The sequence below is a fragment of the Miniopterus natalensis genome, chromosome 2 (assembly GCF_054644295.1).
Source record: "Miniopterus natalensis isolate mMinNat1 chromosome 2, mMinNat1.hap1, whole genome shotgun sequence".
In the NCBI taxonomy this organism is placed as follows: Eukaryota; Metazoa; Chordata; class Mammalia; order Chiroptera; family Miniopteridae; genus Miniopterus; species Miniopterus natalensis.
This window is the reverse complement of record NC_142082.1, coordinates 90682525-90753752: the sequence shown is the minus strand read 5'-3', so window position 1 is coordinate 90753752 and position 71228 is coordinate 90682525.

Genomic DNA, 71228 nt, shown 5'->3' with positions numbered 1-71228 from the left:
CTTCTTTCTTTGAAATGACAAGCCTTCATTCACCAGGCTACACACACCTTGTAGCACTTTCAGTTTTAAGCATGTTGGTGCTCTCAGAAGGATGTGTAACCGGTGTAGAGTGTGTCACTCTCCAGCACTGAATACACAGGTTGTTACAATGCATCCCAAAACCTACTCCACCAGTGAAAACACACATTTCTACAAAGACCTTGAAGGAGCAAGCAAAAGACTAGTGGCTGTTCTTTCAGGGAGAAACACATGTATTTCATCCTTCTGGAGTGAGTTATCAGCCTGTAATTCATATGCATTTTGTACTGTGCAGAATGTAGCTACCTACTCGGGGGTTGTGTCATAGAGGCCCCTTCCTGCAAGAGCTTATTGCAACATTCATTGTTTGGCTAAGTTCTTTAGGGTTGGTTTTGGAAGGTCTTTCAACTTTGGCCAAATCCTGCTTCGTACGAAATTTCTACCCAGCGCCGTTTTCAAGTGTCCACAAAGAGCTCTTGCTTGAAACTCTACACATGCACATCTCCCATACTGGTGTCCTCGTTTCACTACCGGGATTTGGGTTTCCTCTTCTTTCTTTCAAATGACAAGCCTTCATTCAGCATGCTAGACACACCTTGTAGCAGTTTCAGTTTTAAGCATGTTGGTGTTCTCAAAACTCTGTGTAACCTCTGTAGAGTGTGTCAAACTCCAGCACTGAATACACAACTTGAGCTCCTTTCGCCACAGGCACGCAAACACATCTTTTTGAGAAAGTCCTAATTCAGGTCAGTTGGAAATGTAAGAGGTCATCGAGAACATGAATATATCATGCCTTTGCACTCTGCAACCGATAGAAATGACTTTTTGTACGTGGCCGTCTGAATTTCATTGCAAAATGCCCTTCCTTTCTGCTTTCTTGAATGTTCTCAGCGCAGTAGGTGAAAGAGTGTGTTTGAGCAAGAGTGATGCACTGAGCGTTTTCCTGGATTTCAAGAGCTTTGGGAAACATAATCCGCGTTTTTCCACATTGTCTAAGAAACAACATGAGGCTTGCAAACGATTGAAACAATGCGTCCCAACACCTATTCCACCAGTGAAAACAGACGTTTCTGCAAAGACATTCATGGAGGAAGCAAAAGAATAGTGGCTGAGCATTCCTTCAGGGAGAAACACATGCATTTCTTTTTTCTGGAGTGAGGTTTCAGCCTGGAATGCATATGCATTTTATACCGTGCAGAATGTAGCTACCTGCTCGGGGGTTGTGTCATAGAGGCACCTTTCCTGCGGGAGCTTATTGCAACATTCATTGTTTTATCTAAGTTCTTTGGGGCTGGTTGTGTAAGGTCTTTCAACTTTGGCCAAATCCCGCTTCGTACGAAAGTTTTTCACAGCGTCGTTTCCAAGTGTCCACAAAGAGCTCTTGCTTGAAACTGTACACATGCACATCTCTCATACTGGTGTCCTCGTTTCACTACCGGGATTTTGGTTTCCTCTTCTTTCTTTGAAATGACAAGCCCTCATTCAGCATGCTACACACACTTTGTAGCAGTTTCAGTTTTAAGCATGGTGGTGTTCTCAAAACTCTGTGTAACCTGAGTAGAGTGTGTCACTCTCCAACACTGAATACACAACTTAGAGCTCCTTTCGCCACAGACACGCAAACACATCTTTTTGGGAAAGACCTAATACAGGTCAATTGGTATGTACGGGTTTCATTGACAACCTGAAGTCAAGGATGCTTTACAATCTGCAACACATAGAAATGACTTTTTCTACATGCCCGTCTGAAATTCACTGCAAAATGCCCTTCTTTTCTGCTTTCTTCTATGTTCTCAACGCATTAGGTGAAAGAGCATGTTCGAGCAAGAGTGATACAGTGTGCTTTTTCCTGGATTTCAAGTGATTTGGGAAACATAATCCACGTTTTTCCACTTTGTCTAAGATACAACATGAGGCTTGCAAGAAATTGAAACAATGCATCCCAAAACGTATTCCACCAGTGAAAACACACGTTTGTACAAAGACCTTGAAGGAGCAAGCAAAAGCATAGTGGCTGGTTTTTCTTTCAGAGAGAAACACATGCATTTCATCCTCCTTGAGTAAGTTTTCAGCTTGGAATTCATATGCATTTTGTACTGTGCAGAATGTAGATACCTGCTCGGTGGTTGTGTCATATCAGCACCTTTCCTGCAGGAGCTTATTGCAACATTCATTGTTTGGCTAAGTTCTGGAGGGTTGGTTTTGGAAGGTCTTTCAACTTGGGCCAAATCCCGCTTCGTACGAAATTTTTTCACAGCGCTTTTTCCAAGTATTCACAAAGAGGTGCTGCTTGAAACTGTACACATGCACATGTCCCATACTGGTGTGCTCGTTTCACTACCTGGGTTTTGGTTTCCTATTCCTTCTTTGAAATGACAAGGCTTCATTGAGCATGCTACACACATCTTGTAGCAGTTTCAGTTCTAAGCATGTTGGTGCTCTCAAAACACTGTGTAACCTGTGTAGAGTGTGTAACTCTCCAGCACTGAATACACAACTTAGAGCTCCTTCGTCACAGACAAGCAAACAAATCTTTTTGGGAAAGTCCTAATTCAGGTCACTTGGAAATGTAAGAGGTCATTGAGAACATGAATAAATCATGCCTTTGCACTCTGCAACCGATAGAAATGACTTTTTGTGCTTACCCGTGTGAATGTCACTGCAAAATGACCGTCCTTTCTGCTTTCTTGAATGTTCTCAGCGCAGTAGGTGAAAGAGTGTGTTTGAGCAAGAGTGATTCAGTGAGCGTTTTCCTGGATTTCAAGAGCTTTGGGAAACATAATCCGCGTTTTTCCACATTGTCTAAGAAACAACATGGCGCTTGCAAGCGATTGAAACAATGCTTCCCAACACCTATTCCACCAGTGACAACAGACGTTTCTGCAAAGACATTCATGGAGCAAGCAAAAGAATAGTGGCTGAGTCTTCCTTCAGGGAGAAACACATACATTTCTTCCTTCTGGAGTGAGGTTTCAGCCTGGAATTCATATGCATTTTGTACTGTGCAGAATGTAGCTACCTGCTCGGGGGTTGTGTCATAGAAGCACCTTTCCTGCGGGAGCTTATTGCAACCTTCATTGTTTGTCTAAGTTCTTTGGGGCTGGTTTTGGAAGGTCTTTCAACTTTGGCCAAATCCCGCTTCGTACGAAAGTTTTTCACAGCGCTGTTTCCAAATGTCCACAAAGAGCAATTGCTTGAAACTGTACACATGCACATGTCCCATACTGGTGTGCTCGTTTCACTTCCTGGATTTTGGTTTCCTCTTCTTTCTTTGAAATGACAAGCCTTCATTCACCACGCTACACACACCTTGTAGCACTTTCAGTTTTAAGCATGTTGGTGCTCTCAGAAGGATGTGTAACCGGTGTAGAGTGTGTCACTCTCCAGCACTGAATACACAGGTTGTTACAATGCATCCCAAAACCTACTCCACCAGTGAAAACACACATTTCTACAAAGACCTTGAAGGAGCAAGCAAAAGACTAGTGGCTGTTCTTTCAGGGAGAAACACATGTATTTCATCCTTCTGGAGTGAGTTATCAGCCTGTAATTCATATGCATTTTGTACTGTGCAGAATGTAGCTACCTACTCGGGGGTTGTGTCATAGAGGCCCCTTCCTGCAAGAGCTTATTGCAACATTCATTGTTTGGCTAAGTTCTTTAGGGTTGGTTTTCGAAGGTCTTTCAACTTTGGCCAAATCCTGCTTCGTACGAAATTTCTACACAGCGCCGTTTTCAAGTGTCCACAAAGAGCTCTTGCTTGAAACTCTACACATGCACATCTCCCATACTGGTGTCCTCGTTTCACTACCGGGATTTGGGTTTCCTCTTCTTTCTTTCAAATGACAAGCCTTCATTCAGCATGCTAGACACACCTTGTAGCAGTTTCAGTTTTAAGCATGTTGGTGTTCTCAAAACTCTGTGTAACCTCTGTAGAGTGTGTCAAACTTCAGCACTGAATACACAACTTGAGCTCCTTTCGCCACAGGCACGCAAACACATCTTTTTGAGAAAGTCCTAATTCAGGTCAGTTGGAAATGTAAGAGGTCATCGAGAACATGAATATATCATGCCTTTGCACTCTGCAACCGATAGAAATGACTTTTTGTACGTGGCCGTCTGAATTTCATTGCAAAATGCCCTTCCTTTCTGCTTTCTTGAATGTTCTCAGCGCAGTAGGTGAAAGAGTGTGTTTGAGCAAGAGTGATGCACTGAGCGTTTTCCTGGATTTCAAGAGCTTTGGGAAACATAATCCGCGTTTTTCCACATTGTCTAAGAAACAACATGAGGCTTGCAAACGATTGAAACAATGCGTCCCAACACCTATTCCACCAGTGAAAACAGACGTTTCTGCAAAGACATTCATGGAGGAAGCAAAAGAATAGTGGCTGAGCATTCCTTCAGGGAGAAACACATGCATTTCTTTTTTCTGGAGTGAGGTTTCAGCCTGGAATGCATATGCATTTTATACCGTGCAGAATGTAGCTACCTGCTCGGGGGTTGTGTCATAGAGGCACCTTTCCTGCGGGAGCTTATTGCAACATTCATTGTTTTATCTAAGTTCTTTGGGGCTGGTTGTGTAAGGTCTTTCAACTTTGGCCAAATCCCGCTTCGTACGAAAGTTTTTCACAGCGTCGTTTCCAAGTGTCCACAAAGAGCTCTTGCTTGAAACTGTACACATGCACATCTCTCATACTGGTGTCCTCGTTTCACTACCGGGATTTTGGTTTCCTCTTCTTTCTTTGAAATGACAAGCCCTCATTCAGCATGCTACACACACTTTGTAGCAGTTTCAGTTTTAAGCATGGTGGTGTTCTCAAAACTCTGTGTAACCTGAGTAGAGTGTGTCACTCTCCAACACTGAATACACAACTTAGAGCTCCTTTCGCCACAGACACGCAAACACATCTTTTTGGGAAAGACCTAATACAGGTCAATTGGTATGTACGGGTTTCATTGACAACCTGAAGTCAAGGATGCTTTACAATCTGCAACACATAGAAATGACTTTTTCTACATGCCCGTCTGAAATTCACTGCAAAATGCCCTTCTTTTCTGCTTTCTTCTATGTTCTCAACGCATTAGGTGAAAGAGCATGTTCGAGCAAGAGTGATACAGTGTGCTTTTTCCTGGATTTCAAGTGATTTGGGAAACATAATCCACGTTTTTCCACTTTGTCTAAGATACAACATGAGGCTTGCAAGAAATTGAAACAATGCATCCCAAAACGTATTCCACCAGTGAAAACACACGTTTGTACAAAGACCTTGAAGGAGCAAGCAAAAGCATAGTGGCTGGTTTTTCTTTCAGAGAGAAACACATGCATTTCATCCTCCTTGAGTAAGTTTTCAGCTTGGAATTCATATGCATTTTGTACTGTGCAGAATGTAGATACCTGCTCGGTGGTTGTGTCATATCAGCACCTTTCCTGCAGGAGCTTATTGCAACATTCATTGTTTGGCTAAGTTCTGGAGGGTTGGTTTTGGAAGGTCTTTCAACTTGGGCCAAATCCCGCTTCGTACGAAATTTTTTCACAGCGCTTTTTCCAAGTATTCACAAAGAGGTGCTGCTTGAAACTGTACACATGCACATGTCCCATACTGGTGTGCTCGTTTCACTACCTGGGTTTTGGTTTCCTATTCCTTCTTTGAAATGACAAGGCTTCATTGAGCATGCTACACACATCTTGTAGCAGTTTCAGTTCTAAGCATGTTGGTGCTCTCAAAACACTGTGTAACCTGTGTAGAGTGTGTAACTCTCCAGCACTGAATACACAACTTAGAGCTCCTTCGTCACAGACAAGCAAACAAATCTTTTTGGGAAAGTCCTAATTCAGGTCACTTGGAAATGTAAGAGGTCATTGAGAACATGAATAAATCATGCCTTTGCACTCTGCAACCGATAGAAATGACTTTTTGTGCTTACCCGTGTGAATGTCACTGCAAAATGACCGTCCTTTCTGCTTTCTTGAATGTTCTCAGCGCAGTAGGTGAAAGAGTGTGTTTGAGCAAGAGTGATTCAGTGAGCGTTTTCCTGGATTTCAAGAGCTTTGGGAAACATAATCCGCGTTTTTCCACATTGTCTAAGAAACAACATGGCGCTTGCAAGCGATTGAAACAATGCTTCCCAACACCTATTCCACCAGTGACAACAGACGTTTCTGCAAAGACATTCATGGAGCAAGCAAAAGAATAGTGGCTGAGTCTTCCTTCAGGGAGAAACACATACATTTCTTCCTTCTGGAGTGAGGTTTCAGCCTGGAATTCATATGCATTTTGTACTGTGCAGAATGTAGCTACCTGCTCGGGGGTTGTGTCATAGAAGCACCTTTCCTGCGGGAGCTTATTGCAACCTTCATTGTTTGTCTAAGTTCTTTGGGGCTGGTTTTGGAAGGTCTTTCAACTTTGGCCAAATCCCGCTTCGTACGAAAGTTTTTCACAGCGCTGTTTCCAAATGTCCACAAAGAGCAATTGCTTGAAACTGTACACATGCACATGTCCCATACTGGTGTGCTCGTTTCACTTCCTGGATATTGGTTTCCTCTTCTTTCTTTGAAATGAAAAGCCTTCATTCAGCATGCTACACACACCTTGTAAGAGTTTCAGTTTTAAGCATGTTGGGACTCTCAAAGCGCTGTGTAAACTGTAGAGTGTGTCACTCTCCAGCACTGAATACACAACTTAGAGCTCCTGTTGCCCCAGACACGCAAACACAGGTCTTTGTGAAAGTAATAATTCAGGAAACTTGGAAATGTAAGGGTTTCATCGAGAACATGAATTCAATCATGCTTTTGCACTCTGCAACCGATAGAAATGACTTTTTTACATGCCCGTCTGAATTTCACTGCAAAATTCCCTTCTTATCTGCTTCCTCGAATGTTCTCAAAGCATTAGGTGAAAGAGCGTGTTGAGCAAGAGTTATGCAGTGTGCGTTTTCCTGGATTCCAAGTGATTTCGGAAACATAATCCGCGTTTTTCCATATTGTCTAAGAAACAACATGAGGCTTTCAAGAGATTAAAACAATGCATCCCATAACCTATTCCACCAGTGAAAACACGTTTCCACAGAGACCTTGAAGGAGCAAGCAAAAGCATAGTGGCTGACTGTTTTTTCAGAGAGAAACACATGAATTTCGTCCTTCTGGAGTGAGTGATGAGCCTGGAATTCATATGCATTTTCTACTGTGCAGAATGTAGCTACCTGCTCGGGGTTTGTGTCATAGAAGCGCCTTTCCTGCAGGAGCTTATTGCAACATTCATTGTTTGGCTAAGTTCTGGAGGGTTGGTTTTGGAAGGTCTTTCAACTTGGCCATATCCCGCTTCGTACGAAATTTTTTCACAGCGCTGTTTCCAAGTGTCCACAAAGAGCTGCTGCTTGAAATTACACATGCACATCTCCCATACTGGTGTGCTCGTTTCACTACTTGGATTTTGGTTTCCTATTCCTTCCTTGAAATGACAAGGCTTCATTGAGCATGCTACACACATCTTGTAGCAGTTTCAGTTTTAAGCACGTTGGTGCTCTCAAAACACTGTGTAACCTGTGTAGAGTGTGTCACATTCCAGCACTGACTACACAACTTAGAGCTCCTTTCTCACAGACACGCAAAGACATCTTTTTGGGAAAGTCCTAATTCAGGTCACTTGGAAATGTAACGGTTTCATCAAGAAAGTGAAGTTAAGGATGCTTTGCAATCTGCAACAGATAGAAATGACTTTTTGTACCTATCCGCTTGAAATTCACAGCAAAATGCCCTTCTTTTCTGCTTTCTTGAATGTTCTCAACGCATTAGGTGAAAGAGCGTGTTTGAGCAAGAGTGATGCAGTGTGCGTTTTCCTGGATTCCAAGTGATTTGGGAAACATAATCCGCGTTTTTACACAATGCCTAAGAAACAACATGAGGCTTACAAGAGACTGAAACAATGCATCCCAAAACGTATTCCACCAGTGAAAACACGTTTCTACAAAGACCTTGAAGAAGCAAGCAAAAGCATAGTGGCTGAGTATTCTTTCAGAGAAAAACCCATGCTTTTCATCCTTCTGGAGTGAGTTTTTAGCCTGGAATTCATATGCGTTTTGTACTGTGCAGAATGTAGATACCTGCTCGGCGGTTGTGTCATAGAAGCAACTTTCTTGCAGGAGCTTATTGCAACATTCATTGTTTGGCTAATTTGTTTAGGGTTGGTTTTGGAAGGTCTTTCAACATTGGCCAAATCCCGCTTCGTACGAACGTTTTTCACAGCACTGTTTCCAAATGTCCACAAAGAGCAATTGCTTGAAACTGTACACATGCACATGTCCCATACTGGTGTGCTCGTTTCACTTCCTGGATTTTGGTTTCCTCTTCTTTCTTTGAAATGACAAGCCTTCATTCACCACGCTACACACACCTTGTAGCACTTTCAGTTTTAAGCATGTTGGTGCTCTCAGAAGGATGTGTAACCGGTGTAGAGTGTGTCACTCTCCAGCACTGAATACACAGGTTGTTACAATGCATCCCAAAACCTACTCCACCAGTGAAAACACACATTTCTACAAAGACCTTGAAGGAGCAAGCAAAAGACTAGTGGCTGTTCTTTCAGGGAGAAACACATGTATTTCATCCTTCTGGAGTGAGTTATCAGCCTGTAATTCATATGCATTTTGTACTGTGCAGAATGTAGCTACCTACTCGGGGGTTGTGTCATAGAGGCCCCTTCCTGCAAGAGCTTATTGCAACATTCATTGTTTGGCTAAGTTCTTTAGGGTTGGTTTTGGAAGGTCTTTCAACTTTGGCCAAATCCTGCTTCGTACGAAATTTCTACACAGCGCCGTTTTCAAGTGTCCACAAAGAGCTCTTGCTTGAAACTCTACACATGCACATCTCCCATACTGGTGTCCTCGTTTCACTACCGGGATTTGGGTTTCCTCTTCTTTCTTTCAAATGACAAGCCTTCATTCAGCATGCTAGACACACCTTGTAGCAGTTTCAGTTTTAAGCATGTTGGTGTTCTCAAAACACTGTGTAACCTGCGTAGAGTGTGTCACATTCCAGCACTGAATACACAACTTAGAGCTCCTTTCTCACAGACACGCAAAGACATCTTTTTGGGAAAGTCCTAATTCAGGTCACTTTGAAATGTAGGGGTTTCATCGAGAACGTGCGGTTAAGGATGCATTGCACTCTGGAACCGATAGAAATGACTCTTTGTACAAGCCCGTCTGAAATTCACTGCAAAATTCCCTTCTTTTCTGCTTTCTTGAATGTTCTCAACGCATTAGGTGAAAGAGCGTGTTTGAGCAAGAGTGATGCAGTGTGCGTTTTCCTGGATTTCAAGTGATTTGGGAAACATAATCCGCGTTTTTACACAATGCCTAAGAAACAACATGAGGCTTGCAAGAGACTGAAACAATGCATCCCAAAACGTATTCCACCAGTGAAAACACGTTTCTACAAAGACCTTGAAGAAGCAAGCAAAAGCATAGTGGCTGAGTATTCTTTCAGAGAAAAACCCATGCTTTTCATCCTTCTGGAGTGAGTTTTTAGCCTGGAATTCATATGCGTTTTGTACTGTGCAGAATGTAGATACCTGCTCGGCGGTTGTGTCATAGAAGCAACTTTCTTGCAAGAGCTCATTGCAACATTCATTGTTTGGCTAAGAAACAACATGAGGCTTGCAAGAGATTGAAACAATGCATCTCAAAACCTATTCCACCAGTGTAAACACCCTTTTCTACAAAGACTTTGACGCTGCAAGCAAAAGAATAGTGGCTGAACCTTCCTTAACAGGGAAACACATGCATTTCATCCTGCTGGAATGAGTTTTCAGCCTGGAATTCATACGCATTTTGTACTGTGCAGAATGTAGCTACCTTCTCGGGGGTTGTGTCATAGAGGCAGCTTTCCTGCAAGAGCTCATTGCAACATTCATTGTTTGGCTAAGTTCTTTAGGGTTGGTTTTGGAAGGTCTTTCAACTTTGGCCAAATCCAGCTTCGTACAAAATTTTTTCACAAAGCCTTTTTCACGTATTCTCAAAGAGCTGCTGCTTGAAACTGTACACATGCACATCTCCCATACTGGTGTGCTCGTTTCACTAACTGGATTTTGGTTTACTATTCCTTCCTTGAAATGACAAGGCTTCGTTGAGCATGCTACACACATCTTGTAGCAGTTTCAGTTTTAAGCACGTTGGTGCTCTCAAAACACTGTGTAACCTGTGTAGTGTGTCACATTCCAGCACTGAATACACAACTTAGAGCTCCTTTCTCACAGACACGCAAAGACATCTTTTGGGGAAAGTCCTAATTCACGTCACTTGGAAATGTAACGGTTTCATCAAGATAGTGAAGTTAAGGATGCTTTGCAATCTGCAACAGAAAGAAATGACTTTTTGTACCTACCCGCTTGAAATTCACAGCAAAATGCACTTCTTTTCTGCTTACTTGAATGTTCTCAACGCATTAGGTGAAAGAGCGTGTTTGTGCAAGAGTGATGCAGTGTGCGTTTTCCTGGATTCCAAGAGATTTGGGAAACAATGCCTAAGAAACAACATGAGGCTTGCAAGAGACTGAAACAATGCATCCCAAAACGTATTCCACCAGTGAAAACACACGTTTCTACAAACACCTTGAAGAAGCAAGCAAAAGCATAGTGGCTGAGTGTTCTTTCAAAGAAAAACCCATGCTTTTCATCCTTCTGGAGTGAGTTTTTAGCCTGGAATTCATATGCGTTTTGTACTGTGCAGAATGTAGATACCTGCTCGGCGGTTGTGTCATAGAAGCAACTTTCTTGCAGGAGCTTATTGCAACATTCATTGTTTGGCTAATTTCTTTAGGGTTGGTTTTGGAAGGTCTTTCAACTTGGCCATATCCCGCTTCATACGAAACTTTTTCACAGCACTGTTTCCAAGTGTCCACAAAGAGCTGCTGCTTGAAACTACACATGCACATCTCCCATACTGGTGTGCTCATTTCACTACCTGGATTTTGGTTTCCTTTTCCTTCCTTGAAATGACAAGGCTTCATTCAGCATGCTACACACACCTTGTAGCACTTTCAGTTTTAAGCATGTTGGTGCTCTCAGAAGGATGTGTAACCGGTGTAGAGAGTGTCACTCTACAGCACTGAATACACAGATTGAAATAATGCATCCCAAAACCTATTCCACCAGTGAAAACACACATTTCTACAAAGACCTTGAAGGAGCAAGCAAAAGCATAGTGGCTGAGTGTTCTTTCAGGGAGAAACACATGCATTTCACCCTTCTGGAGTGAGTTTTCATCCTGGAATTCATAAGCATTTTGTACTGTGCAGAATGTAGCAACCTTCTCGGGGGTTGTGTCGTAGAGACAGCTTTCCTGCAAGAGGTTATTGCAACATTCATTGTTTGGCTAAGTTCTTTATGGTTGGTTTTGGAAGGTCTTTCAACTTTGGCCAAATCCCTCTTCGTACAAAATTTTTTCACAGCGCTGTTACCAAGTGTCCACAAAGAGCTGCTGGTTGAAACTGTACACATCACATCTCCCATACTGGTGTGCTCGTTTCACTACCTGGATTTTGATTTCCACTTCTTTCTTTGAAATGGCAAGCCTTCGTTCAGCATGATACACACAGCTTGTAGCAGTCTCAGTGTAAAGCATGTTGGTGTTCTCAAAACTCTGTGTAACTTGTGTAGAGTGTGTCACTCTCCAGGACTGAATACACAACTTAGATCTCCTTTCGCCACAGGCACGCAAACACTTGTTTTTGGGAAAGTCCTAATTCAGGTCACTTGGAAATGTAAGAGGTCATCGAGAACATGAATAAATCATGCCTTTGCACTCTACAACCGATAAAAATTACTTTTTGTACAAGTCCGTCTGAAATTCACTGGAAAATGCCCTTCTTTTCTGCTTTCTTGAATGTTCTCAGCGCAGTAAGTGAAAGAGTGTGTTTGAGCAAGAGTGATGCAGTGAGCGTTTTCCTGGATTTCAAGAGAATTGGGAAACATAATCCGCGTTTTTCCACATTGTCTAAGAAACAACATGGGGCTTGCAAGAGATTGAAATAATGCACCCCAAAACCTATTCCACTAGTTAAAAAGGACGTTTTTAAAAAGACATTGAAGGAGCAAGCAAAAGTATAGTGGCTGAGTCTTCCTTCAGAGAGAAACATGCATTTCATCCTTCTGGAGTGAGGTTTCAGCCTGGAATCCATATGCATTTTGTATTGTGCAGAATGTAGCTACCTGCTCTGGGCTTGTGTCATTGAAGCACCATTTCTGCAGGAGCTTATTGCAACATTCATTGTTTGGCTAAGTTCTTTAGGGCTGGTTTTGGAAGGTCTTTCAACTTTGGCCTAATCCCGCTTCGTACAAAATTTTTTCATAGAGTTTTTTCCAAGTATTCTCAAAGAGCTGCTCCTTGAAACAGTACACATACACATCTCCCATACTAGTGTGCTCGTTTCACTACCTGGATTTTGGTTTCCTATTCCTTCTTTGAAATGACAAGGCTTCATTCAGCATGCTACATACATCTATTAGCAGTTTCAGTTTTAAGCATGTTGGTGTTCTCAAAACACTGTGTAACCTGTGTAGAGTGTGTCACTTTCCAGCACTGAAAACACAACTTAGAGCTCCTTTCGAACAGACACGCAAACACATCTTTTTGGGAAAGTCCTAATTGAGGTCACTTGGCAATGTAAGGGTTTCATCGAGAATGTGAAGTTAAGGATGGTTTGCAATCTGCAACAGATAGAAATGACTTTTTTTACATGCCCGTCTGAAATTCACAACAAAATGCCCTTCTTTTCTGGATACTTCAATGTTCTCAACACATTACGTGAAAGAGCATGTTTGAGCAAGAGTGGTGTACGGAACGATTCCCTGGATTTCAAGTTATTTGGGAAACATAATCCTCGTTTTTCCACAATGCCTAAAAACAACACGGGGCTTGGAAGACACTGAAACAATGCATCCCAAAACGTATTCCACCAGTGAAAACACATGTTTCTACAAAGACCTTGAAGAAACAAGGAAAAGCATAGTGGCTGAGGATAGGGTTTCGATTGGACCCAGGGTTAGGGTTATGGTGAAGGCTAGGGTTAGATATCCGGTTAGGGTTATGATTGGATTTAGGGTTAGGGTTATGTTGAGGGCTAGGGTTAGAGATCCGGTTAGGGTTATGATTGGACCTAGGGTTAGGGTTATGTTGAGGGCCAGGGTTAGACATCCTGTTAGGGTTACGATTGGACATAGGGTTAGGGTTTTGTTGAGAGCCAGGATTAGAGAGACGGTTGAGGTTACTATTGGACCTAGGGTTAGAGTTATGTTGAGGGCCAGGGTTAGAGATCCGGTTAGGGTAACGATTGGACCTAGGGTTAGGGTTATGTTGAGGGCTAGGGTTAGAGAAACGGTTAGGGTTAAAATTGCACCTAGGGTTAGGGTTATGTTGTCGGTTAGGGTTCGAGAGATGGTTAGGGTTACGATTGGACCTAGGGTTAGGGTTATGTTGAGGGCTAGGGTTAGAGATCCTGTTAAGGTTACTATTGGACCTAGGGTAGGGTTATGTTGAGGGCTAGGGTTAGAGATCCGTTTAGGATTACGATTGACCTAGGGTTAGAGTTATGTTGAGGGCTAGGGTTAAAGATTAGGTTAGGATAACGATTGGACCTAGGCTTAGCGTTATGTTGAGGGCTAGGGTTAGAGATCCGGTTAGGGTTACGATTGGACCTAGCGTTAGGGTTATGTTGAGGGCTAGGGTTAGAGACACGGTTAGGGTTATGATTTGACCTAGGGTTAGGGTTTGTTGTGAGCTAAAGTTAGAGATCCGGTTAGGGTTACGATTGGACCTAGGGTTAGGGTTATGTTGAGGGCTACGGTTAGAGATCCGGTTAGGGTTACAATTGGACCTACAGTTAGGGATATATTGAAGGCTAGGGTTAGAGATATGGTTAGGGTTACGATTTGACTTAGGGTTAGGGTTATGTTGAGGGCTAGGTTTCGAGATCCATTTAAGGTTACGATTGGACCTAGGTTTAGGGTTTTGTTGAGGGCTAGGGTTAGAGATCTGGTTAGGGTTAAAATTAGACATAGGGTTAGGGTTATGTTGAGGGCTAGGGTTAGAGATCCGGTTAGGGTTAAAATTCGATCTAGGGTAAGGAGTATGTTGAGGGCTAGGGTTAGAGATATGGTTAGGGTTACGATTGGACGTAGGGTTAGGGTTATGTTGAGGGCCAGGTTTAGAGAGATGGTTAGGGTTACGATTGGACCTAGGCTTAGGTTTATCTTGGGGGCGAGCGTTAGAGAGACGGTTAGGGTTATGAGTGGACCTAGGGGAAGGGTTATGTTGAGGGCTAGGGTTAGAGATACGGTTAGGGTTACAATTGGACCTAGGGTTAGTGTCATGTTGAGGACTAGGGTTAGAGAGAGGGTTAGGGTTACGAGTGAACCTAGTGTTAGTGTTATGTTGAGGGTTAGGGTTAGAGAGACTGTTAGGGTTACAATTGGACCTAGGGTTAGTGTTATGTTGAGGGCCAGGGTTAGAGAGACGGTTACAGTTACGAATGGACCTAGGGTTAGGGTTATTCTGAGGGTTAGGGTTAGAGATCTGGTTTGGGTTACAATTGGACCTAGGGTTAGGGTTATGTTGAGGGCTAGGCTTAGAGATCCGGTTAGGGTTACGATTGGACCTAGGGTTAGGGTTATGTTGAGGGTTAGGGTTAGAGAGACTGTTAGGGTTTCGTTTGGACCTAGGGTTAGGGTTATGTTGAGGGTTAGGGTTAGAGAGACGATTAGAGTTACGATTGGGCCTAGGGTTAGCGTTATGTTGAGGGCTACGGTTAGAGACCCGGTTAGGGTCACAATTGAACATAGGGTTAGTGTTATGTTGAGGGCTAGGCTTAGAGATCCGGTTAGGGTTACGATTCGATCTAGGGTTAGGGTTATGTTGAGGGCTAGCATTAGAGAGACGGTTAGGGTTAAGATTGGACCTAGGGTTAGGTTCATGTTGAGGGCTAGGGTTAGAGAGATGGATAGGGTCACGTGTACCTAGGGTTAGGGTTATGTTGAGGGCTATGGTGACAGATCCCTGTAGGGTAACAATTGGACCTAGGCTTATGGTTATGTTGAGGATAGGGTTAGAGAGATGGTTAGGGTTATGATTGGACCTAGGGTTAGAGGTATGTTGAGGGCAAGTGTTAGAGATCCTGTTAGGGTTACGATTGGACATAGGGTTAGGGTTATGTTGATTGCTTGGGTTAGAGATCCGGTTAGGGTTACGATTGGACCTACTGTTAGGGTTATATTGAAGGCTAGGGTTAGAGATATGGTTAGAGTTACGATTTGACCTAGGGTTTGGGTTATGTTGAGGGCCAGGGTTAGAGATCTGGTTAGGGTTACAATTGGACCTAGGGTTAGGGTTACGTTGAGGTCCAGGGTTAGAGATCCTGTTACGGTTACGATTGGACCTAGGGTTAGGGTTATGTAGAGGGCTAGGGTTAGAGATCCGGTTAGGGTTAAGATTGGACCTAGGCTTAGGTTTATGTTGGGGGCGAGCGTTAGAGAGACGGTTAGGGTTATGAGTGGACCTAGGGGAAGGGTTATGTTTAGGGCTAGGGTTAGAGATACGGTTAGGGTTACGATTTGACCTAGGGTTAGGGTTATGTTGAGGGCTAGGTTTAGAGACACGGTTAGGGTTACGATTGGACCTAGGTTTAGGTTTTTGTTGAGGGTTAGGGTTAGAGATCTGGTTCGGGTTACGATTAGACATAGGGTTAGGGTTATGTTGAGGGCTAGGGATAGAGTTCCGGTTAGGGTTACGATTGGACCTAGGGTTAGGGCTATGTTGAGGGCAAGGATTAGAGAGACGGTTAGGGTTATGATTGGACCTAGGGTTAGGGTTAAGTTGGAGGCAGGTGTTAGAGAGACGGGTAGGGTTTCGATTGTACCTAGGGTTAGGGTTATGTTGAGGGGTAGGGTTAGAGAGACGGTTAGGTTTACGATTCGACTTAGGGTTAAGGTTCTGTTGAGGGCTAGGGTTAGAGAGACGGTTAGGGTTACGAGTGGAACTAGGGTTAGGGTTATGTTAAGGGCTAGGCTTAGAGAGACGGTTAGGGTTACGAGTGGACCTAGGGTTAGGGTTATTTTGAGGGTTAGGGTTAGAGAGACTGTTAGGGTTACGATTGGACCTGGGGTTAGGGTTATGTCAAGAGCTAGGGTTAGATATCCGGTTAGGGTTACAATTGGACCTAGCGTTAGGGTACTTTTGAGGGATAGGGTTTGAGATCCTGTTAGGGTTACGATTAGACCTAGGGTTAGGGTTATGTTGAGGGCTAGGGTTAGAGATCCGGTTAGGGTTACGATTGGACCTAGGTTTAGGGTTATGTTGAGGGCTAGGGTTAGAGATCCGGGTGGATACGATTGGACCTAGTGTTAGGGTTATGTTGCGGGTTAGGGTTAGAGATCCGGTTAGGGTTAAGATTGGACCTAGGGTTAGGGTTATGTTGAGGGCTAGGTTTAGAGATACGGTTAGGGTTACGATTGGACCTAGGGTTAGGGTTATGTTGAGGTGTAGGGTTAGAGATCCGGTTAGGGTTACGGATGGACCTAGGGTTAGGATTATGTTGAGGGCTAGGGTTAGAGATCCGGTTAGGGTTACAATTGGACCTAGGGTTAGGGTTATGTTTAGGGGTAGGGTTAGAGATCCGGTTAGGGTTACGGATGGACTTAGGGTTAGGGTTATGTTGAGGGCTAGGGTTAGAGATCCGGTTAGGGTTACGATTGGACCTAGGGTTAGGGTTATGTTGAGGGCTAGGGTTAGAGATCCGGTTAGGGTTACGATTGGACCTAGGGTTAGGGTTATGTTGAGGGCTAGGGTTAGAGATCCGATTAGGGTTACGATTGGACCTAGGGTTGGGGTTATGTTTAGGGCTAGGTTTAGATATCCGGTTAGGGTTACGATTGGACGTAGGGTTGGGGTTATGTTGAGGGCTAGGGTTAGAGATCCGGTTAGGGTTAGGATTGGACCTAGGATTAGGGTTATGTTGAGGGCTAGGGTTAGAGATCCGGTTAGGGTTACGATTGGACCTAGGGTTAGGGTTATGTTGCGGGTTAGGGTTAGAGATCCGGTTAGGGTTACGATTGGACCTAGGGTTAGGGTTATGTTGCGGGTTAGGGTTAGAGATCCGGTTAGGGTTACGATTGGACCTAGGGTTGGGGTTATGTTTAGGGCTAGGTTTAGATATCCGGTTAGGGTTACGATTGGACGTAGGGTTGGGGTTATGTTGAGGGCTAGGGTTAGAGATCCGGTTAGGGTTACGATTGGACCTAGGGTTAGGGTTATGTTGAGGGCTTCGTTAGAGATCCGGTTAGGGTTACGATTGGATCTAGGGTTCTGGTTATGTTGAGGGCTAGGGTTAGAGATCCCGTTAGGGTTACGATTGGATCTAGGGTTCTGGTTATGTTGAGGGCTAGTGTTAGAGATCCGGTTAGGGTTACGATTGGACCTAGGGTTAGGGTTATGTTGAGGGCTAGGGTTAGAGATCCAGTTAGGGTTACGATTGGACCTTGGGTTCGGTTTATCTTGAGGGCAAGGGTTAGAGATCCGGTTAGGGTTACGATTGGACCTAGGGTTCGGGTTATGTTGAGGGCTAGGGTTAGAGATCCGGTTAGGGTTACGGTTGGATCTAGGGTTAGGGTTATGTTGAGGGCTTGGGTTAGAGATCCGGCTAGGGTTACGATTAGACCTAGGGTTAGGGTTTTGTTGAGGGCTTGGGTTAGAGATCCGGTTATGGTTACGATTGGACCTAGGGTTAGGGTTATGTTGAGGGCTAGGTTTAGATATCCGGTTAGGGTTACGAATGGACCTAGGGTTAGGGTTATGTTGAGGGCTAGGCTTAGAGATCCGATTAGGGTTACGATTGGACCTAGGGTCGGGGTTATGTTGAGGGCTAGGTTTAGATATCCGGTTAGGGTAAAGATTGGACGTAGGGTTGGGGTTATGTTGAGGGCTAGGGTTAGAGATCCGGTTAGGGTAATGATTGGACCTAGGGTTAGGGTTATGTTGCGGGTTAGGGTTAGAGATCCGGTTAGGGTTACGATTGGACCTAGGGTTAGGGTTATGTTGAGGGCTAGGGATAGAGATCCGGTTAGGGTTACGATTGGACCTAGGGTTTGTTTTATGTTGAGGGCTAGGGTTAGAGATCCGATTAGGGTTACGATTGGACCTAGGGTTGGGGTTATGTTGAGGGCTAGGTTTAGATATCCGGTTAGGGTTACGATTGGACTTAGGGTTGGGGTTATGTTGAGGGCTAGGTTTAGATATCCGGTTAGGGTTACGATTGGACCTAGGGTTAGGGTTATCTTGAGGGCTAGGGTTAGAGATCCGATTAGGGTTACGATTGGACCTAAGGTTAGGGTTATGTTGAGGGCTAGGTTTAGATATCCAGTTAGGGTTACGATTGGACCTAGGGTTGGGGTTATGTTGAGAGCTAGGGTTAGAGATCCGGTTAGGGTTACGATTGGACCTAGGATTAGGGTTATGTTGAGGGCTAGGGTTAGAGATCCGGTTAGGGTTACGATTGGACCTAGGGTTAGGGTTATGTTGAGGGCTAGGGTTAGAGATCCGGTTAGGGTTACGATTGGACCTAGGGTTAGGGTTATGTTGAGGGCTAGGGTTAGAGATCCGGTTAGGGTTACGATTGGACCTAGGGTTAGAGTTATGTTGAAGGCTAGGGTTAGAGATCCGGTTAGGGTTACGATTGGACCTAGGGTTCAACTTATGTTGAGGGCTAGAGTTAGAGATCCGGTTAGGGTTACGCTTGGACCTAGAAATGGGGTTATGTTGAGAGCTAGAGTTAGAGATCTCGTTAGGGTTACGATTGGACCTAGGGTTAGGGTAATGTTGAAGGCTAGGGTTATAGATCCGGTTAGGGTTACGATTGGACCTAGGGTTCGGTTTATGTTGAGGGCTAGGGTTAGAGATCCGGTTAGGGTTACTATTGGACCTAGGCTAATGTTGAGGTCTAGAGTTAGAGATCCGGTTAGGGTTAGGATTGGACCTAGGGTTAGGGTTATGTTGCGGGTTAGGGTTAGAGATCCGGTTAGGGTTACGATTGGACCTAGGGTTAGGGTTATGTTGAGGGCTAGGGTTAGAGACCCGATTAGGGTTACGATTGGAACTAGGGTTGGGGTAATGTTGAGGGCTAGGGTTAGAGGTCCGGTTAGGGTTACGATTGGACCTAGGGTTCGGGTTATGTTGAGGGCCAGGGTTAGAGATCCGATTAGGGTTACGATTGGACCTAGGGTTCGGTTTATCTTGAGGGCAAGGGTTAGAGATCCGGTTAGGGTTACGATTGGACCTAGGGTTCGGGTTATGTTGAGGGCTAAGGTTAGAGATCCGGTTAGGGTTACGATTGGACCTAGGGTTAGCGTTATGTTGAGGACTAGGGTTAGAGATCCGGTTAGGGTTACGATTGGACCTAAGGTTCGGTTTATCTTGAGGGCAAGAGTTAGAGATCCGGTTAGGGTTACGATTGGGACTAGGGTTAGGGTTATGTTGAGAGCTAGGGTTAGAGATCCGGTTAGGGTTACGATTGGACCTAGGGTTAGGGTTATGTTGAGGGCTATGGTTAGAGATCCAGTTAGGGTTACTATTGGACCTACGTTTAGGGTTATCTTGAGGGCTAGGGTTAGAGGTCTGGTTAGGGTTACGATTGGACCTAGGGTTAGGGTTATGTGGAGCACTAGGTTTAGAGAGACGGTTAGGGTACGATTGGACCTAGGGTTAGGGTTATGTTGAGGCCGAGCGTTAGAGATCCGGTTAGGGTTACGATTGGACCTAGGGTTAGGGTTATGTTGAGGGCTAGGGTTAGAGATCCGGTTAGGTTTACGATTGGACCTAGGGTTAGGGTTATGTTGAGGCCTAGAGTTAGAGATCCGGTTACGGTTACGATTGGACCTAGGGTTAGGGTTATGTTGAGGGCTAGGGTTAGACATCCGGTTAGGGCCACCATTGGACCTAGGGTTAGGGTTATGTTGAGGGCTAGGGTTAGAGATCCGTTTAGGGTTACGATTGGACCTAGGGTTAGGGTTATGTTGAGGGCTTGGGTTAGAGGTCCGGTTAGGGTTATGATTGGACCTAGGGTTAGGGTTATGTGGGGGACTAGGGTTCGAGATCCGGTTAGGGTTACGATTGGACCTAGGGTTAGGGTTATGTTGAGGGCTAGGGTTAGATATCCGGTTAGGGTTACGATTGGACCTAGGGTTAGGGTTATGTTGAGAGCTAGGGTTAGAGATCCAATTTGGGTTACGATTGTACCTAGGGTTAGGGTTATGTTGAGGGCTATGGTTAGAGATCCGGTTAAGGTTACGATTGGACCTAGGGTTAGGGTTATGTTTAGGGCTAGGTTTAGAGAGAGGGTTAGGGTTACGATTGGACCTAGGGTTTGGGTTATGTTGAGGGCTAGGTTTAGAGAGACGGTTAGGGTACGATTAGACCTAGGGTTAGGGTTATGTTGTGGGCTAGGGTTAGAGATCCGGTTAGGGTTACGATTGGACCTAGGGTTAGGGTTATGTTGAGGGCTAGGTTTAGAGATCCGGTTAGGATTACGATTGGACCTAGGGTTAGGGTTATGTTGAGGGCTATGGTTAGAGATCCGGTTAGGGTTAAGATTGGACCTAGGGTTAGGGTTATGTTGAGGGCTAGGGTTAGAGATCCGGTTAGGTTACGATTGGACCTAGGGTTAGGTTTATGTTGAGGGCTAGGATTAGAGATCTGGTTAGGGTTACGATTCGACCTAGGTTTAGGGTTATGTTGAGGGCTAGGGTTAGAGATCCGGTTAGGGTTACGATTGGACCTAGGGTTAGGGTTATGTTGAGGGCTAGGGTTAGAGGTCCGGTTAGAGTTACGATAGGACCTAGGGTTAGGGTTATGTTGAGCACTAGGTTTAGAGAGACGGTTAGGATACAATTGGACCTAGGGTTAGGGTTATGTTGAGGCCTAGCGTTAGAGATCCGGTTAGGGTTACGATTGGACCTAGGGTTAGGGTTATGTTGAGGGCTAGGGTTAGAGATCCGGTTAGGTTTACGATTGGACCTAGGGTTAGGGTTATGTTGAGGCCTAGAGTTAGAGATCCGGTTACGGTTACGATTGGACCTAGGGTTAGGGTTATGTTGAGGGCTAGGGTTAGACATCCGGTTAGGGCCACGATTGGACCTAGGGTTAGGGTTATGTTGAGGGCTAGGGTTAGAGATCCGTTTAGGGTTACGATTGGACCTAGGGTTAGGGTTATGTTGAGGGCTGGGGTTAGAGGTCCGGTTAGGGTTATGATTGGACCTAGGGTTAGGGTTATGTGGGGGACTAGGGTTCGAGATCCGGTTAGGGTTACGATTGGACCTAGGGTTAGGGTTATGTTGAGGGCTAGGGTTAGATATCCGTTTAGGGTTACGATTGGACCTAGGGTTAGGGTTATGTTGAGAGCTAGGGTTAGAGATCCAATTTGGGTTACGATTGTACCTAGGGTTAGGGTTATGTTGAGGGCTATGGTTAGAGATCCGGTTAAGGTTACGATTGGACCTAGGGTTAGGGTTATGTTTAGGGCTAGGTTTAGAGAGACGGTTAGGGTTACGATTGGACCTAGGGTTTGGGTTATGTTGAGGGCTAGGTTTAGAGAGACGGTTAGGGTACGATTGGACCTAGGGTTAGGGTTATATTGTGGGCTAGGGTTAGAGATCGGGTTAGGGTTACGATTGCACCTAGGGTTAGGGTTATGTTGAGGGCTAGGTTTAGAGATCCGGTTAGGATTACGATTGGACCTAGGGTTAGGGTTATGTTGAGGGCTATGGTTAGAGATCCGGTTAGGGTTAAGATTGGACCTAGGGTTAGGGTTATGTTGAGGGCTAGGGTTAGAGATCCGGTTAGGTTACGATTGGACCTAGGGTTAGGTTTATGTTGAGGGCTAGGATTAGAGATCTGGTTAGGGTTACAATTCGACCTAGGTTTAGGGTTATGTTGAGGGCTAGGGTTAGAGATCCGGTTAGGGTTACGATTGGACCTAGGGTTAGGGTTATGTCGAGGGCTAGGGTTAGAGGTCCGGTTAGAGTTACGATAGGACCTAGGGTTAGGGTTATGTTGAGCACTAGGTTTAGAGAGACGGTTAGGGTACGATTGGACCTAGGGTTAGGGTTATGTTGAGGCCTAGCGTTAGAGATCCGGTTAGGGTCACGATTGGACCTAGGGTTAGGGTTATGTTGAGGGCTAGGGTTAGAGATCCGGTTAGGTTTACGATTGGACCTAGGGTTAGGGTTATGTTGAGGCCTAGAGTTAGAGATCCGGTTAGGGCCACGATTGGACCTAGGGTTAGGGTTATGTTGAGGGCTAGGGTTAGAGATCCGTTTAAGGTTAGGATTGGACCTAGGGTTAGGGTTATGTTGAGGGCTAGGTTTAGAGATCCGGTTAGGATTACGATTGGACCTAGGGTTAGGGTTATGTTGAGGGCTATGGTTAGAGATCCGGTTAGGGTTAAGATTGGACCTAGGGTTAGGGTTATGTTGAGGGCTAGGGTTAGAGATCCGGTTAGGTTACGATTGGACCTAGGGTTAGGTTTATGTTGAGTGCTAGGATTAGAGATCTGGTTAGGGTTACGATTGGACCTAGGTTTAGGGTTATGTTGAGAGCTAGGGTTAGAGATCCGGTTAGGGTTACGATTGGACCTAGGGTTAGGGTTATGTTGAGGGCTAGGGTTAGAGGTCCGGTTAGGGTTACGATTGGCCCTAGGGTTAGGGTTATGTTGAGGACTAGGGTAAGAGAGACGGTTAGGGTTATGATTGGACCTAGGGTTAGGGGTAAGTTGGAGGCAGGTGTTAGATAGACGGGTATGGTTTCGATTGGACCTAGGGTTAGGGTTATGTTGAGGGGTAGGGTTAGTGAGACGGTTAGGGTTACAAGTGGACCTAGGGTTAGGGTTATGTTGAGGACTAGGGTTAGAGATCCGGTTAGGGTTACGATTGCACCTGGGTTAAGGTTATGTTGAGGGCTAGGGTTAGAGATCCGGTTAGGGTTACGATTGGACCTAGGGTTAGGGTTATGTTGAGGGCTTGGGTTAGAGATCTGGTTAGGGTTACGATTGTACCTAGGGTTAGGGTTATGTTGAGGGCTAGGGTTAGACATCCGGTTAGGGCCACGATTGGACCTAGGGTTAGGGTTATGTTGAGGGCTAGGTTTAGAGATCCGGTTAGGGTTATGATTGACCTAGGGTTAGGGTTATTTTGAGGGCTAGGTTTAGAGAGATGGTTAGGGTTACGATTAGACCTAGCGTTACGGTTATTTTGAGGGCTAGATATAGAGAGACGGTTAGGGTTACGATTGGACCTAGGGTTAGGGTTATGTTGAGGGCTAGGTTTAGAGATCCGGTTAGGGTTCCGATTGGACCTACGTTTAGGGTTATCTTGAGGGCTAGGGTTAGAGGTCCGGTTAGAGTTACGATAGGACCTAGGGTTAGGGTTATGTTGAGCGCTAGGTTTAGAGAGACGGTTAGGGTACGATTGGACCTAGGGTTAGGGTTATGTTGAGGCCTAGCGTTAGAGATCCGGTTAGGGTTACGATTGGACCTAGGGTTAGGGTTATGTTGAGGCCTAGAGTTAGAGATCCGGTTACGGTTACGATTGGACCTAGGGTTAGGGTTATGTTGAGGGCTTGGGTTAGAGATCCGGTTAGGGTTACGATTGGACCTAGGGTTAGGGTTATGTTGAGGGCTAGGGTTAGACATCCGGTTAGGGCCACGATTGGACCTAGGGTTAGGGTTATGTTGAGGGCTAGGGTTAGAGATCCGTTTAGGGTTACGATTGGACCTAGGGTTAGGGTTATGTTGAGGGCTGGGGTTAGAGGTCCGGTTAGGGTTATGATTGGACCTAGGGTTAGGGTTATGTGGGGGACTAGGGTTCGAGATCCGGTTAGGGTTACGATTGGACCTAGGGTTAGGGTTATGTTGAGGGCTAGGGTTAGATATCCGGTTAGGGTTACGATTGGACCTAGGGTTAGGGTTATGTTGAGAGCTAGGGTTAGAGATCCAATTTGGGTTACGATTGTACCTAGGGTTAGGGTTATGTTGAGGGCTATGTTTAGAGATCCGGTTAAGGTTACGATTGGACCTAGGGTTAGGGTTATGTTTAGGGCTAAGTTTAGAGAGACGGTTAGGGTTACAATTGGACCTAGGGTTTGGGTTATGTTGAGGGCTAGGTTTAGAGAGACGGTTAGGGTAAGATTGGACCTAGGGTTAGGGTTATGTTGTGGGCTATGGTTAGAGATCCGGTTAGGGTTACGATTGGACCTAGGGTTAGGGTTATGTTGAGGGCTAGGTTTAGAGATCCGGTTAGGGTTAAGATTGGACCTAGGGTTAGGGTTATGTTGAGGGCTAGGGTTAGAGATCCGGTTAGGTTACGATTGGACCTAGGGTTAGGTTTATGTTGAGGGCTAGGATTAGAGATCTGGTTAGGGTTACGATTCGACCTAGGTTTAGGGTTATGTTGAGGGCTAGGGTTAGAGATCCGGTTAGGGTTAAGATTGGACCTAGGGTTAGGGTTATGTTGAGGGCTAGGGTTAGAGGTCCGGTTAGGGTTACGATTGGACCTAGGGTTAGGGTTATGTTGAGGACTAGCGTTAGAAATCCGGTTAGGGTTACGATTGCACCTGGGTTAAGGTTATGTTGAGGGCTAGGGTTAGAGATCCGGTTAGGGTTACGATTGGACCTAGGGTTAGGGTTATGTTGAGGCCTAGAGTTAGAGATCCGGTTACGGTTACGATTGGACCTAGGGTTAGGGTTATGTTGAGGGCTTGGGTTAGAGATCCGGTTAGGGTTACGATTGTACCTAGGGATAGGGTTATGTTGAGGGCTAGGGTTAGACATCCGGTTAGGGCCACGATTGGACCTAGGGTTAGGGTTATGTTGAGGGCTAGGTTTAGAGATCCGGTTAGGGTTATGATTGGACCTAGGGTTAGGGTTATTTTGAGGGCTAGGTTTAGAGAGATGGTTAGGGTTACGATTAGACCTAGCGTTACGGTTATTTTGAGGGCTAGGTATAGAGAGACGGTTAGGGTTACGATTGGACCTAGGGTTAGCGTTATGTTAAGGGCTAGGTTTAGAGAGACGGTTAGGGTACGATTGGACCTAGGGTTAGGGTTATGTTGAGGGCTAGGGTTAGAGATCCGGTTAGGGTTACGATTCCACCTAGGGTTAGGGTTATGTTGAGGGCTAGGTTTAGAGGTCCGGTTAGGGTTACGATTGGACCTAGGGTTAGGGTTATGTTGAGGGCTATGGTTAGAGATCCGGTTAGGGTTACGATTGGACCTATGGTTAGGGTTATGTTGAGGGCTAGGGTTAGAGTTCCGGTTAGGGTTACGATTGGACATAGGGTTAGGTTTATGATGAGGGCTAGAGTTAGAGATCTGGTTAGGGTTACGATTGGACCCAGGGTTAGGGTTATGTTGAGGGCTTGGGTTAGAGATCTGGTTAGGGTTACGATTGGACCTAGGGTTAGGATTATGTTGAGGGCTAAGGTTAGAGGTCCGGTTATGGTTACGATTGGACCTAGGGTTAGGGTCATGTTGAGGGCTAGGGTTAGAGATCCGGTTAGGGTTACGATTGGACCTAGGGTTAGGGTTATGTTGAGGGCTAGGGTTAGAGATCCGGTTAGGGTTACAATTGGACCTAGGGTTAGGGTTATGTTGAGGGCTAGGTTTAGAGGTCCGTTTAGGGTTACGCTTGGACCTACGGTTAGGGTTATGTTGAGGGCTAGTTTTAGAGATCCGGTTAGGGTTAAGATTGGACCTAGATTTAGGGATATGTTGAGAGCTAGGGTTAGAGATCCGGTTAGGGTTAAGATTGGACCTAGGGTTAGGGTTATGTTGAGGGCTAGGGTTAGAGATCCGGTTAGAGTTACTATTGGACCTACGGTTAGGGTTATGTTGAGGGCTATGGTTAGAGATCCGGTAAGGGTTACGATTGGACCTAGGGTTAGGTTTGTGTTGAGGGCTAGGGTTAGAGATCCTGTTAGGGTTACGATTGGACCTAGGGTTAGGGTTATGTTGAGGGCTAGGTTTAGAGAGACGGTTAGGGTACGATTGGACCTAGGGTTAGGGTTATGTTTTGGGCTAGGGTTATAGATCCGGTTAGGGTTACGATTGGACCTAGGGTTAGGGATATGTTGAGGGCTAGGTTTAGAGAGACGGTTAGGGTACGATTGGACCTAGGGTTAGGGTTATGTTTTGGGCTAGGGTTATAGATCCGGTTAGGGTTACGATTGGACCTAGGGTTAGGGTTATGTTGAGGGCTAGGTTTAGAGATCTGGTTAGGATTACGATTGGACCTAGGGTTAGGGTTATGTTGAGGACTATGGTTAGAGATCCGGTTAGTGTTACGATTGGGCCTAGGGTTAGGGTTATGTTGAGGGCTATGGTTAGAGATCCGGTTAGGTTTAAGATTGGACCTATGGTTAGGGTTATGTTGAGGGCTAGGGTTAGAGATCCGGTTAGGTTACGATTGGACCTAGGGTTAGGTTTATGTTGAGGGCTAGGGTTAGAGATCTGGTTAGGCTTACGATTGGACCTAGGTTTAGGGTTATGTTGAGGGCTAGTGTTAGAAATCCGGTTAGGGTTACGATTGGACCTAGGGTTAGGGTTATGTTGAGGACTAGGGTTAGAGATCCGGTTAGGGTTACGATTGCACCTCGGTTAAGGTTATGTTGAGGGCTAGGGTTAGAGATCCTGTTGGGATTACGATTGGACCTAGGGTTAGTGTTATGTTGAGGGCTAGGTTTAGAGATCCGGTTAGGGTTACGATTGGACCTAGGGTTAGGGTTATGTTGAGGGCTAGGGTTAGAGATCCGGTTAGCGTTACGATTGGACCTAGGGTTAGGGTTATGTTGAGGCCTAGCATTAGAGATCCGGTTAGGGTTACTATTGGACCTAGGATTATGGTTTTGTTGAGGGCTAGGGTTAGAGATCCGGTTAGGGTTATGATTGGACCTAGGGTTAGGGTTATGTTGAGGGCTAGGTTTGGACATCCGGTTAGGGCTACGATTGGACCCAGGGTTAGGGTTATGTTGAGGGTTAGGGCTAGAGATCCGGTTAGGGTTACGATTGGACCTAGGGTTAGGGTTATGTTGAGGGCTAGGGTTAGAGTTCCGTTTAGGGTTACGATTGGACCTAGGGTTAGTGTTATGTTGAGGGCTAGGGTTAGACATCTGGATAGGGTTACGATTGGACCTAGGGTTAGGGTTATTTTGAGGGCTAGGTTTAGAGAGATGGTTAGGGTTACGATTAGACCTAGGGTTATGGTTATTTTGAGGGCTAGGTATAGAGAGACAGTTAGGGTTACGATTGGACCTAGGGTTAGCGTTATGTTGAGGGCTAGGTTTAGAGAGACGGTTAGGGTACGATTGGACCTAGGGTTAGGGTTATGTTGAGGGCTAGGGTTAGAGATCCGGTTAGGGTTACGATTCCACCTAGGGTTAGGGTTATGTTGAGGGCTAGGTTTAGAGGTCCGGTTAGGGTTACGATTGGACCTAGGGTTAGGGTTATGTTGAGGGCTATGGTTAGAGATCCGGTTAGGGTTACGATTGGACCTATGGTTAGGGTTATGTTGAGGGCTAGGGTTAGAGTTCCGGTTAGGGTTACGATTGGACAAAGCGTTAGGTTTATGATGAGGGCTAGAGTTAGAGATCTGGTTAGGGTTACGATTGGACCCAGGGTTAGGGTTATGTTGAGGGCTTGGGTTAGAGATCTGGTTAGGGTTACGATTGGACCTAGGGTTAGGATTATGTTGAGGGCTAAGGTTAGAGGTCCGGTTATGGTTACGATTGGACCTAGGGTTAGGGTCATGTTGAGGGCTAGGGTTAGAGATCCGGTTAGGGTTACGATTGGACCTAGGGTTAGGGTTATGTTGAGGGCTAGGGTTAGAGATCCGGTTAGGGTTACAATTGGACCTAGGGTTAGGGTTATGTTGAGGGCTAGGTTTAGAGGTCCGTTTAGGGTTACGCTTGGACCTACGGTTAGGGTTATGTTGAGGGCTAGTGTTAGAGATCCGGTTAGGGTTAAGATTGGACCTAGATTTAGGGTTATGTTGAGAGCTAGGGTTAGAGATCCGGTTAGCGTTACGATTGGACCTAGGGTTAGGGTTATGTTGAGGGCTAGGGTTAGAGATCCGGTTAGAGTTACTATTGGACCTACGGTTAGGGTTATGTTGAGGGCTATGGTTAGAGATCCGGTAAGGGTTACGATTGGACCTAGGGTTAGGTTTGTGTTGAGGGCTAGGGTTAGAGATCCTGTTAGGGTTACGATTGGACCTAGGGTTAGGGTTATGTTGAGGGCTAGGGTTAGAGATCCAGTTAGGGTTACGATTGTAGCTAGGGTTAGGGTTATGTTGGGGGCTAGGGTTAGAGATCCGGTTAGGGTTACGATTAGACCTAGGGTTAGGGTTATGTTGAGGACTATGGTTAGAGATCCGGTTAGGGTTACGATTGGACCTAGGGTAGGGGTTATGTTGAGGGCTAGGTTTCGAGAGACGGTTAGGGTACGATTGGACCTAGGTTTAGGGTTATGTTGACTGCTAGGGTTAGAGATCTGCTTAGGATAACGATTGGACCTAGGGTTAGGGTTATGTTGAGGGCTAGGTTTAGAGATCCGGTTAGGGTTACGATTGGACCTAGGGTTAGGGTTATGTTGAGGGCTAGGGTTAGATCCGGTTAGGGTTACGATTGGACCTAGGGTTATAGTTATGTTGAGGGCTAGGGTTAGAAATCCGGTTAGGGTTACGATTGGACCTAGGGTTAGGGTTATGTTGAGGGCTAGGGTTAGAGGTCCGGTTAGGGTTACGATTGGACCTAGGGTTAGGGTTATGTGGAGGACTAGGGTTAGAGATCCGGTTAGGGTTACGATTGGACCTAGGGTTAGGGTTATGTTGAGGGCTAGGGTTAGAGGTCCGGTTAGGGTTACGATTGCACCTGGGTTAAGGTTATGTTGAGGGCTAGGGTTAGAGATCCGGTTGGGGTTACGATTGGACCTAGGGTTAGTGTTCTGTTGAGGGCTAGGTTTAGAGATCCGGTTAGGGTTACGATTGGACCTAGGGTTAGGGTTATGTTGAGGGCTACGGTTAGAGATCCGGTTAGGGTTACGATTGGACCTAGGGTTAGGGTTATGTTGAGGCCTAAATTAGAGATCCGGTTAGGGTTACTATTGGACCTAGGATTAGGGTTATGTTGAGGGCTAGGGTTAGAGATCCGGTTAGGGTTATGATTGGACCTAGGGTTAGGGTTATGTTGAGGGCTAGGGTTGGACATCCGGTTAGGGCTACGATTGGACCTAGGGTTAGGGTTATGTTGAGGGTTCGGGCTAGAGATCCGGTTAGGGTTACGATTGGACCTAGGGTTAGGGTTATGTTGAGTGCTAGGATTAGAGATCTGGTTAGGGTTATGATTGGACCTAGGGTTAGTGTTATGTTGAGTGCTAGGGTTAGACATCTGGATAGTGTTACGATTGGACCTAGGGTTAGGGTTATTTTGAGGGCTAGGTTTAGAGAGATGGTTAGGGTTACGATTAGACCTAGGGTTATGGTTATTTTGAGGGCTAGGTATAGAGAGACGGTTAGGGTTACGATTGGACCTAGGGTTAGCGTGATGTTGAGGGCTAGGTTTAGAGAGACGGTTAGGGTACGATTGGACCTAGGGTTAGGGTTATGTTGAGGGCTATGGTTAGAGATCCGGTTAGGGTTACGATTGGACCTATGGTTAGGGTTATGTTGAGGGCTAGGGTTAGAGTTCCGGTTAGGGTTACGATTGGACATAGGGTTAGGTTTATGATGAGGGCTAGAGTTAGAGATCTGGTTAGGGTTACGATTGGACCCAGGGTTAGGGTTATGTTGAGGGCTTGGGTTAGAGATCTGGTTAGGGTTACGATTGTACCTAGGGTTAGGGTTATGTTGAGGGCTAAGGTTAGAGGTCCGGTTAGGGTTACGATTGGACCTAGGGTTAGGGTTATGTTGAGGGCTAGGGTTAGAGATCCGGTTAGGGTTACGATTGGACCTAGGGTTAGGGTTATGTTGAGGGCTAGGGTTAGAGATCCGGTTAGGGTTACAATTGGACCTAGGGTTAGGGTTATGTTGAGGGCTAGGGTTAGAGATCCGGTTAGGTTACGATTGGACCTAGTGTTAGGTTTATGTTGAGGGCTAGGGTTAGAGATCTGGTTAGGATTACGATTGGACCTAGGGTTAGGGTTATGTTGAGGACTATGGTTAGAGATCCGGTTAGTGTTACGATTGGGCCTAGGGTTAGGGTTATGTTGAGGGCTATGGTTAGAGATCCGGTTAGGGTTAAGATTGGACCTATGGTTAGGGTTATGTTGAGGGCTAGGGTTAGAGATCCGGTTAGGTTACGATTGGACCTAGGGTTAGGTTTATGTTGAGGGCTAGGGTTAGAGATCCGGTTAGGCTTACGATTGGACCTAGGTTTAGGGTTATGTTGAGGGATAGGGTTAGAGATCCGGTTAGGGTTACGATTGGACCTAGGGTTAGGGTTATGTTGAGGACTAGGGTTAGAGATCCGGTTAGGGTTACGATTGCACCTGGGTTAAGGTTATGTTAAGGGCTAGGATTAGAGATCCGGTTGGGGTTACGATTGGACCAAGGGTTAGTGTTATGTTGAGGGCTAGGTTTAGAGATCCGGTTAGGGTTACGATTGGACCTAGGGTTAGGGTTATGTTGAGGGCTAGGGTTAGAGATCCGGTTAGGGTTACGATTGGACCTAGGGTTAGGGTTATGTGGAGGCCTAGCATTAGAGATCCGGTTAGGGTTACTATTGGACCTAGGATTAGGGTTATGTTGAGGGCTAGGGTTAGAGATCCGGTTAGGGTTATGATTGGACCTAGGGTTAGGGTTATGTTGAGGGCTAGGGTTGGACATCCGGTTAGGGCTACGATTGGACCTAGGGTTAGGGTTATGTTGAGGACTATGGTTAGATATCCGGTTAGGGTTACGATTGGACCTAGGGTAGGGGTTATGTTGAGGGCTAGGTTTCGAGAGACGGTTAGGGTACCATTGGACCTAGGGTTAGGGTTATGTTGACTGCTAGGGTTAGAGATCTGCTTAGGATAACGATTGGACCTAGGGTTAGGGTTATGTTGAGGGCTAGGTTTAGAGATCCGGTTAGGGTTACGATTGGACCTAGGGTTAGGGTTATGTTGACGGCTAGGGTTAGATCCGGTTAGGGTTACGATTGGACCTAGGGTTATAGTTATGTTGAGGGCTAGGGTTAGAAATCCGGTTAGGGTTACGATTGGACCTAGGGTTAGGGTTATGTTGAGGGCTAGGGTTGGACATCCGGTTAGGGTTACTATTGGACCTAGGATTAGGGTTATGTTGAGGGCTAGGGTTAGAGATCCGGTTAGGGTTATGATTGGACCTAGGGTTAGGGTTATGTTGAGGGCTAGGGTTGGACATCCGGTTAGGGCTACGATTGGACCTAGGGTTAGGGTTATGTTGAGGGTTAGGGCTACAGATCCGGTTAGGGTTACGATTGGACCTAGGGTTAGGGTTATGTTGAGTGCTAGGGTTAGAGATCTGGTTAGGGTTACGATTGGACCTAGGGTTAGTGTTATGTTGAGTGCTAGGGTTAGACATCTGGATAGTGTTACGATTGGACCTAGGGTTAGGGTTATTTTGAGGGCTAGGTTTAAAGAGATGGTTAGGGTTACGATTAGACCTAGGGTTATGGTTATTTTGAGGGCTAGGTATAGAGAGACGGTTAGGGTTACGATTGGACCTAGGGTTAGCGTTATGTTGAGGGCTAGGTTTAGAGAGACGGTTAGGGTACGATTGGACCTAGGGTTAGGGTTATGTTGAGGGCTATGGTTAGAGATCCGGTTAGGGTTACGATTGGACCTATGGTTAGGGTTATGTTGAGGGCTAGGGTTAGAGTTCCGGTTAGGGTTACGATTCCACCTAGGGTTAGGGTTATGTTGAGGGCTAGGTTTAGAGGTCCGGTTAGGGTTACGATTGGACCTAGGGTTAGGGTTATGTTGAGGGCTATGGTTAGAGATCCGGTTAGGGTTACGATTGGACCTATGGTTAGGGTTATGTTGAGGGCTAGGGTTAGAGATCCGGTTAGGGTTACGATTGGACATAGGGTTAGGTTTATGATGAGGGCTAGAGTTAGAGATCTGGTTAGGGTTACGATTGGACCCAGGGTTAGGGTTATGTTGAGGGCTTGGGTTAGAGATCTGGTTAGGGTTACGATTGTACCTAGGGTTAGGGTTATGTTGAGGGCTAAGGTTAGAGGTCCGGTTAGGGTTACGATTGGACCTAGGGTTAGGGTTATGTTGAGGGCTAGGGTTAGAGATCCAGTTAGGGTTACGATTGGACCTAGGGTTAGGGTTATGTTGAGGGCTAGGGTTAGAGATCCGGTTAGGGTTACAATTGGACCTAGGGTTAGGGTTATGTTGAGGGCTAGGTTTAGAGGTCCGTTTAGGGTTACGCTTGGAACTACGGTTAGGGTTATGTTGAGGGCTAGTGTTCGAGATCCGGTTAGGGTTAAGATTGGACCTAGGGTTAGGGTTATGTTGAGAGCTAGTGTTAGAGGTCCGGTTAGCGTTACGATTGGACCTAGGTTTAGGGTTATGTTGAGGGGTAGGGTTAGAGATCCGGTTAGGGTTACAATTGGACCTACGGTTAGGGTTATGTTGAGGGCTATGGTTAGAGATCCGGTAAGGGTTACGATTGGACCTAGGGTTAGGTTTGTGTTGAGGGCTAGGGTTAGAGATCCTGTTAGGGTTACGATTGGACCTAGGGTTAGGGTTATGTTGAGGGCTAGGGTTAGAGATCCAGTTAGGGTTACGATTGTAGCTAGGGTTAGGGTTATGTTGGGGGCTAGGGTTAGAGATCTGGTTAGGATTACGATTGGACCTAGGGTTAGGGTTATGTTGAGGGCTAGGTTTAGAGATCTGGTTAGGATTACGATTGGACTTAGGGTTAGAGTTATGTTGAGGACTATGGTTAGAGATCCGGTTAGTGTTACGATTGGGCCTAGGGTTAGGGTTATGTTGAGGGCTATGGTTAGAGATCCGGTTAGGGTTAAGATTGGACCTATGGTTAGGGTTATGTTGAGGGCTAGGGTTAGAGATCCGGTTAGGTTACGATTGGACCTAGGGTTAGGTTTATGTTGAGGGCTAGGGTTAGAGATCTGGTTAGGCTTACGATTGGACCTAGGTTTAGGGTTATGTTGAGGGCTAGGGTTAGAGATCCGGTTAGGGTTACGCTTGGACCTAGGGTTAGGGTTATGTTGAGGACTAGGGTTAGAGATCCGGTTAGGGTTACTATTGCACCTGGGTTAAGGTTATGTTAAGGGCTAGGATTAGAGATCCGGTTGGGGTTACGATTGGACCAAGGGTTAGTGTTATGTTGAGGGCTAGGTTTAGAGATCCGGTTAGGGTTACGATTGGACCTAGGGTTAGGGTTATGTTGAGGGCTAGGGTTAGAGATCCGGTTAGGGTTACGATTGGACCTAGGGTTAGGGTTATGTGGAGGCCTAGCATTAGAGATCCGGTTAGGGTTACTATTGGACCTAGGATTAGGGTTATGTTGAGGGCTAGGGTTAGAAATCCGGTTAGGGTTACGATTGGACCTAGGGTTAGGGTTATGTTGAGGGCTAGGGTTAGAGGTCCGGTTAGGGTTACGATTGGACCTAGGGTTAGGGTTATGTTGAGGGCTAGGGTTAGAGGTCCGGTTAGGGTTACGATTGCACCTGGGTTAAGGTTATGTTGAGGGCTAGGGTTAGAGATCCGGTTGGGGTTACGATTGGACCTAGGGTTAGTGTTCTGTTGAGGGCTAGGTTTAGAGATCCGGTTAGGGTTACGATTGGACCTAGGGTTAGTGTTATGTTGAGGCCTAGCATTAGAGATCCGGTTAGGGTTACTATTGGACCTAGGATTAGGGTTATGTTGAGGGCTAGGGTTAGAGATCCGGTTAGGGTTATGATTGGACCTAGGGTTAGGGTTATGTTGAGGGCTAGGGTTGGACATCCGGTTAGGGCTACGATTGGACCTAGGGTTAGGGTTATGTTGAGGGTTAGGGCTAGAGATCCGGTTAGGGTTACGATTGGACCTAGGGTTAGGGTTATGTTGAGTGCTAGGGTTAGAGATCTGGTTAGGGTTACGATTGGACCTAGGGTTAGTGTTATGTTGAGTGCTAGGGTTAGACATCTGGATAGTGTTACGATTGGACCTAGGGTTAGGGTTATTTTGAGGGCTAGGTTTAGAGAGATGGTTAGGGTTACGATTAGACCTAGGGTTATGGTTATTTTGAGGGCTAGGTATAGAGAGACGGTTAAGGTTACGATTGGACCTAGGGTTAGCGTTATGTTGAGGGCTAGGTTTAGAGAGACGGTTAAAGTACGATTGGACCTAGGGTTAGGGTTATGTTGAGGGCTATGGTTAGAGATCCGGTTAGGGTTACGATTGGACCTATGGTTAGGGTTATGTTGAGGGCTAGGATTAGAGTTCCGGTTAGGGTTACGATTCCACCTAGGGTTAGGGTTATGTTGAGGGCTAGGTTTAGAGGTCCGGTTAGGGTTACGATTGGACCTAGGGTTAGGGTTATGTTGAGGGCTATGGTTAGAGATCCGGTTAGGGTTACGATTGGACCTATGGTTAGGGTTATGTTGAGGGCTAGGGTTAGAGTTCCGGTTAGGGTTACGATTGGACATAGGGTTAGGTTTATGATGAGGGCTAGAGTTAGAGATCTGGTTAGGGTTACGATTGGACCCAGGGTTAGGGTTATGTTGAGGGCTTGGGTTAGAGATCTGGTTAGGGTTACGATTGTACCTAGGGTTAGGGTTATGTTGAGGGCTAAGGTTAGAGGTCCGGTTAGGGTTACGATTGGACCTAGGGTTAGGGTTATGTTGAGGGCTAGGGTTAGAGATCCGGTTAGGGTTACGATTGGACCTAGGGTTAGGGTTATGTTGAGGGCTAGGGTTAGAGATCCGGTTAGGGTTACAATTGGACCTAGGGTTAGGGTTATGTTGAGGGCTAGGTTTAGAGGTCCGTTTAGGGTTACGCTTGGACCTACGGTTAGGGTTATGTTGAGGGCTAGTGTTCGAGATCCGGTTAGGGTTAAGATTGGACCTAGGGTTAGGGTTATGTTGAGAGCTAGTGTTAGAGATCCGGTTAGGGTTACGATTCCACCTAGGGTTAGGGTTATGTTGAGGGCTAGGTTTAGAGGTCCGGTTAGGGTTACGATTGGACCTAGGGTTAGGGTTATGTTGAGGGCTATGGTTAGAGATCCGGTTAGGGTTACGATTGGACCTATGGTTAGGGTTATGTTGAGGGCTAGGGTTAGAGATCTGGTTAGGATTACGATTGGACCTAGGGTTAGGGTTATGTTGAGGGCTAGGTTTAGAGATCTGGTTAGGATTACGATTGGACTTAGGGTTAGAGTTATGTTGAGGACTATGGTTAGAGATCCGGTTAGTGTTATGATTGGGCCTAGGGTTAGGGTTATGTTGAGGGCTATGGTTAGAGATCCGGTTAGGGTTAAGATTGGACCTATGGTTAGGGTTATGTTGAGGGCTAGGGTTAGAGATCCGGTTAGGTTACGATTGGACTTAGGGTTAGGTTTATGTTGAGGGCTAGGGTTAGAGATCTGGTTAGGCTTACGATTGGACCTAGGTTTAGGGTTATGTTGAGGGCTAGGGTTAGAGATCCGGTTAGGGTTACGCTTGGACCTAGGGTTAGGGTTATGTTGAGGACTAGGGTTAGAGATCCGGTTAGGGTTACTATTGCACCTGGGTTAAGGTTATGTTAAGGGCTAGGATTAGAGATCCGGTTGGGGTTACGATTGGACCAAGGGTTAGTGTTATGTTGAGGGCTAGGTTTAGAGATCCGATTAGGGTTACGATTGGACCTAGGGTTAGGGTTATGTTGAGGGCTAGGGTTAGAGATCCGGTTAGGGTTACGATTGGACCTAGGGTTAGGGTTATGTGGAGGCCTAGCATTAGAGATCCGGTTAGGGTTACTATTGGACCTAGGATTAGGGTTATGTTGAGGGCTAGGGTTAGAAATCCGGTTAGGGTTACGATTGGACCTAGGGTTAGGGTTATGTTGAGGGCTAGGGTTAGAGGTCCGGTTAGGGTTACGATTGGACCTAGGGTTAGGGTTATGTTGAGGGCTAGGGTTAGAGGTCCGGTTAGGGTTACGATTGCACCTGGGTTAAGGTTATGTTGAGGGCTAGGGTTAGAGATCCGGTTGGGGTTACGATTGGACCTAGGGTTAGTGTTCTGTTGAGGGCTAGGTTTAGAGATCCGGTTAGGGTTACGATTGGACCTAGGGTTAGTGTTATGTTGAGGCCTAGCATTAGAGATCCGGTTAGGGTTACTATTGGACCTAGGATTAGGGTTATGTTGAGGGCTAGGGTTAGAGATCCGGTTAGGGTTATGATTGGACCAAGGGTTAGGGTTATGTTGAGGGCTAGGGTTGGACATCCGGTTAGGGCTACGATTGGACCTAGGGTTAGGGTTATGTTGAGGGTTAGGGCTAGAGATCCGGTTAGGGTTACGATTGGACCTAGGGTTAGGGTTATGTTGAGTGCTAGGGTTAGAGATCTGGTTAGGGTTACGATTGGACCTAGGGTTAGTGTTATGTTGAGTGCTAGGGTTAGACATCTGGATAGTGTTACGATTGGACCTAGGGTTAGGGTTATGTTGAGGGCTATGGTTAGAGATCCGGTTAGGGTTACGATTGGACCTAGGGTTAGGGTTATGTTGAGGGTTAGGGCTAGAGATCCGGTTAGGGTTACGATTGGACCTAGGGTTAGGGTTATGTTGAGGGCTAGGGTTAGAGTTCCGTTTAGGGTTACGATTGGACCTAGGGTTAGTGTTATGTTGAGGGCTAGGGTTAGACATCTGGATAGGGTTACGATTGGACCTAGGGTTAGGGTTATTTTGAGGGCTAGGTTTAGAGAGATGGTTAGGGTTACGATTAGACCTAGGGTTATGGTTATTTTGAGGGCTAGGTATAGAGAGACAGTTAGGGTTACGATTGGACCTAGGGTTAGCGTTATGTTGAGGGCTAGGTTTAGAGAGACGGTTAGGGTACGATTGGACCTAGGGTTAGGGTTATGTTGAGGGCTAGGGTTAGAGATCCGGTTAGGGTTACGATTCCACCTAGGGTTAGGGTTATGTTGAGGGCTAGGTTTAGAGGTCCGGTTAGGGTTACGATTGGACCTAGGGTTAGGGTTATGTTGAGGGCTATGGTTAGAGATCCGGTTAGGGTTACGATTGGACCTATGGTTAGGGTTATGTTGAGGGCTAGGGTTAGAGTTCCGGTTAGGGTTACGATTGGACAAAGGGTTAGGTTTATGATGAGGGCTAGAGTTAGAGATCTGGTTAGGGTTACGATTGGACCCAGGGTTAGGGTTATGTTGAGGGCTTGGGTTAGAGATCTGGTTAGGGTTACGATTGGACCTAGGGTTAGGATTATGTTGAGGGCTAAGGTTAGAGGTCCGGTTATGGTTACGATTGGACCTAGGGTTAGGGTCATGTTGAGGGCTAGGGTTAGAGATCCGGTTAGGGTTACGATTGGACCTAGGGTTAGGGTTATGTTGAGTGCTAGGGTTAGAGATCCGGTTAGGGTTACAATTGGACCTAGGGTTAGGGTTATGTTGAGGGCTAGGTTTAGAGGTCCGTTTAGGGTTACGCTTGGACCTACGGTTAGGGTTATGTTGAGGGCTAGTGTTAGAGATCCGGTTAGGGTTAAGATTGGACCTAGATTTAGGGTTATGTTGAGAGCTAGGGTTAGAGATCCGGTTAGCGTTACGATTGGACCTAGGGTTAGGGTTATGTTGAGGGCTAGGGTTAGAGATCCGGTTAGAGTTACTATTGGACCTACGGTTAGGGTTATGTTGAGGGCTATGGTTAGAGATCCGGTAAGGGTTACGATTGGACCTAGGGTTAGGTTTGTGTTGAGGGCTAGGGTTAGAGATCCTGTTAGGGTTACGATTGGACCTAGGGTTAGGGTTATGTTGAGGGCTAGGGTTAGAGATCCAGTTAGGGTTACGATTGTAGCTAGGGTTAGGGTTATGTTGGGGGCTAGGGTTAGAGATCCGGTTAGGGTTACGATTAGACCTAGGGTTAGGGTTATGTTGAGGACTATGGTTAGAGATCCGGTTAGGGTTACGATTGGACCTAGGGTAGGGGTTATGTTGAGGGCTAGGTTTCGAGAGACGGTTAGGGTACGATTGGACCTAGGTTTAGGGTTATGTTGACTGCTAGGGTTAGAGATCTGCTTAGGATAACGATTGGACCTAGGGTTAGGGTTATGTTGAGGGCTAGGTTTAGAGATCCGGTTAGGGTTACGATTGGACCTAGGGTTAGGGTTATGTTGAGGGCTAGGGTTAGATCCGGTTAGGGTTACGATTGGACCTAGGGTTATAGTTATGTTGAGGGCTAGGGTTAGAAATCCGGTTAGGGTTACGATTGGACCTATGGTTAGGGTTATGTTGAGGGCTAGGGTTAGAGGTCCGGTTAGGGTTACGATTGGACCTAGGGTTAGGGTTATGTGGAGGACTAGGGTTAGAGATCCGGTTAGGGTTACGATTGGACCTAGGGTTAGGGTTATGTTGAGGGCTAGGGTTAGAGGTCCGGTTAGGGTTACGATTGCACCTGGGTTAAGGTTATGTTGAGGGCTAGGGTTAGAGATCCGGTTGGGGTTACGATTGGACCTAGGGTTAGTGTTCTGTTGAGGGCTAGGTTTAGAGATCCGGTTAGGGTTACGATTGGACCTAGGGTTAGGGTTATGTTGAGGGCTACGGTTAGAGATCCGGTTAGGGTTACGATTGGACCTAGGGTTAGGGTTATGTTGAGGCCTAAATTAGAGATCCGGTTAGGGTTACTATTGGACCTAGGATTAGGGTTATGTTGAGGGCTAGGGTTAGAGATCCGGTTAGGGTTATGATTGGACCTAGGGTTAGGGTTATGTTGAGGGCTAGGGTTGGACATCCGGTTAGGGCTACGATTGGACCTAGGGTTAGGGTTATGTTGAGGGTTAGGGCTAGAGATCCGGTTAGGGTTACGATTGGACCTAGGGTTAGGGTTATGTTGAGTGCTAGGATTAGAGATCTGGTTAGGGTTATGATTGGACCTAGGGTTAGTGTTATGTTGAGTGCTAGGGTTAGACATCTGGATAGTGTTACGATTGGACCTAGGGTTAGGGTTATTTTGAGGGCTAGGTTTAGAGAGATGGTTAGGGTTACGATTAGACCTAGGGTTATGGTTATTTTGAGGGCTAGGTATAGAGAGACGGTTAGGGTTACGATTGGACCTAGGGTTAGCGTGATGTTGAGGGCTAGGTTTAGAGATACGGTTAGGGTACGATTGGACCTAGGGTTAGGGTTATGTTGAGGGCTATGGTTAGAGATCCGGTTAGGGTTACGATTGGACCTATGGTTAGGGTTATGTTGAGGGCTAGGGTTAGAGTTCCGGTTAGGGTTACGATTGGACATAGGGTTAGGTTTATGATGAGGGCTAGAGTTAGAGATCTGGTTAGGGTTACGATTGGACCCAGGGTTAGGGTTATGTTGAGGGCTTGGGTTAGAGATCTGGTTAGGGTTACGATTGTACCTAGGGTTAGGGTTATGTTGAGGGCTAAGGTTAGAGGTCCGGTTAGGGTTACGATTGGACCTAGGGTTAGGGTTATGTTGAGGGCTAGGGTTAGAGATCCGGTTAGGGTTACGATTGGACCTAGGGTTAGGGTTATGTTGAGGGCTAGGGTTAGAGATCCGGTTAGGGTTACAATTGGACCTAGGGTTAGGGTTATGTTGAGGGCTAGGGTTAGAGATCCGGTTAGGTTACGATTGGACCTAGTGTTAGGTTTATGTTGAGGGCTAGGGTTAGAGATCTGATTAGGATTACGATTGGACCTAGGGTTAGGGTTATGTTGAGGACTATGGTTAGAGATCCGGTTAGTGTTACGATTGGGCCTAGGGTTAGGGTTATGTTGAGGGCTATGGTTAGAGATCCGGTTAGGGTTAAGATTGGACCTATGGTTAGGGTTATGTTGAGGGCTAGGGTTAGAGATCCGGTTAGGTTACGATTGGACCTAGGGTTAGGTTTATGTTGAGGGCTAGGGTTAGAGATCCGGTTAGGCTTACGATTGGACCTAGGTTTAGGGTTATGTTGAGGGATAGGGTTAGAGATCCGGTTAGGGTTACGCTTGGACCTAGGGTTAGGGTTATGTTGAGGACTAGGGTTAGAGATCCGGTTAGGGTTACGATTGCACCTGGGTTAAGGTTATGTTAAGGGCTAGGATTAGAGATCCGGTTGGGGTTACGATTGGACCAAGGGTTAGTGTTATGTTGAGGGCTAGGTTTAGAGATCCGGTTAGGGTTACGATTGGACCTAGGGTTAGGGTTATGTTGAGGGCTAGGGTTAGAGATCCGGTTAGGGTTACGATTGGACCTAGGGTTAGGGTTATGTGGAGGCCTAGCATTAGAGATCCGGTTAGGGTTACTATTGGACCTAGGATTAGGGTTATGTTGAGGGCTAGGGTTAGAGATCCGGTTAGGGTTATGATTGGACCTAGGGTTAGGGTTATGTTGAGGGCTAGGGTTGGACATCCGGTTAGGGCTACGATTGGACCTAGGGTTAGGGTTATGTTGAGGACTATGGTTAGATATCCGGTTAGGGTTACGATTGGACCTAGGGTAGGGGTTATGTTGAGGGCTAGGTTTCGAGAGACGGTTAGGGTACCATTGGACCTAGGGTTAGGGTTATGTTGACTGCTAGGGTTAGAGATCTGCTTAGGATAACGATTGGACCTAGGGTTAGGGTTATGTTGAGGGCTAGGTTTAGAGATCCGGTTAGGGTTACGATTGGACCTAGGGTTAGGGTTATGTTGAGGGCTAGGGTTAGATCCGGTTAGGGTTACGATTGGACCTAGGGTTATAGTTATGTTGAGGGCTAGGGTTAGAAATCCGGTTAGGGTTACGATTGGACCTAGGGTTAGGGTTATGTTGAGGGCTAGGGTTGGACATCCGGTTAGGGTTACTATTGGACCTAGGATTAGGGTTATGTTGAGGGCTAGGGTTAGAGATCCGGTTAGGGTTATGATTGGACCTAGGGTTAGGGTTATGTTGAGGGCTAGGGTTGGACATCCGGTTAGGGCTACGATTGGACCTAGGGTTAGGGTTATGTTGAGGGTTAGGGCTACAGATCCGGTTAGGGTTACGATTGGACCTAGGGTTAGGGTTATGTTGAGTGCTAGGGTTAGAGATCTGGTTAGGGTTACGATTGGACCTAGGGTTAGTGTTATGTTGAGTGCTAGGGTTAGACATCTGGATAGTGTTACGATTGGACCTAGGGTTAGGGTTATTTTGAGGGCTAGGTTTAAAGAGATGGTTAGGGTTACGATTAGACCTAGGGTTATGGTTATTTTGAGGGCTAGGTATAGAGAGACGGTTAGGGTTACGATTGGACCTAGGGTTAGCGTTATGTTGAGGGCTAGGTTTAGAGAGACGGTTAGGGTACGATTGGACCTAGGGTTAGGGTTATGTTGAGGGCTATGGTTAGAGATCCGGTTAGGGTTACGATTGGACCTATGGTTAGGGTTATGTTGAGGGCTAGGGTTAGAGTTCCGGTTAGGGTTACGATTCCACCTAGGGTTAGGGTTATGTTGAGGGCTAGGTTTAGAGGTCCGGTTAGGGTTACGATTGGACCTAGGGTTAGGGTTATGTTGAGGGCTATGGTTAGAGATCCGGTTAGGGTTACGATTGGACCTATGGTTAGGGTTATGTTGAGGGCTAGGGTTAGAGTTCCGGTTAGGGTTACGATTGGACATAGGGTTAGGTTTATGATGAGGGCTAGAGTTAGAGATCTGGTTAGGGTTACGATTGGACCCAGGGTTAGGGTTATGTTGAGGGCTTGGGTTAGAGATCTGGTTAGGGTTACGATTGTACCTAGGGTTAGGGTTATGTTGAGGGCTAAGGTTAGAGGTCCGGTTAGGGTTACGATTGGACCTAGGGTTAGGGTTATGTTGAGGGCTAGGGTTAGAGATCCAGTTAGGGTTACGATTGGACCTAGGGTTAGGGTTATGTTGAGGGCTAGGGTTAGAGATCCGGTTAGGGTTACAATTGGACCTACGGTTAGGGTTATGTTGAGGGCTATGGTTAGAGATCCGGTAAGGGTTACGATTGGACCTAGGGTTAGGTTTGTGTTGAGGGCTAGGGTTAGAGATCCTGTTAGGGTTACGATTGGACCTAGGGTTAGGGTTATGTTGAGGGCTAGGGTTAGAGATCCAGTTAGGGTTACGATTGTAGCTAGGGTTAGGGTTATGTTGGGGGCTAGGGTTAGAGATCTGGTTAGGATTACGATTGGACCTAGGGTTAGGGTTATGTTGAGGGCTAGGTTTAGAGATCTGGTTAGGATTACGATTGGACTTAGGGTTAGAGTTATGTTGAGGACTATGGTTAGAGATCCGGTTAGTGTTACGATTGGGCCTAGGGTTAGGGTTATGTTGAGGGCTATGGTTAGAGATCCGGTTAGGGTTAAGATTGGACCTATGGTTAGGGTTATGTTGAGGGCTAGGGTTAGAGATCCGGTTAGGTTACGATTGGACCTAGGGTTAGGTTTATGTTGAGGGCTAGGGTTAGAGATCTGGTTAGGCTTACGATTGGACCTAGGTTTAGGGTTATGTTGAGGGCTAGGGTTAGAGATCCGGTTAGGGTTACGCTTGGACCTAGGGTTAGTGTTATGTTGAGGACTAGGGTTAGAGATCCGGTTAGGGTTACTATTGCACCTGGGTTAAGGTTATGTTAAGGGCTAGGATTAGAGATCCGGTTGGGGTTACGATTGGACCAAGGGTTAGTGTTATGTTGAGGGCTAGGTTTAGAGATCCGGTTAGGGTTACGATTGGACCTAGGGTTAGGGTTATGTTGAGGGCTAGGGTTAGAGATCCGGTTAGGGTTACGATTGGACCTAGGGTTAGGGTTATGTGGAGGCCTAGCATTAGAGATCCGGTTAGGGTTACTATTGGACCTAGGATTAGGGTTATGTTGAGGGCTAGGGTTAGAAATCCGGTTAGGGTTACGATTGGACCTAGGGTTAGGGTTATGTTGAGGGCTAGGGTTAGAGGTCCGGTTAGGGTTACGATTGGACCTAGGGTTAGGGTTATGTTGAGGGCTAGGGTTAGAGGTCCGGTTAGGGTTACGATTGCACCTGGGTTAAGGTTATGTTGAGGGCTAGGGTTAGAGATCCGGTTGGGGTTACGATTGGACCTAGGGTTAGTGTTCTGTTGAGGGCTAGGTTTAGAGATCCGGTTAGGGTTACGATTGGACCTAGGGTTAGTGTTATGTTGAGGCCTAGCATTAGAGATCCGGTTAGGGTTACTATTGGACCTAGGATTAGGGTTATGTTGAGGGCTAGGGTTAGAGATCCGGTTAGGGTTATGATTGGACCTAGGGTTAGGGTTATGTTGAGGGCTAGGGTTGGACATCCGGTTAGGGCTACGATTGGACCTAGGGTTAGGGTTATGTTGAGGGTTAGGGCTAGAGATCCGGTTAGGGTTACGATTGGACCTAGGGTTAGGGTTATGTTGAGTGCTAGGGTTAGAGATCTGGTTAGGGTTACGATTGGACCTAGGGTTAGTGTTATGTTGAGTGCTAGGGTTAGACATCTGGATAGTGTTACGATTGGACCTAGGGTTAGGGTTATTTTGAGGGCTAGGTTTAGAGAGATGGTTAGGGTTACGATTAGACCTAGGGTTATGGTTATTTTGAGGGCTAGGTATAGAGAGACGGTTAGGGTTACGATTGGACCTAGGGTTAGCGTTATGTTGAGGGCTAGGTTTAGAGAGACGGTTAGGGTACGATTGGACCTAGGGTTAGGGTTATGTTGAGGGCTATGGTTAGAGATCCGGTTAGGGTTACGATTGGACCTATGGTTAGGGTTATGTTGAGGGCTAGGGTTAGAGTTCCGGTTAGGGTTACGATTCCACCTAGGGTTAGGGTTATGTTGAGGGCTAGGTTTAGAGGTCCGGTTAGGGTTACGATTGGACCTAGGGTTAGGGTTATGTTGAGGGCTATGGTTAGAGATCCGGTTAGGGTTACGATTGGACCTATGGTTAGGGTTATGTTGAGGGCTAGGGTTAGAGTTCCGGTTAGGGTTACGATTGGACATAGGGTTAGGTTTATGATGAGGGCTAGAGTTAGAGATCTGGTTAGGGTTACGATTGGACCCAGGGTTAGGGTTATGTTGAGGGCTTGGGTTAGAGATCTGGTTAGGGTTACGATTGTACCTAGGGTTAGGGTTATGTTGAGGGCTAAGGTTAGAGGTCCGGTTAGGGTTACGATTGGACCTAGGGTTAGGGTTATGTTGAGGGCTAGGGTTAGAGATCCGGTTAGGGTTACGATTGGTCCTAGGGTTAGGGTTATGTTGAGGGCTAGGGTTAGAGATCCGGTTAGGGTTACAATTGGACCTAGGGTTAGGGTTATGTTGAGGGCTAGGTTTAGAGGTCCGTTTAGGGTTACGCTTGGACCTACGGTTAGGGTTATGTTGAGGGCTAGTGTTCGAGATCCGGTTAGGGTTAAGATTGGACCTAGGGTTAGGGTTATGTTGAGAGGTAGTGTTAGAGATCCGGTTAGGGTTACGATTCCACCTAGGGTTAGGGTTATGTTGAGGGCTAGGTTTAGAGGTCCGGTTAGGGTTACGATTGGACCTAGGGTTAGGGTTATGTTGAGGGCTATGGTTAGAGATCCGGTTAGGGTTACGATTGGACCTATGGTTAGGGTTATGTTGAGGGCTAGGGTTAGAGATCTGGTTAGGATTACGATTGGACCTAGGGTTAGGGTTATGTTGAGGGCTAGGGTTAGAGATCCAGTTAGGGTTACGATTGTAGCTAGGGTTAGGGTTATGTTGGGGGCTAGGGTTAGAGATCTGGTTAGGATTACGATTGGACCTAGGGTTAGGGTTATGTTGAGGGCTAGGTTTAGAGATCTGGTTAGGATTACGATTGGACCTAGGGTTAGGGTTATATTGAGGACTATGGTTAGAGATCAGGTTAGTGTTACGATTGGGCCTAGGGTTAGGGTTATGTTGAGGGCTATGGTTAGAGATCCGGTTAGGGTTAAGATTGGACCTATGGTTAGGGTTATGTTGAGGGCTAGGGTTAGAGATCCGGTTAGGTTACGATTGGACCTAGGGTTAGGTTTATGTTGAGGGCTAGGGTTAGAGATCTGGTTAGGCTTACGATTGGACCTAGGTTTAGGGTTATGTTGAGGGCTAGGGTTAGAGATCCGGTTAGGGTTACGCTTGGACCTAGGGTTAGGGTTATGTTGAGGACTAGGGTTAGAAATCCGGTTAGGCTTACGATTGCACCTGGGTTAAGGTTATGTTGAGGGCTAGGATTAGAGATCCGGTTGGGGTTACGATTGGACCAAGGGTTAGTGTTATGTTGAGGGCTAGGTTTAGAGATCCGGTTAGGGTTACGATTGGACCTAGGGTTAGGGTTATGTTGAGGGCTAGGGTTAGAGATCCGGTTAGGGTTACGATTGGACCTAGGGTTAGGGTTATGTGGAGGCCTAGCATTAGAGATCCGGTTAGGGTTACTATTGGACCTTGGATTAGGGTTATGTTGAGGGCTAGGGTTAGAGATCCGGTTATGGTTATGATTGGACCTAGGGTTAGGGTTATGTTGAGGGCTAGGGCTGGACATCCGGTTAGGGCTACTATTGGACCTAGGGTTAGGGTTATGTTGAGGGTTAGGGCTAGAGATCCGGTTAGGGTTACGATTGGACCTAGGGTTAGGGTTATGTTGAGGACTATGGTTAGAGATCCGGTTAGTGTTACGATTGGGCCTAGGGTTAGGGTTATGTTGAGGGCTATGGTTAGAGATCCGGTTAGGGTTAAGATTGGACCTATGGTTAGGGTTATGTTGAGGGCTAGGGTTAGAGATCCGGTTAGGTTACGATTGGACCTAGGGTTAGGTTTATGTTGAGGGCTAGGGTTAGAGATCCGGTTAGGCTTACGATTGGACCTAGGTTTAGGGTTATGTTGAGGGATAGGGTTAGAGATCCGGTTAGGGTTACGCTTGGACCTAGGGTTAGGGTTATGTTGAGGACTAGGGTTAGAGATCCGGTTAGGGTTACGATTGCACCTGGGTTAAGGTTATGTTAAGGGCTAGGATTAGAGATCCGGTTGGGGTTACGATTGGACCAAGGGTTAGTGTTATGTTGAGGGCTAGGTTTAGAGATCCGGTTAGGGTTACGATTGGACCTAGGGTTAGGGTTATGTTGAGGGCTAGGGTTAGAGATCCGGTTAGGGTTACGATTGGACCTAGGGTTAGGGTTATGTGGAGGCCTAGCATTAGAGATCCGGTTAGGGTTACTATTGGACCTAGGATTAGGGTTATGTTGAGGGCTAGGGTTAGAGATCCGGTTAGGGTTATGATTGGACCTAGGGTTAGGGTTATGTTGAGGGCTAGGGTTGGACATCCGGTTAGGGCTACGATTGGACCTAGGGTTAGGGTTATGTTGAGGACTATGGTTAGATATCCGGTTAGGGTTACGATTGGACCTAGGGTAGGGGTTATGTTGAGGGCTAGGTTTCGAGAGACGGTTAGGGTACCATTGGACCTAGGGTTAGGGTTATGTTGACTGCTAGGGTTAGAGATCTGCTTAGGATAACGATTGGACCTAGGGTTAGGGTTATGTTGAGGGCTAGGTTTAGAGATCCGGTTAGGGTTACGATTGGACCTAGGGTTAGGGTTATGTTGAGGGCTAGGGTTAGATCCGGTTAGGGTTACGATTGGACCTAGGGTTATAGTTATGTTGAGGGCTAGGGTTAGAAATCCGGTTAGGGTTACGATTGGACCTAGGGTTAGGGTTATGTTGAGGGCTAGGGTTGGACATCCGGTTAGGGTTACTATTGGACCTAGGATTAGGGTTATGTTGAGGGCTAGGGTTAGAGATCCGGTTAGGGTTATGATTGGACCTAGGGTTAGGGTTATGTTGAGGGCTAGGGTTGGACATCCGGTTAGGGCTACGATTGGACCTAGGGTTAGGGTTATGTTGAGGGTTAGGGCTACAGATCCGGTTAGGGTTACGATTGGACCTAGGGTTAGGGTTATGTTGAGTGCTAGGGTTAGAGATCTGGTTAGGGTTACGATTGGACCTAGGGTTAGTGTTATGTTGAGTGCTAGGGTTAGACATCTGGATAGTGTTACGATTGGACCTAGGGTTAGGGTTATTTTGAGGGCTAGGTTTAAAGAGATGGTTAGGGTTACGATTAGACCTAGGGTTATGGTTATTTTGAGGGCTAGGTATAGAGAGACGGTTAGGGTTACGATTGGACCTAGGGTTAGCGTTATGTTGAGGGCTAGGTTTAGAGAGACGGTTAGGGTACGATTGGACCTAGGGTTAGGGTTATGTTGAGGGCTATGGTTAGAGATCCGGTTAGGGTTACGATTGGACCTATGGTTAGGGTTATGTTGAGGGCTAGGGTTAGAGTTCCGGTTAGGGTTACGATTCCACCTAGGGTTAGGGTTATGTTGAGGGCTAGGTTTAGAGGTCCGGTTAGGGTTACGATTGGACCTAGGGTTAGGGTTATGTTGAGGGCTATGGTTAGAGATCCGGTTAGGGTTACGATTGGACCTATGGTTAGGGTTATGTTGAGGGCTAGGGTTAGAGTTCCGGTTAGGGTTACGATTGGACATAGGGTTAGGTTTATGATGAGGGCTAGAGTTAGAGATCTGGTTAGGGTTACGATTGGACCCAGGGTTAGGGTTATGTTGAGGGCTTGGGTTAGAGATCTGGTTAGGGTTACGATTGTACCTAGGGTTAGGGTTATGTTGAGGGCTAAGGTTAGAGGTCCGGTTAGGGTTACGATTGGACCTAGGGTTAGGGTTATGTTGAGGGCTAGGGTTAGAGATCCAGTTAGGGTTACGATTGGACCTAGGGTTAGGGTTATGTTGAGGGCTAGGTTTAGAGGTCCGTTTAGGGTTACGCTTGGAACTACGGTTAGGGTTATGTTGAGGGCTAGTGTTCGAGATCCGGTTAGGGTTAAGATTGGACCTAGGGTTAGGGTTATGTTGAGAGCTAGTATTAGAGGTCCGGTTAGCGTTACGATTGGACCTAGGTTTAGGGTTATGTTGAGGGGTAGGGTTAGAGATCCGGTTAGGGTTACAATTGGACCTACGGTTAGGGTTATGTTGAGGGCTATGGTTAGAGATCCGGTAAGGGTTACGATTGGACCTAGGGTTAGGTTTGTGTTGAGGGCTAGGGTTAGAGATCCTGTTAGGGTTACGATTGGACCTAGGGTTAGGGTTATGTTGAGGGCTAGGGTTAGAGATCCAGTTAGGGTTACGATTGTAGCTAGGGTTAGGGTTATGTTGGGGGCTAGGGTTAGAGATCTGGTTAGGATTACGATTGGACCTAGGGTTAGGGTTATGTTGAGGGCTAGGTTTAGAGATCTGGTTAGGATTACGATTGGACTTAGGGTTAGAGTTATGTTGAGGACTATGGTTAGAGATCCGGTTAGTGTTACGATTGGGCCTAGGGTTAGGGTTATGTTGAGGGCTATGGTTAGAGATCCGGTTAGGGTTAAGATTGGACCTATGGTTAGGGTTATGTTGAGGGCTAGGGTTAGAGATCCGGTTAGGTTACGATTGGACCTAGGGTTAGGTTTATGTTGAGGGCTAGGGTTAGAGATCTGGTTAGGCTTACGATTGGACCTAGGTTTAGGGTTATGTTGAGGGCTAGGGTTAGAGATCCGGTTAGGGTTACGCTTGGACCTAGGGTTAGTGTTATGTTGAGGACTAGGGTTAGAGATCCGGTTAGGGATACTATTGCACCTGGGTTAAGGTTATGTTAAGGGCTAGGATTAGAGATCCGGTTGGGGTTACGATTGGACCAAGGGTTAGTGTTATGTTGAGGGCTAGGTTTAGAGATCCGGTTAGGGTTACGATTGGACCTAGGGTTAGGGTTATGTTGAGGGCTAGGGTTAGAGATCCGGTTAGGGTTACGATTGGACCTAGGGTTAGGGTTATGTGGAGGCCTAGCATTAGAGATCCGGTTAGGGTTACTATTGGACCTAGGATTAGGGTTATGTTGAGGGCTAGGGTTAGAAATCCGGTTAGGGTTACGATTGGACCTAGGGTTAGGGTTATGTTGAGGGCTAGGGTTAGAGGTCCGGTTAGGGTTACGATTGGACCTAGGGTTAGGGTTATGTTGAGGGCTAGGGTTAGAGGTCCGGTTAGGGTTACGATTGCACCTGGGTTAAGGTTATGTTGAGGGCTAGGGTTAGAGATCCGGTTGGGGTTACGATTGGACCTAGGGTTAGTGTTCTGTTGAGGGCTAGGTTTAGAGATCCGGTTAGGGTTACGATTGGACCTAGGGTTAGTGTTATGTTGAGGCCTAGCATTAGAGAGCCGGTTAGGGTTACTATTGGACCTAGGATTAGGGTTATGTTGAGGGCTAGGGTTAGAGATCCGGTTAGGGTTATGATTGGACCTAGGGTTAGGGTTATGTTGAGGGCTAGGGTTGGACATCCGGTTAGGGCTACGATTGGACCTAGGGTTAGGGTTATGTTGAGGGTTAGGGCTAGAGATCCGGTTAGGGTTACGATTGGACCTAGGGTTAGGGTTATGTTGAGTGCTAGGGTTAGAGATCTGGTTAGGGTTACGATTGGACCTAGGGTTAGTGTTATGTTGAGTGCTAGGGTTAGACATCTGGATAGTGTTACGATTGGACCTAGGGTTAGGGTTATTTTGAGGGCTAGGTTTAGAGAGATGGTTAGGGTTACGATTAGACCTAGGGTTATGGTTATTTTGAGGGCTAGGTATAGAGAGACGGTTAGGGTTACGATTGGACCTAGGGTTAGCGTTATGTTGAGGGCTAGGTTTAGAGAGACGGTTAGGGTACGATTGGACCTAGGGTTAGGGTTATGTTGAGGGCTATGGTTAGAGATCCGGTTAGGGTTACGATTGGACCTATGGTTAGGGTTATGTTGAGGGCTAGGGTTAGAGTTCCGGTTAGGGTTACGATTCCACCTAGGGTTAGGGTTATGTTGAGGGCTAGGTTTAGAGGTCCGGTTAGGGTTACGATTGGACCTAGGGTTAGGGTTATGTTGAGGGCTATGGTTAGAGATCCGGTTAGGGTTACGATTGGACCTATGGTTAGGGTTATGTTGAGGGCTAGGGTTAGAGTTCCGGTTAGGGTTACGATTGGACATAGGGTTAGGTTTATGATGAGGGCTAGAGTTAGAGATCTGGTTAGGGTTACGATTGGACCCAGGGTTAGGGTTATGTTGAGGGCTTGGGTTAGAGATCTGGTTAGGGTTACGATTGTACCTAGGGTTAGGGTTATGTTGAGGGCTAAGGTTAGAGGTCCGGTTAGGGTTACGATTGGACCTAGGGTTAGGGTTATGTTGAGGGCTAGGGTTAGAGATCCGGTTAGGGTTACGATTGGACCTAGGGTTAGGGTTATGTTGAGGGCTAGGGTTAGAGATCCGGTTAGGGTTACAATTGGACCTAGGGTTAGGGTTATGTTGAGGGCTAGGTTTAGAGGTCCGTTTAGGGTTACGCTTGGACCTACGGTTAGGGTTATGTTGAGGGCTAGTGTTCGAGATCCGGTTAGGGTTAAGATTGGACCTAGGGTTAGGGTTATGTTGAGAGCTAGTGTTAGAGATCCGGTTAGGGTTACGATTCCACCTAGGGTTAGGGTTATGTTGAGGGCTAGGTTTAGAGGTCCGGTTAGGGTTACGATTGGACCTAGGGTTAGGGTTATGTTGAGGGCTATGGTTAGAGATCCGGTTAGGGTTACGATTGGACCTATGGTTAGGGTTATGTTGAGGGCTAGGGTTAGAGATCTGGTTAGGATTACGATTGGACCTAGGGTTAGGGTTATGTTGAGGGCTAGGGTTAGAGATCCAGTTAGGGTTACGATTGTAGCTAGGGTTAGGGTTATGTTGGGGGCTAGGGTTAGAGATCTGGTTAGGATTACGATTGGACCTAGGGTTAGGGTTATGTTGAGGGCTAGGTTTAGAGATCTGGTTAGGATTACGATTGGACCTAGGGTTAGGGTTATGTTGAGGACTATGGTTAGAGATCAGGTTAGTGTTACGATTGGGCCTAGGGTTAGGGTTATGTTGAGGGCTATGGTTAGAGATCCGGTTAGGGTTAAGATTGGACCTATGGTTAGGGTTATGTTGAGGGCTAGGGTTAGAGATCCGGTTAGGTTACGATTGGACCTAGGGTTAGGTTTATGTTGAGGGCTAGGGTTAGAGATCTGGTTAGGCTTACGATTGGACCTAGGTTTAGGGTTATGTTGAGGACTAGGGTTAGAAATCCGGTTAGGCTTACGATTGCACCTGGGTTAAGGTTATGTTGAGGGCTAGGATTAGAGATCCGGTTGGGGTTACGATTGGACCAAGGGTTAGTGTTATGTTGAGGGCTAGGTTTAGAGATCCGGTTAGGGTTACGATTGGACCTAGGGTTAGGGTTATGTTGAGGGCTAGGGTTAGAGATCCGGTTAGGGTTACGATTGGACCTAGGGTTAGGGTTATGTGGAGGCCTAGCATTAGAGATCCGGTTAGGGTTACTATTGGACCTAGGATTAGGGTTATGTTGAGGGCTAGGGTTAGAGATCCGGTTATGGTTATGATTGGACCTAGGGTTAGGGTTATGTTGAGGGCTAGGGCTGGACATCCGGTTAGGGCTACTATTGGACCTAGGGTTAGGGTTATGTTGAGGGTTAGGGCTAGAGATCCGGTTAGGGTTACGATTGGACCTAGGGTTAGGGTTATGTTGAGGGTTAGGGTTAGAGATCCGGTTAGGGTTACGATTGGACCTAGGGTTAGTGTTATGTTGAGGGCTAGGGTTAGACATCTGGATAGGGTTACGATTGGACCTAGGGTTAGGGTTATGTTGAGGGCTATGGTTAGAGATGCGGTTAGGGTTACGATTGGACCTATGGTTAGGGTTATGTTGAGGGCTAGGGTTAGAGTTCCGGTTAGGGTTACGATTGGACATAAGGTTAGGTTTATGATGAGGGCTAGAGTTAGAGATCTGGTTAGGGTTACGATTGAACCCAGGGTTAGGGTTATGTTGAGGGCTTGGGTTAGAGATCCGGTTAGGGTTACGATTGGACCTAGGGTTAGGGTTATGTTGAGGGCTAAGGTTAGAGGTCCGGTTAGGGTTACGATTGGACCTAGGGTTAGGGTTATGTTGAGGGCTAGGGTTAGAGATCCGGTTAGGGTTACGATTGGACCTAGGGTTAGGGTTATGTTGAGGGCTAGGGTTAGAGATCCGGTTAGGGTTACAATTGGACCTAGGGTTAGGGTTATGTTGAGGGCTAGGTTTAGAGGTCCGTTTAGGGTTACGCTTGGACCTACGGTTAGGGTTATGTTGAGGGCTAGGGTTAGAGATCCGGTTAGGGTTAAGATTGGACCTAGGGTTAGGGTTATGTTGAGAGCTAGGGTTAGAGATCCGGTTAGCGTTACGATTGGACCTAGGGTTAGGGTTATGTTGAGGGCTAGGGTTAGAGATCCGGTTAGGGTTACTATTGGACCTACGGTTAGGGTTATGTTGAGGGCTATGGTTAGAGATCCGGTAAGGGTTACGATTGGACCTAGGGTTAGGTTTGTGTTGAGGGCTAGGGTTAGAGATCCTGTTAGGGTTACGATTGGACCTAGGGTTAGGGTTATGTTGAGGGCTAGGGTTAGAGATCAAGTTAGGGTTACGATTGTAGCTAGGGTTAGGGTTATGTTGGGGGCTAGGGTTAGAGATCCGGTTAGGGTTACGATTAGACCTAGGGTTAGGGTTATGTTGAGGACTATGGTTAGAGATCCGGTTAGGGTTACGATTGGACCTAGGGTAGGGGTTATGTTGAGGGCTAGGTTTCGAGAGACGGTTAGCGTACGATTGGACCTAGGGTTAGGGTTATGTTGACTGCTAGGGTTAGAGATCTGCTTAGGATAACGATTGGACCTAGGGTTAGGGTTATGTTGAGGGCTATGTTTAGAGATCCGGTTAGGGTTACGATTTGACCTAGGGTTAGGTTTATGTTGAGGGCTAGGGCTAGAGATCCGGTTATGGTTACGATTGGACCTAGGGTTAAGGTTATGTTGAGGGCTAGGGTTAGAGATCCGGTTACGGTTACGATTGGACCTAGGGTTAGGGTTATGTTTAGGGCTAGGGTTAGAGGTCCGGTTAGGGTTACGATTGGACCTAGGGTTAGGGTTATGTGGAGGGCTAGGGTTAGAGATCCGGTTATGGTTACAATTGGACCTAGGGTTAGGGTTATGTTGAGGCCTAGGTTTAGAGGTCCGTTTAGGGTTACGCTTGGACCTACGGTTAGGGTAATGTTGAGGGCTAGTGTTAGAGATCCGGTTAGGGTTACGATTGGACCTAGGGTTAGGGTTATGTTGAGAGCTAGGGTTAGAGATCCGGTTAGCGTTACGATTGGACCTAGGGTTAGGGTTATGTTTAGGGCTAGGGTTAGAGATCCGGTTAGGGTTACTATTGGACCTACGGTTAGGGTTATGTTGAGGGCTATGGTTAGAGATCCGGTTAGGGTTACGATTGGACCTAGGGTTAGGTTTGTGTTGAGGGCTAGGGTTAGAGATCCGGTTAGGGTTACGATTGGACCTAGGGTTAGGGTTATGTTGAGGGCTAGGGTTAGAGATCCAGTTAGGGTTACGATTGTACCTAGGGTTAGGGTTTTGTTGGGTGCTAGGGTTAGAGATCCGGTTAGGGTTACGATTGGACCTAGGGTTAGGGTTATGTTGAGGACTATGGTTAGAGATCCGGTTAGGGTTACGATTGGACCTAGGGTAGGGGTTATGTTGAGGGCTAGGTTTCGAGAGTCGGTTAGGGTAATATTGGACCTAGGGTTAGGGTTATGTTGACGGCTAGGGTTAGAGATCTGCTTAGGATAACGATTGGACCTAGGGTTAGGATTATGTTGAGGGCTAGGTTTAGAGATCCGGTTAGGGTTACGATTGGACCTAGGGTTAGGGTTATGTTGAGGGCTAGGGTTAGATCCGGTTAGCGTTACGATTGGACCTAGGGTTATAGTTATGTTGAGGGCTAGGGTTAGAAATCCGGTTAGGGTTACGATTGGACCTAGGGTTTGGGTTATGTTGAGGGCTAGGGTTAGAGGTCCGGTTAGGGTTACGATTGGACCTAGGGTTAGGGTTATGTTGAGGGCTAGTGTTAGAGATCCGGTTAGGGTTACGATTGGACCTAGGGTTAGGGTTATGTTGAGGGCTAGGGTTAGAGATCCGGTTAGGGTTACGATTGGACCTAGGGTTAGGGTTATGTTTAGGGCTAGGTTTAGAGAGAAGGTTACGGTTACGATTGGACCTAGGGTTTGGGTTATGTTGAGGGCTAGGTTTAGAGAGACGGTTAGGGTACGATTGGACCTAGGGTTAGGGTTATGTTGTGGGCTAGGGTTATAGATCCGGTTAGGGTTACGATTGGACCTAGGGTTAGGGTTATGTTGAGGGCTAGGTTTAGAGATCTGGTTAGGATTACGATTGGACCTAGGGTTAGGGTTATGTTGAGGACTATGGTTAGAGATCCGGTTAGTGTTACGATTGGGCCTAGGGTTAGGGTTATGTTGAGGGCTATGGTTAGAGATCCGGTTAGGGTTAAGATTGGACCTATGGTTAGGGTTATGTTGAGGGCTAGGGTTAGAGATCCGGTTAGGTTACGATTGGACCTAGGGTTAGGTTTATGTTGAGGGCTAGGGTTAGAGATCTGCTTAGGCTTACGATTGGACCTAGGTTTAGGGTTATGTTGAGGGCTAGGGTTAGAGATCCGGTTAGGGTTACGATTGGACCTAGGGTTAGGGTTATGTTGAGGACTAGGGTTAGAGATCCGGTTAGGGTTACGAGTGCACCTCGGTTAAGGTTATGTTGAGGGCTAGGGTTAGAGATCCGGTTGGGGTTACGATTGGACCTAGGGTTAGTGTTATGTTGAGGGCTAGCTTTAGAGATCCGGTTAGGGTTACGATTGGACCTAGGGTTAGGGTTATGTTGAGGGCTAGGGTTAGAGATCCGGTTAGCGTTACGATTGGACCTAGGGTTAGGGTTATGTTGAGGCCTAGCATTAGAGATCCGGTTAGGGTTACTATTGGACCTAGGATTAGGGTTTTGTTGAGGGCTAGGGTTAGAGATCCGGTTAGGGTTATGATTGGACCTAGGGTTAGGGTTATGTTGAGGGCTAGGGTTGGACATCCGGTTAGGGCTACGATTGGACCTAGGGTTAGGGTTATGTTGAGGGTTAGGGCTAGAGATCCGGTTAGGGTTACGATTGGACCTAGGGTTAGGGTTATGTTGAGGGCTAGGGTTAGAGATCCGGTTAGGGTTACGATTGGAACTAGGGTTAGTGTTATGTTGAGGGCTAGGGTTAGACATCAGGATAGGGTTACGATTGGACCTAGGGTTAGGGTTATTTTGAGGGCTAGGTTTAGAGAGATGGTTAGGGTTACGATTAGACCTAGGGTTATGGTTATTTTGAGGGCTAGGTATAGAGAGACGGTTAGGGTTACGATTGGACCTAGGGTTAGCGTTATGTTGAGGGCTAGGTTTAGAGAGACGGTTAGGGTACGATTGGACCTAGGGTTAGGGTTATGTTGAGGGCTAGGGTTAGAGATCCGGTTAGGGTTACGATTCCACCTAGGGTTAGGGTTATGTTGAGGGCTAGGTTTAGAGGTCCGGTTAGGGTTACGATTGGACCTAGGGTTAGGATTATGTTGAGGGCTATGGTTAGAGATACGGTTAGGGTTACGATTGGACCTATGGTTAGGGTTATGTTGAGGGCTACGGTTAGAGTTCCGGTTAGGGTTACGATTGGACATAGGGTTAGGTTTTTGATGAGGGCTAGAGTTAGAGATCTGGTTAGGGTTACGATTGGACCCAGGGTTAGGGTTATGTTGAGGGCTTGGGTTAGAGATCTGGTTAGGGTTACGATTGGACCTAGGGTTAGGGTTATGTTGAGGGCTAAGGTTAGAGGTCCGGTTAGGGTTACGATTGGACCTAGTGTTAGGGTTATGTTGAGGGCTAGGGTTAGAGATCCGGTTAGGGTTACGATTGGACCTAGGGTTAGGGTTATGTTGAGGGCTAGGGTTAGAGATCCGGTTAGGGTTACAATTGGACCTAGGGTTAGGGTTTTGTTGAGGGCTAGGTTTAGAGGTCCGTTTAGGGTTACGCTTGGACCTACGGTTAGGGTTATGTTGAGGGCTAGTGTTAGAGATCCGGTTAGGGTTAAGATTGGACCTAGGGTTAGGGTTATGTTGAGAGCTAGGGTTAGAGATCCGGTTAGCGTTACGATTGGACCTAGGGTTAGGGTTATGTTGAGGGCTAGGATTAGAGATCCGGTTAGGGTTACTATTGGACCTACGGTTAGGGTTATGTTGAGGGCTATGGTTAGAGATCCGGTAAGGGTTACGATTGGACCTAGGGTTAGGTTTGTGTTGAGGGCTAGGGTTAGAGATCCAGTTAGGGTTACGATTGTAGCTAGGGTTAGGGTTATGTTGGGGGCTAGGGTTAGAGATCCGGTTAGGGTTACGATTAGACCTAGGGTTAGGGTTATGTTGAGGACTATGGTTAGAGATCCGATTAGGGTTACGATTGGACCTAGGGTAGGGGTTATGTTGAGGGCTAGGTTTCGAGAGACGGTTAGGGTACGATTGGACCTAGGGTTAGGGTTATGTTGACTGCTAGGGTTAGAGATCTGCTTAGGATAACGATTGGACCTAGGGTTAGGGTTATGTTGAGGGCTAGGTTTAGAGATCCGGTTAGGATTACGATTGGACCTAGGGTTAGGGTTATGTTGAGGGCTAGGGTTAGATCCGGTTAGGGTTACGATTGGACCTAGGGTTATAGTTATGTTGAGGGCTAGGGTTAGAAATCCGGTTAGGGTTACGATTGGACCTATGGTTAGGGTTATGTTGAGGGCTAGGGTTAGAGGTCCGGTTAGGGTTACGATTGGACCTAGGGTTAGGGTTATGTGGAGGACTAGGGTTAGAGATCCGGTTAGGGTTACGATTGGACCTAGGGTTAGGGTTATGTTGAGGGCTAGGGTTAGAGGTCCGATTAGGGTTACAATTGCACCTGGGTTAAGGTTATGTTGAGGGCTAGGGTTAGAGATCCGGTTGGGGTTACGATTGGACCTAGGGTTAGTGTTCTGTTGAGGGCTAGGTTTAGAGATCCGGTTAGGGTTACGATTGGACCTAGGGTTAGGGTTATGTTGAGGGCTAGGGTTAGAGATCCGGTTAGGGTTACTATTGGACCTAGGGTTAGGGTTATGTTGAGGCCTAGCATTAGAGATCCGATTAGGGTTACTATTGGACCTAGGATTAGGGTTATGTTGAGGGCTAGGGTTAGAGTTCCGGTTAGGGTTACGATTGGACATAGGGTTAGGTTTATGATGAGGGCTAGAGTTAGAGATCTGGTTAGGGTTACGATTGGACCCAGGGTTAGGGTTATGTTGAGGGCTTGGGTTAGAGATCTGGTTAGGGTTACGATTGTACCTAGGGGTAGGGTTATGTTGAGGGCTAAGGTTAGAGGTCCGGTTAGGGTTACGATTGGACCTAGGGTTAGGGTTATGTTGAGGGCTACGGTTAGAGATCCGGTTAGGGTTACGATTGGACCTATGGTTAGGGTTATGTTGAGGGCTAGGGTTAGAGTTCCGGTTAGGGTTACGATTCCACCTAGGGTTAGAGTTATGTTGAGGTCTAGGTTTAGAGGTCCGGTTAGGGTTACGATTGGACCTAGGGTTAGTGTTATGTTGAGGGCTAGGGTTAGACATCTGGATAGGGTTACGATTGGACCTAGGGTTAGGGTTATGTTGAGGGCTATGGTTAGAGATGCGGTTAGGGTTACGATTGGACCTATGGTTAGGGTTATGTTGAGGGCTAGGGTTAGAGTTCCGGTTAGGGTTACGATTGGACATAAGGTTAGGTTTATGATGAGGGCTAGAGTTAGAGATCTGGTTAGGGTTACGATTGAACCCAGGGTTAGGGTTATGTTGAGGGCTTGGGTTAGAGATCCGGTTAGGGTTACGATTGGACCTAGGGTTAGGGTTATGTTGAGGGCTAAGGTTAGAGGTCCGGTTAGGGTTACGATTGGACCTAGGGTTAGGGTTATGTTGAGGGCTAGGGTTAGAGATCCGGTTAGGGTTACGATTGGACCTAGGGTTAGGGTTATGTTGAGGGCTAGGGTTAGAGATCCGGTTAGGGTTACAATTGGACCTAGGGTTAGGGTTATGTTGAGGGCTAGGTTTAGAGGTCCGTTTAGGGTTACGCTTGGACCTACGGTTAGGGTTATGTTGAGGGCTAGGGTTAGAGATCCGGTTAGGGTTACGATTGGACCTAGGGTAGGGGTTATGTTGAGGGCTAGGTTTCGAGAGACGGTTAGCGTACGATTGGACCTAGGGTTAGGGTTATGTTGACTGCTAGGGTTAGAGATCTGCTTAGGATAACGATTGGACCTAGGGTTAGGGTTATGTTGAGGGCTAGTGTTAGAGATCCGGTTGGGGTTACGATTGGACCTAGGGTTAGGGTTATGTTGAGGGCTATGTTTAGAGATCCGGTTAGGGTTACGATTTGACCTAGGGTTAGGTTTATGTTGAGGGCTAGGGCTAGAGATCCGGTTATGGTTACGATTGGACCTAGGGTTAAGGTTATGTTGAGGGCTAGGGTTAGAGATCCGGTTAGGGTTACGATTGGACCTAGGGTTAGGGTTATGTTTAGGGCTAGGGTTAGAGGTCCGGTTAGGGTTACGATTGGACCTAGGGTTAGGGTTATGTGGAGGGCTAGGGTTAGAGATCCGGTTATGGTTACAATTGGACCTAGGGTTAGGGTTATGTTGAGGCCTAGGTTTAGAGGTCCGTTTAGGGTTACGCTTGGACCTACGGTTAGGGTAATGTTGCGGGCTAGTGTTAGAGATCCGGTTAGGGTTACGATTGGACCTAGGGTAGGGGTTATGTTGAGGGCTAGGTTTCGAGAGTCGGTTAGGGTAATATTGGACCTAGGGTTAGGGTTATGTTGACGGCTAGGGTTAGAGATCTGCTTAGGATAACGATTGGACCTAGGGTTAGGATTATGTTGAGGGCTAGGTTTAGAGATCCGGTTAGGGTTACGATTGGACCTAGGGTTAGGGTTATGTTGAGGGCTAGGGTTAGATCCGGTTAGCGTTACGATTGGACCTAGGGTTATAGTTATGTTGAGGGCTAGGGTTAGAAATCCGGTTAGGGTTACGATTGGACCTAGGGTTTGGGTTATGTTGAGGGCTAGGGTTAGAGGTCCGGTTAGGGTTACGATTGGACCTAGGGTTAGGGTTATGTTGAGGGCTAGTGTTAGAGATCCGGTTAGGGTTACGATTGGACCTAGGGTTAGGGTTATGTTGAGGGCTAGGGTTAGAGATCCGGTTAGGGTTACGATTGGACCTAGGGTTAGGGTTATGTTTAGGGCTAGGTTTAGAGAGAAGGTTACGGTTACGATTGGACCTAGGGTTTGGGTTATGTTGAGGGCTAGGTTTAGAGAGACGGTTAGGGTACGATTGGACCTAGGGTTAGGGTTATGTTGTGGGCTAGGGTTATAGATCCGGTTAGGGTTACGATTGGACCTAGGGTTAGGGTTATGTTGAGGGCTAGGTTTAGAGATCTGGTTAGGATTACGATTGGACCTAGGGTTAGGGTTATGTTGAGGACTATGGTTAGAGATCCGGTTAGTGTTACGATTGGGCCTAGGGTTAGGGTTATGTTGAGGGCTATGGTTAGAGATCCGGTTAGGGTTAAGATTGGACCTATGGTTAGGGTTATGTTGAGGGCTAGGGTTAGAGATCCGGTTAGGTTACGATTGGACCTAGGGTTAGGTTTATGTTGAGGGCTAGGGTTAGAGATCTGCTTAGGCTTACGATTGGACCTAGGTTTAGGGTTATGTTGAGGGCTAGGGTTAGAGATCCGGTTAGGGTTACGATTGGACCTAGGGTTAGGGTTATGTTGAGGACTAGGGTTAGAGATCCGGTTAGGGTTACGAGTGCACCTCGGTTAAGGTTATGTTGAGGGCTAGGGTTAGAGATCCGGTTGGGGTTACGATTGGACCTAGGGTTAGTGTTATGTTGAGGGCTAGCTTTAGAGATCCGGTTAGGGTTACGATTGGACCTAGGGTTAGGGTTATGTTGAGGGCTAGGGTTAGAGTTCCGGTTAGCGTTACGATTGGACCTAGGGTTAGGGTTATGTTGAGGCCTAGCATTAGAGATCCGGTTAGGGTTACTATTGGACCTAGGATTAGGGTTTTGTTGAGGGCTAGGGTTAGAGATCCGGTTAGGGTTATGATTGGACCTAGGGTTAGGGTTATGTTGAGGGCTAGGGTTGGACATCCGGTTAGGGCTACGATTGGACCTAGGGTTAGGGTTATGTTGAGGGTTAGGGCTAGAGATCCGGTTAGGGTTACGATTGGACCTAGGGTTAGGGTTATGTTGAGGGCTAGGGTTAGAGATCCGGTTAGGGTTACGATTGGAACTAGGGTTAGTGTTATGTTGAGGGCTAGGGTTAGACATCAGGATAGGGTTACGATTGGACCTAGGGTTAGGGTTATTTTGAGGGCTAGGTTTAGAGAGATGGTTAGGGTTACGATTAGACCTAGGGTTATGGTTATTTTGAGGGCTAGGTATAGAGAGACGGTTAGGGTTACGATTGGACCTAGGGTTAGCGTTATGTTGAGGGCTAGGTTTAGAGAGACGGTTAGGGTACGATTGGACCTAGGGTTAGGGTTATGTTGAGGGCTAGGGTTAGAGATCCGGTTAGGGTTACGATTCCACCTAGGGTTAGGGTTATGTTGAGGGCTAGGTTTAGAGGTCCGGTTAGGGTTACGATTGGACCTAGGGTTAGGATTATGTTGAGGGCTATGGTTAGAGATACGGTTAGGGTTACGATTGGACCTATGGTTAGGGTTATGTTGAGGGCTAGGGTTAGAGTTCCGGTTAGGGTTACGATTGGACATAGGGTTAGGTTTTTGATGAGGGCTAGAGTTAGAGATCTGGTTAGGGTTACGATTGGACCCAGGGTTAGGGTTATGTTGAGGGCTTGGGTTAGAGATCTGGTTAGGGTTACGATTGGACCTAGGGTTAGGGTTATGTTGAGGGCTAAGGTTAGAGGTCCGGTTAGGGTTACGATTGGACCTAGGGTTAGGGTTATATTGAGGGCTAGGGTTAGAGATCCGGTTAGGGTTACGATTGGACCTAGGGTTAGGGTTATGTTGAGGGCTAGGGTTAGAGATCCGGTTAGGGTTACAATTGGACCTAGGGTTAGGGTTATGTTGAGGGCTAGGTTTAGAGGTCCGTTTAGGGTTACGCTTGGACCTACGGTTAGGGTTATGTTGAGGGCTAGTGTTAGAGATCCGGTTAGGATTAAGATTGGACCTAGGGTTAGGGTTATGTTGAGAGCTAGGGTTAGAGATCCGGTTAGCGTTACGATTGGACCTAGGGTTAGGGTTATGTTGAGGGCTAGGATTAGAGATCCGGTTAGGGTTACTATTGGACCTACGGTTAGGGTTATGTTGAGGGCTATGGTTAGAGATCCGGTAAGGGTTACGATTGGACCTAGGGTTAGGTTTGTGTTGAGGGCTAGGGTTAGAGATCCAGTTAGGGTTACGATTGTAGCTAGGGTTAGGGTTATGTTGGGGGCTAGGGTTAGAGATCCGGTTAGGGTTACGATTAGACCTAGGGTTAGGGTTATGTTGAGGACTATGGTTAGAGATCCGATTAGGGTTACGATTGGACCTAGGGTAGGGGTTATGTTGAGGGCTAGGTTTCGAGAGACGGTTAGGGTACGATTGGACCTAGGGTTAGGGTTATGTTGACTGCTAGGGTTAGAGATCTGCTTAGGATAACGATTGGACCTAGGGTTAGGGTTATGTTGAGGGCTAGGTTTAGAGATCCGGTTAGGATTACGATTGGACCTAGGGTTAGGGTTATGTTGAGGGCTAGGGTTAGATCCGGTTAGGGTTACGATTGGACCTAGGGTTATAGTTATGTTGAGGGCTAGGGTTAGAAATCCGGTTAGGGTTACGATTGGACCTATGGTTAGGGTTATGTTGAGGGCTAGGGTTAGAGGTCCGGTTAGGGTTACGATTGGACCTAGGGTTAGGGTTATGTGGAGGACTAGGGTTAGAGATCCGGTTAGGGTTACGATTGGACCTAGGGTTAGGGTTATGTTGAGGGCTAGGGTTAGAGGTCCGATTAGGGTTACAATTGCACCTGGGTTAAGGTTATGTTGAGGGCTAGGGTTAGAGATCCGGTTGGGGTTACGATTGGACCTAGGGTTAGTGTTCTGTTGAGGGCTAGGTTTAGAGATCCGGTTAGGGTTACGATTGGACCTAGGGTTAGGGTTATGTTGAGGGCTAGGGTTAGAGATCCGGTTAGGGTTACTATTGGACCTAGGGTTAGGGTTATGTTGAGGCCTAGCATTAGAGATCCGATTAGGGTTACTATTGGACCTAGGATTAGGGTTATGTTGAGGGCTAGGGTTAGAGATCCGGTTAGGGTTATGATTGGACCTAGGGTTAGGGTTATGTTGAGGGCTAAGGTTAGAGGTCCGGTTAGGGTTACGATTGGACCTAGGGTTAGGGTTATGTTGAGGGCTAGGGTTAGAGATCCGGTTAGGGTTACGATTGGACCTAGGGTTAGGGTTATGTTGAGGGCTAGGGTTAGAGATCCGGTTAGGGTTACAATTGGACCTAGGGTTAGGGTTATGTTGAGGGCTAGGTTTAGAGGTCCGTTTAGGGTTACGCTTGGACCTACGGTTAGGGTTATGTTGAGGGCTAGGGTTAGAGATCCGGTTAGGGTTACGATTGGACCTAGGGTAGGGGTTATGTTGAGGGCTAGGTTTCGAGAGACGGTTAGCGTACGATTGGACCTAGGGTTAGGGTTATGTTGACTGCTAGGGTTAGAGATCTGCTTAGGATAACGATTGGACCTAGGGTTAGGGTTATGTTGAGGGCTAGTGTTAGAGATCCGGTTGGGGTTACGATTGGACCTAGGGTTAGGGTTATGTTGAGGGCTATGTTTAGAGATCCGGTTAGGGTTACGATTTGACCTAGGGTTAGGTTTATGTTGAGGGCTAGGGCTAGAGATCCGGTTATGGTTACGATTGGACCTAGGGTTAAGGTTATGTTGAGGGCTAGGGTTAGAGATCCGGTTAGGGTTACGATTGGACCTAGGGTTAGGGTTATGTTTAGGGCTAGGGTTAGAGGTCCGGTTAGGGTTACGATTGGACCTAGGGTTAGGGTTATGTGGAGGGCTAGGGTTAGAGATCCGGTTATGGTTACAATTGGACCTAGGGTTAGGGTTATGTTGAGGCCTAGGTTTAGAGGTCCGTTTAGGGTTACGCTTGGACCTACGGTTAGGGTAATGTTGAGGGCTAGTGTTAGAGATCCGGTTAGGGTTACGATTGGACCTAGGGTAGGGGTTATGTTGAGGGCTAGGTTTCGAGAGTCGGTTAGGGTAATATTGGACCTAGGGTTAGGGTTATGTTGACGGCTAGGGTTAGAGATCTGCTTAGGATAACGATTGGACCTAGGGTTAGGATTATGTTGAGGGCTAGGTTTAGAGATCCGGTTAGGGTTACGATTGGACCTAGGGTTAGAGTTATGTTGAGGGCTAGGGTTAGATCCGGTTAGCGTTACGATTGGACCTAGGGTTATAGTTATGTTGAGGGCTAGGGTTAGAAATCCGGTTAGGGTTACGATTGGACCTAGGGTTTGGGTTATGTTGAGGGCTAGGGTTAGAGGTCCGGTTAGGGTTACGATTGGACCTAGGGTTAGGGTTATGTTGAGGGCTAGTGTTAGAGATCCGGTTAGGGTTACGATTGGACCTAGGGTTAGGGTTATGTTGAGGGCTAGGTTTAGAGATCCGGTTAGGGTTACGATTGGACCTAGGGTTAGGGTTATGTTTAGGGCTAGGTTTAGAGAGAAGGTTACGGTTACGATTGGACCTAGGGTTTGGGTTATGTTGAGGGCTAGGTTTAGAGAGACGGTTAGGGTACGATTGGACCTAGGGTTAGGGTTATGTTGTGGGCTAGGGTTATAGATCCGGTTAGGGTTACGATTGGACCTAGGGTTAGGGTTATGTTGAGGGCTAGGTTTAGAGATCTGGTTAGGATTACGATTGGACCTAGGGTTAGGGTTATGTTGAGGACTATGGTTAGAGATCCGGTTAGTGTTACGATTGGGCCTAGGGTTAGGGTTATGTTGAGGGCTATGGTTAGAGATCCGGTTAGGGTTAAGATTGGACCTATGGTTAGGGTTATGTTGAGGGCTAGGGTTAGAGATCCGGTTAGGTTACGATTGGACCTAGGGTTAGGTTTATGTTGAGGACTAGGGTTAGAGATCCGGTTAGGGTTACGAGTGCACCTCGGTTAAGGTTATGTTGAGGGCTAGGGTTAGAGATCCGGTTGGGGTTACGATTGGACCTAGGGTTAGTGTTATGTTGAGGGCTAGCTTTAGAGATCCGGTTAGGGTTACGATTGGACCTAGGGTTAGGGTTATGTTGAGGGCTAGGGTTAGAGATCCGGTTAGCGTTACGATTGGACCTAGGGTTAGGGTTATGTTGAGGCCTAGCATTAGAGATCCGGTTAGGGTTACTATTGGACCTAGGATTAGGGTTTTGTTGAGGGCTAGGGTTAGAGATCCGGTTAGGGTTATGATTGGACCTAGGGTTAGTGTTATGTTGAGGGCTAGGGTTGGACATCCGGTTAGGGCTACGATTGGACCTAGGGTTAGGGTTATGTTGAGGGTTAGGGCTAGAGATCCGGTTAGGGTTACGATTGGACCTAGGGTTAGGGTTATGTTGAGGGCTAGGGTTAGAGATCCGGTTAGGGTTACGATTGGAACTAGGGTTAGTGTTATGTTGAGGGCTAGGGTTAGACATCAGGATAGGGTTACGATTGGACCTAGGGTTAGGGTTATTTTGAGGGCTAGGTTTAGAGAGATGGTTAGGGTTACGATTAGACCTAGGGTTATGGTTATTTTGAGGGCTAGGTATAGAGAGACGGTTAGGGTTACGATTGGACCTAGGGTTAGCGTTATGTTGAGGGCTAGGTTGAGAGAGACGGTTAGGGTACGATTGGACCTAGGGTTAGGGTTATGTTGAGGGCTAGGGTTAGAGATCCGGTTAGGGTTACGATTCCACCTAGGGTTAGGGTTATGTTGAGGGCTAGGTTTAGAGGTCCGGTTAGGGTTACGATTGGACCTAGGGTTAGGATTATGTTGAGGGCTATGGTTAGAGATACGGTTAGGGTTACGATTGGACCTATGGTTAGGGTTATGTTGAGGGCTAGGGTTAGAGTTCCGGTTAGGGTTACGATTGGACATAGGGTTAGGTTTTTGATGAGGGCTAGAGTTAGAGATCTGGTTAGGGTTACGATTGGACCCAGGGTTAGGGTTATGTTGAGGGCTTGGGTTAGAGATCTGGTTAGGGTTACGATTGGACCTAGGGTTAGGGTTATGTTGAGGGCTAAGGTTAGAGGTCCGGTTAGGGTTACGATTGGACCTAGGGTTAGGGTTATATTGAGGGCTAGGGTTAGAGATCCGGTTAGGGTTACGATTGGACCTAGGGTTAGGGTTATGTTGAGGGCTAGGGTTAGAGATCCGGTTAGGGTTACAATTGGACCTAGGGTTAGGGTTATGTTGAGGGCTAGGTTTAGAGGTCCGTTTAGGGTTACGCTTGGACCTACGGTTAGGGTTATGTTGAGGGCTAGTGTTAGAGATCCGGTTAGGGTTAAGATTGGACCTAGGGTTAGGGTTATGTTGAGAGCTAGGGTTAGAGATCCGGTTAGCGTTACGATTGGACCTAGGGTTAGGGTTATGTTGAGGGCTAGGATTAGAGATCCGGTTAGGGTTACTATTGGACCTACGGTTAGGGTTATGTTGAGGGCTATGGTTAGAGATCCGGTAAGGGTTACGATTGGACCTAGGGTTAGGTTTGTGTTGAGGGCTAGGGTTAGAGATCCAGTTAGGGTTACGATTGTAGCTAGGGTTAGGGTTATGTTGGGGGCTAGGGTTAGAGATCCGGTTAGGGTTACGATTAGACCTAGGGTTAGGGTTATGTTGAGGACTATGGTTAGAGATCCGATTAGGGTTACGATTGGACCTAGGGTAGGGGTTATGTTGAGGGCTAGGTTTCGAGAGACGGTTAGGGTACGATTGGACCTAGGGTTAGGGTTATGTTGACTGCTAGGGTTAGAGATCTGCTTAGGATAACGATTGGACCTAGGGTTAGGGTTATGTTGAGGGCTAGGTTTAGAGATCCGGTTAGGATTACGATTGGACCTAGGGTTAGGGTTATGTTGAGGGCTAGGGTTAGATCCGGTTAGGGTTACGATTGGACCTAGGGTTATAGTTATGTTGAGGGCTAGGGTTAGAAATCCGGTTAGGGTTACGATTGGACCTATGGTTAGGGTTATGTTGAGGGCTAGGGTTAGAGGTCCGGTTAGGGTTACGATTGGACCTAGGGTTAGGGTTATGTGGAGGACTAGGGTTAGAGATCCGGTTAGGGTTACGATTGGACCTAGGGTTAGGGTTATGTTGAGGGCTAGGGTTAGAGGTCCGATTAGGGTTACAATTGCACCTGGGTTAAGGTTATGTTGAGGGCTAGGGTTAGAGATCCGGTTGGGGTTACGATTGGACCTAGGGTTAGTGTTCTGTTGAGGGCTAGGTTTAGAGATCCGGTTAGGGTTACGATTGGACCTAGGGTTAGGGTTATGTTGAGGGCTAGGGTTAGAGATCCGGTTAGGGTTACTATTGGACCTAGGGTTAGGGTTATGTTGAGGCCTAGCATTAGAGATCCGATTAGGGTTACTATTGGACCTAGGATTAGGGTTATGTTGAGGGCTAGGGTTAGAGATCCGGTTAGGGTTATGATTGGACCTAGGGTTAGGGTTATGTTGAGGGCTAGGTTTGGACATCCGGTTAGGGCTACGATTGGACCTAGGGTTAGGGTTATGTTGAGGGTTATGGCTAGAGATCCGGTTAGGGTTACAATTGGACCTAGGGTTAGGGTTATGTTGAGGGCTAGGGTTAGAGATTCGGTTAGGGTTACGATTGGAACTAGGGTTAGTGTTATGTTGAGTGCTAGGGTTAGACATCTGGATAGGGTTACGATTGGACCTAGGGTTAGGGTTATTTTGAGGGCTAGGTTTAGAGAGATGGTTAGGGTTACGATTAGACCTAGGGTTATGGTTATTTTGAGGGCTAGGTATAGAGAGACGGTTAGGGTTACGATTGGACCTAGGGTTAGCGTTATGTTGAGGGCTAGGTTTAGAGAGACGGTTAGGGTACAATTGGACCTAGGGTTAGGGTTATGTTGATGGCTAGGGTTAGAGATCCGGTTAGGGTTACGATTCCACCTAGGGTTAGGGTTATGTTGAGGGCTAGGTTTAGAGGTCCGGTTAGGGTTACGATTGGACCTAGGGTTAGGGTTATGTTGAGGGCTATGGTTAGAGATCCGGTTAGGGTTACGATTGGACCTATGGTTAGGGTTATGTTGAGGGCTAGGGTTAGAGTTCCGGTTAGGGTTACGATTGGACATAGGGTTAGGTTTATGATGAGGGCTAGAGTTAGAGATCTGGTTAGGGTTACGATTGGACCCAGGGTTAGGGTTATGTTGAGGGCTTGGGTTAGAGATCTGGTTAGGGTTACGATTGGACCTAGGGTTAGGGTTATGTTGAGGGATAAGGTTAGAGGTCCGGTTAGGGTTACGATTGGACCTAGGGATAGAGTTATGTTGAGGGATAGGGTTAGAGATCCGGTTAGGGTTACGATTGGACCTAGGGTTAGGGTTATGTTTAGGGCTAGGGTTAGAGATCCGGTTAGGGTTACAATTGGACCTAGGGTTAGGGTTATGTTGAGGGCTAGGTTTAGAGGTCCGTTTAGGTTACGCTTGGACCTACGGTTAGGGTTATGTTGAGGGCTAGTGTTCGAGATCCGGTTAGGGTTAAGATTGGACCTAGGGTTAGGGTTATGTTGAGAGCTAGTGTTAGAGATCCGGTTAGCGTTACGATTGGACCTAGGGTTAGGGTTATGTTGAGGGCTAGGGTTAGAGATCCGGTTAGGGTTACTATTGGACCTACGGTTAGGGTTATGTTGAGGACTATGGTTAGATATCCGGTTAGGGTTACGATTGGACCTAGGGTAGGGGTTATGTTGAGGGCTAGGTTTCGAGAGACGGTTAGGGTACGATTGGACCTAGGGTTAGGGTTATGTTGACTGCTAGGGTTAGAGATCTGCTTAGGATAACGATTGGACCTAGGGTTAGAGTTATGTTGAGGGCTAGGTTTAGAGATCCGGTTAGGGTTACGATTGGACCTAGGGTTAGGGTTATGTTGAGGGCTAGGGTTAGATCCGGTTAGGGTTACGATTGGACCTAGGGTTAGGGTTATGTTGAGGGCTAGGGTTAGAGGTCCGGTTAGGGTTACGATTGGACCTAGGGTTAGGGTTATGTGGAGGACTAGGGTTAGAGATCCGGTTAGGGTTACGATTGGACCTAGGGTTAGGGTTATGTTGAGGGCTAGGGTTAGAGATCCGGTTAGGGTTACGATTGGACCTAGGGTTAGGGTTATGTTGAGAGCTAGGGTTAGAGATCCAATTAGGGTTACGATTGGACCTAGGATTAGGTTTATGTTGAGGGCTAGGGTTAGAGATCTGGTTAGGGTTACGATTGTACCTAGGGTTAGGGTTATGTTGAGGGCTAGGGTTAGAGATCCGGTTAGGGTTACGATTGGACCTAGGGTTAGGGTTATGATGAGGGCTAGAGTTAGAGATCCGGTTAGGGTTACGATTGGACCTAGGGTTAGGGTTATGTTTGGGGCTAGGGTTAGAGATCCAGTTAGGGTTACGATTGGACCTAGGGTTAGGGTTATGTTGAGGGATATGTTTAAAGAGACGGTTAGGGTACGATTGGACCTGGGGTTAGGGTTATGTTGAGGGCTAGGGTTAGAGATCCAATTAGGGTTACGATTGTACCTAGGGTTAGGGTTATGTTGGGCGCTAGGGTTAGAGATCCTGTTAGGGTTACGATTGGACCTAGGGTTAGGGTTATGTTGAGGGCTAGGTTTAGAGAGACGGTTAGGGTACGATTGGACCTAGGGTTAGGGTTATGTTGAGGGCTAGGGTTAGACATCCGGTTAGGGCTACGATTGGACCTAGGGTTAGCGTTATGTTGAGGGCTAGGTTTAGAGATCCGGTTAGGGTTACGATTGGACCTATGGTTAGGGTTATGTTGAGGGCTAGGGTTAGAGTTCCGGTTAGGGTTACGATTGGACATAGGGTTAGGTTTATGATGAGGGCTAGAGTTAGAGATCTGGTTAGGGTTACGATTGGACCCAGGGTTAGGGTTATGTTGAGGGCTAGGTTTAGAGAGACGGTTAGGGTTACGATTGGACCTAGGGTTAGCGTTATGTTGAGGGCTAGGTTTAGAGAGACGGTTAGGGTACAATTGGACCTAGGGTTAGGGTTATGTTGAGGGCTAGGGTTGGAGATCCGGTTAGGGTTACGATTCCACCTAGGGTTAGGGTTATGTTGAGGGCTAGGTTTAGAGGTCCGGTTAGGGTTACGATTGGACCTAGGGTTAGGGTTATGTTGAGGGCTAAGGTTAGAGGTCCGGTTAGGGTTACGATTGGACCTAGGGATAGAGTTATGTTGAGGGATAGGGTTAGAGATCCGGTTAGTGTTACGATTGGACCTAGGGTTAGGGTTATGTTGAGGGCTAGAGTTAGAGATCCGGTTAGGGTTACAATTGGACCTAGGGTTAGGGTTATGTTGAGGGCTAGGTTTAGAGGTCCGTTTAGGGTTACGCTTGGACCTACGGTTAGGGTTATGTTGAGGGCTAGTGTTCGAGATCCGGTTAGGGTTAAGATTGGACCTAGGGTTAGGGTTATGTTGAGAGCTAGTGTTAGAGATCCGGTTAGCGTTACGATTGGACCTAGGGTTAGGGTTATGTTGAGGGCTAGGGTTAGAGATCCGGTTAGGGTTACTATTGGACCTACGGTTAGGGTTATGTTGAGGGCTATGGTTAGAGATCCGGTAAGGGTTACGATTGGACCTAGGGTTAGGTTTCTGTTGAGGGCTAGGGTTAGAGATCCTGTTAGGGTTACGATTGGACCTAGGGTTAGGGTTATGTTGAGGGCTAGGGTTAGAGATCCAGTTAGGGTTACGATTGTAGCTAGGGATAGGGTTATGTTGGGGGCTAGGGTTAGAGATCCGGTTAGGGTTACGATTAGACAGAGGGTTAGGGTTATGTTGAGGACTATGGTTAGAGATCCGGTTAGGGTTACGATTGGACCTAGGGTAGGGGTTAGGTTGAGGGCTAGGTTTCGAGAGACGGTTTGGGTACGATTGGACCTAGGGTTAGGGTTATGTTGACTGCTAGGCTTAGAGATCTGCTTAGGATAACGATTGGACCTAGGGTTAGGGTTATGTTGAGGGCTAGGTTTAGAGATCCGGTTAGGGTTACGATTGGACCTAGGGTTAGGGTTATGTTGAGGGCTAGGGTTAGATCCGGTTAGGGTTACGATTGGACCTAGGGTTAGGGTTATGTTGAGGGCTAGGGTTAGAGGTCCGGTTAGGGTTACGATTGGACCTAGGGTTAGGGTTATGTGGAGGACTAGGGTTAGAGATCCGGTTAGGGTTACGATTGGACCTAGGGTTAGGGTTATGTTGAGGGCTAGGGTTAGAGATCCGGTTAGGGTTACGATTGGACCTAGGGTTAGTGTTATGTTGAGAGCTAGGGTTAGAGATCCAATTAGGGTTACGATTGGACCTAGGGTTAGGTTTATGTTGAGGGCTAGGGTTAGAGATCTGGTTAGGGTTACGATTGGACCTAGGGTTAGTGTTATGTTGAGGGCTAGGGTTAGAGATCCGGTTAGGGTTACGATTGGACCTAGGGTTAGGGTTATGATGAGGGCTAGAGTTAGAGATCCGGTTAGGGTTACGATTGGACCTAGGGTTAGGGTTATGTTGAGGGCTAGGGTTAGAGATCCAGTTAGGGTTACGATTGGACCTAGGGTTAGGGTTATGTTGAGGGATATGTTTAAAGAGACGGTTAGGGTACGATTGGACCTAGGGTTAGGGTTATGTTGAGGGCTAGGGTTAGAGATCCAATTAGGGTTACGATTGTACCTAGGGTTAGGGTTTTGTTGGGTGCTAGGGTTAGAGATCCGGTTAGGGTTAC